Source organism: Phragmites australis, chromosome 1 (genome assembly GCF_958298935.1).
Source record: "Phragmites australis chromosome 1, lpPhrAust1.1, whole genome shotgun sequence".
Classification (NCBI taxonomy): Eukaryota; Viridiplantae; Streptophyta; class Magnoliopsida; order Poales; family Poaceae; genus Phragmites; species Phragmites australis.
In genome coordinates this window covers 1,322,856-1,394,212 of record NC_084921.1, presented here as the reverse complement: position 1 = coordinate 1,394,212, position 71,357 = coordinate 1,322,856, and the positions used below count along the sequence as shown (strand labels likewise).

Genomic DNA, 71,357 nt, shown 5'->3' with positions numbered 1-71,357 from the left:
GGTACTGGCAGATTACTCAGAATACGCCTTTGTTTGAGTTGTCCTTTGGTTCCAAGTCTGGTAATCATGGCTACATTTATCCTTTTTCCCCCCTCAGATATGGACTATGCACACACACAAAGAAGTAGGTGATAGTTCTTCTCTGTGTTGATGTTTTTCGTGTTGGTTGTTACTAAAACAGAAAACTAAAGTTGTTCAGGAATCAGGACTAATCCCACTAGGCAATTACCTGAATGAAGATTCTGTTTAGCTAGCCATAGCCAAATAAGGCACCTTAAACTTTACCTGGGTTTGCCTTTCTTACTTGTTCTTGTTATCATAGTAGCTTATTTTGTGGCAGAATATTGATACTTGACCTAGTGTTTTTACGTTTCCTTTACACAGAAGTATTGAAAAGCAATAAATGGATCAAGTTGTGAATATATTGTTGCTAGCTTGCTGTTGCAGGGCTGGGGGCCGAGGAACCACGTGTAGCTAGTGATAGTGAGAAAGAGAAGGCAATGAGTACGGCTAACAGCATCTTCTCCGCGCTGAACCGCTACAGCAAATTAACTGGTCTTGTGGTCTGCGGGAAGAGATGTGACTCTGTTGGCATCCAAGCACTCAGTTCTTCCTTAAACCTCTCTCTCGGTAGAATCAAACAGAGCTTTGTATTGTGAGTTATTTGCATAATCTTGTTTGTTATTTAGCTGTCTTTTCTTATTTCTGTCATTTTCACTTTTCAACATATTTTATATGTAATTCAAGTCTGTTTTATTAACTAATCTTTTTGAAATGATCACAGGACTGACCCCCATTTGCCTGACATGCCGATAATCTATGCTAGCGATGCTTTTCTATCACTAACAGGTATTTGTTCTTTGACTTTTAGTACCAGAGTATGCATTCTAAGAACTTTTTGAAGTAATGTGTTTATGTGATGCAAAACATCATTAATTCTGTAATATGTGCAACTTCCAATATATTACTGGTATCTTTTCATATTGTTTTCATTGTGAGCCTCGTGGCTGAAGTTAGTCAAACTGATTATATCTACTTGATGTATGTGTACACTGTACTCATGTCTTTTGAGATGACGTGTGAAAAAAGGAGCATGTTTTGCTCCTGATTGACATACTGAATGCTTTAATGGTCTTGAGTTAAGACGGGCATGATTGATGGGTTGCCGGTTGTAGTTACCTTCTAAAGTTACTTTTGAAATGCAAGTTAAAACCTTTACCCTTTGGGGATGACATTGTGGTGGCAAATTAAATGGTGTACTTTTCATGTATAACCAAACATAATTTTAAAATAAGTTGTGTAGAAAGCACACACTTCTTTCTTAGGTAGTTCTTAGGTAGGTGTGCATGTTGGTATTTTTCTTTTGTCGGTGTTTGTACCCCCCCCCCCCTCCTTTTTGTTTCTGTTTTCTTTCGGGTGGGGTTTATTTTTGTTGATATTTGGGTGTGTTGGCAACTTGACATCAGTCCGTTGCCCTATGGTCGCTATGTATTGGATATTAGTAGGAAAGCATGAAAGAATGGTAGAAATACTCGAATATATAGCATTGGGAAAAAAATAAGTCTTGGAGCTTCTTAGCTTGTATTGCTTGTAGGCTACTATTATTTACAGGCAAGACTTATGTTGCTCTTAAACATTACTTGTTCAGGTTACTCGAGAGAAGAAATATTGGGCTGTAACTGCAGATTCTTAAACGGTCCAGGTACCAGCATGGAGGTTTTAGAGGAGGTGCGGTCTGGGATTTTATAGCTTGTATGACTCCATTTCCTATCATATTGCTCACGTTTTTTCATTTCTATTTGAAATTGGACGTACAGATAAATCAGCATATTTGTTCTGAGCAGGCATGCACAGTGGATCAACTAAATTACAGGTGCACATTCACACGTTATTTTACTGGTAGCGAACACATTCAGCTTATGTTGCAAACTTAACAGAAGTTTTGTCGCCTATACTTTTTATCAGGAAAGATGGAAGCTCATTCCGTGATCTTCTACATGTATCTCCTATCCGAGATGCATCGGGCAAGGTTCGCTTACATCTTTCTCAGGTCTTTCCTGGAAGAAGTTGTACTTCAGATGCATCTGTTTGGCATTTGATTGACGATAATAATGAGAGAAACAATTTTTCGCAGTATGATTATGTTTTTTAGGGGGTCTGTGTTCTCTTAGTCATGTTCTACTGAGCTTTGAAGTAGAATGGATCCGCAATCGTGGTATAAACATCATGGGAATTTTTACGGCTTACTACTTGCCTTGGCAGGTCGCATTTCATATCTGGGTTCACCTTGATGTGGGCACAAAGCATGATTTTAACGGGTTGACCCCTGAGGTATGGCAGCTTGGTGCCGTTGGTGCGGTGAGAGTTGCAGTCAGAGGCTTATCGGCGTCAGGTAGCCTGTTGAGACCGTCCCAATAGCGCGTCTCGAGTCTCTTTGCCATTTTGACATGTCGACTTGCAAATGTACATTGCAGCTGCCAATTGTATGTAAAGTAACTGTTTAGGACAAAAAAAGAAATTCAGTTCATTTATAAGGAAAATTCCAGGTAAATACATGATGGTTGTTGTGATTTTGTAATCATGCGAAATGGAGTAAAGAAAAGAAAATAGAAGACCCATAATTTCTTCAATTTCAGAGTTAGTTTTCATATAAAGAGTTTAAATTTGGTTCTTTTGACAGAACTGCATGAAATTGAACTGTGGCGATTTTTGACCTCACAAAGGTCTGATCGGTTAATAAATTGACTGTTCTTGTCATGTAAGTTTTGGATGCAAACTAGTACAGAATTTCACTCATCTGGAACTCAGGTCCACAAGTTTTGTTTTTCCTTTGGTAGGATAATGATGGTATTGGAAACTACTGTCGTACCCTCGCAGTCTGAAAATGACTCCTGCATTATATCTGTAGGCTTCAACAATGACAGCGTAATCTTATCTCTAAACTCTTGTGTCAGATGCACTGACCTGGCACAAGCCAGAAGCCACTAGCAGCCCGCAGCCTCTGTAACCGTATTCATACGTGAAGTGCTTGCGATATCTATAGCAGTCTAGCTTACATGACCAGCAAGAAAACAAAACTTCAAAAACTGACACGTGGTAGTAGTAGTTAGGTCAAGCTAAGCATATCTACAAAGGAGAAAATTTTTGTGAGACACGTACGTATAAGATTCCGATGAGATACTCATCCGCACCGTATACGTGCGATCGTACGGCACGCATGTGTGCATATCTGCACATACAAAAACACGTGTCAACACGCTATATGAATCTCACCGAAAAACCCGATCTCATAATTTTTTTTCTCCATCTACGAAAGCTCTTGCTGCCTCTTGTGTATTTACTGCATCAGCAGCAAGCGGAAGGATGACTATGGAGGGTGTTTGGCTCCGATGCTGCGTACGAGATTTGGAGATATTTTGGTGGCTTAAGCATGACGTGCTCGTTGATGACAGTCGTCCATCTGCAACCAAGTGGATACACACACATGCAGACAACCACAGCGCCACGACGGACGACATCCTGTCTCATTTTCTGGCGCGCCGTGGCCCGCGGCTGCACGAATTTAATTTTTCTCGCCGAAACGGACGCACGGCGCCACGAACCGAAGGCCACGCACGTCCTGGTTCGTTGCGATTGATGACGCCAATTTCTGTTCTGCTGCTACCGGCAGCCATGAGCCATCCGTGGGGCATGCAACAGCCTCTCCAAGCTCAAATCGATCCCTGGTCCCCAGCGCCTGTTCCACTGAATGAATGGTTCATCACCGTCCTGATGTTGATGTTATCCTTTTGTGGGGAGCAACGCCCTTGTAGTTACCGGCACAGCACGAGTAGAAACAATTCCAGTTTTTCGACCTCAATTAATGCTAGTAATACAAGTGAGCCTTCGGCACCCTTCTAAGAAGAATGAAAATTAATCCATGAAAATTAATCCGTACTCCTGTATTAATCAATCTATAGTTGATCTTATTATAATAAAAAATATTATTTTCTGATATGTATATATTATTTTATAACATGTGTATATTTCTTTATAAGTTAAGTATATACTACTTTTTAAAAAATATTTTTTTAAACACCTATTAAATAGGATGTATATAAAGCAATAAATACAGAAAAACTTCGTGTATATGGAGTATATTACTATCAGAGACACGACAAATGACATAACAACACACCGTGGTGACGAATCACCGGGTCTTGAAACAATGCTTTAATTCTTTATCTGTGGAGCTATAACTGGCCCTCGTATCGCATCGTCACCAACCGAACCGGCCCTGAAGCCGAGGGAGTTAACAGTCGTCCCGTTGTCCTGGCGTAATCTCTGACGGAGAAGCTACGGCACATGATATGACCACGACAGCAATGGAGCACGTACAATTCAATGGATGGGCACTGACTAAGAGCTTCTTTGGTTGGAGTCCTGGACCAACTGCCTGGGCATTAATTTGATTGTAAAATTACCTGTTTATACAAGAGAGGGAGGCAGTGTTTGGTTTATGGGCTGCCTGAAGTTTCAGTCACCATTGGTTAGAGCTATGGTGAAATTACCCATTAGATGAAAAATTCAAAAGTAACAAATACATGGCTGATATTTAGATATTATAGGCTAACTAAGAATTCCATGATACATAGCACTGAGTTTTAATTAACAATCAGTCAATAGCATGTCTTCAATTAACATTTAGCCAACAGCAAAAGAACATACCGAGTATTACAAAGCAAACAATAGTAGATAAATAATTAAATGTGGTTTAGGCATTTTGGATCAAATATACATAGCACAATGAACAATATCAACGTTCACTCCACATGGCATTTGCTAGATCATCTCGCTTAGCCACCCATTGTCTATTCTCCGTGACTTGATCTGTAGCTGCTCTTGCTAACCTGGGCAAATTGTTATACCAACGAGTTTCATGTACATGATGTTGTTGGAACCATTATCAAGGATCCAATTGTGTAAGACACAACATGCTATCACAATCTTGATATGTGCTCTAAATGGAAAGTATTGCTTGTTTGCAAGAATTTTAAAGCGATTCTTTAAGGTTTCAAATGCTCGGTCGATAGTTGTACGAGAGGAGGAATGTCGATTATTGAACAATTCTTATGGTGTTTTTGGATATCTTGCACCCTCGTACTCCTTCAAATGGTACCAAACACCTCTATATAGTGGTAGTATACCAGGTCTCGCTGCATACCCGGCACCAGCTAAATAATATTTTCCTAGAACACACAAGATGATTCTTTTATTGCCTTAACAAAATTTATTGTTGTATACTAACCATCCAGTAGGACTTTATGCTAACCTTCAAGCATTGAAATTCCATTTGATATTTTAAGGGCAGCCTTTAGAACTATGAAATAATGTGTTGATCCCTCCCATCTAGTAAGAACATAGGTAAATCTCAAATCAAAGTCCACAGCTGCAAGCACATTCTAAGTTGGATACGACTTACAATCCATAAACCTGTTAGCTATATTGTTAGGGACAATTGCAGGAATGTGGGTGTTATCAAGTGCCCCAATACAATCCTATATTGCAGGGAATTTTTATTAATCCAATAAACTAGCCATGTGTATCATGTGTATTGCAGGTAACAAATTCAGACTGCTTACTCAGGCAAAAATTCTAGGCCTCCAATCAAACAAATTCCAGGCAGGTTACAAGCAGGGCTAGAATAAAAAAGCCCTAATTAACCTCAGCCTGCCTGAGTCCGACGGGAAGCTGCCGAGAGAAGGCCGCGCGATTAGCGGCTCTGGCGGCGCAACCGGCTGTCGTCGGATGCGTGCATGCCAATCAGCTGGTCGCCGACGGGTGGACGTCTCGGCCTCGTGGTCTCGCTGCCTCGTACGGGTGCGGCGCCTTCTGCACGCCGCGACCGGGAAAGAATCGCGTGCCAGATGTCTGGTGGTGCACGCGGCAAGCTAGCTCGGCGGCTCTTGTCAAGTGGCCGTGTGGGTTTGTCTTGTCGTAGCTCGGCAGTATGGCACGCTTGGCGGCTTGGGTTGGGTGCTGTACAGCTTACTGGTCGCTGTGCTGGGAATGGATGGGGAGGGGATGAGCGAGCGAGAGAGAGAGACGTGCTGTGAGTTCCATGCTCCAATTTCTGTACACACTAGAACCCGATAGAACATCTCAGATGCAAGGTGAGCGTTTATTGGGTACCCCTCGCTAATTCGGCAGACTTGCATTTTGATTTTCTGAACATGGAGTTCGCAAAAGGTTTTGTTGGGAATAAAAGGTAGTAACTAAGCACCAATTAATCCCTTATCTTGTGATGAACAATGAGAAAAGCTTCATCCGATAGATATGCAATGGAACAATAACAATCGCATGCACAATTGACACGGTGATTTACAACCTCTCAAGGTGAGGAGTAAAAAACTACAATCGGTCTACTCCAAACTTCCACAACGATGAATAGTAGATACAAAAAGTCTTCTCTACAACCTCTAGAGGAACACAGCAACAGTAACACATTCATCAGCATCAATAGCAACCATCCACTACTAACAAGAGGTATGACATAAGTCAAGCAGAAATGACACCTATTATATTCCCTTCGGTTATTAAGATCATATCTCACAATTCACAGATCCGCATAGTATGAAATTTGGTAGGTATGTAGTTCCACGAATCCCCCACAAGCTATTAAAATTTCAGCTCAATCATATACCGTTTCACTACCCAAATTGATCATGTACTAAAGTTGCTTCGTGCTGAATCTGCAGTGACCCGAACCGACAAAACCTCTCACAAATATGATATTCACAAATACTATCTCTCTGTATATATAGGGGGCTACCGAACTTTGCGATATTTAATGTCCACACTCCTCAGAACGTAGTAGTATTAGCTGACACCAACATCGAAACATTGCATCTGTACTCGGGTCGATCTCAATGATATGTCAATACCCTGAGTGTGCATACGCCCAAAAAGCCGACGAAGACGGATTACTAACTCATTAACCACGATCGGTCCAAGTAATTTCCGAGTGACTATAATCAATTGAACACATGCTAAAAACTGATCAGGGTTGGCAAACATCTAGATCGATCAGTAGTGAGCAGCCGGGCGGCATGTGTCCCTCTGGACGGTAACTAAAGTGAACGCATCGTCAAGTTAACCAGATTCAGTTAATTCTCCGTGTGGGCAGGTATGCATGCATGGCATATGCATACTATGTCACAGAAGATAATTGTTCAGTTGTCACTCTCAGAAAATATTAATTACTACTAAAGATAATATACGAACCGTTTTAAATTTATAAATATAGAATAAATAGGTAAATGGGATATCATCCGGAGGTCACGGTGGCAAAAAAAAAATGGTGAATTCCCCTGTCACCAGGACGTCGGCACGGTCGCTCCTGCTGCTGCACCGCCGTGAAACCGATCTATCGCTGATGGCTAGCTAGCCGGAGAATGGAAGAGGTAACTAGCTAGGCTATGACAGGTGTCGCTTGCCTTTGGGCAGGTGCACCGTACCGTACAAAAAGTGCTAACAATGCGATCTATCGCTCGGTCAGGACTCGGACGTTATTTTGGACCTGATGAAAAATCATTTTGGACTCGGACCGGCATGGAATAATCTCTGAATCGGCGCACGTCGTACGCCTACAGTTTAGGCTTTGTTTGGGTGGTCACCAATGTTCTTCTGCCTACGCAAACTAGATACGTGGTACATTGGACGGCCCAAAATATACATACCAAAAACTACGTACTGTAACATACTGCAGCCAATCATCCCATAGTCGTCCGTAACCAACGGTATCAACTATTTTTTTAAGTACACCGAGGACGTATATTATACATGTACTCTACATTACACGTGTATCTATACATATGCTATGGAGTAGACTGAGAGGCAGTCATATATACCCTAGTTAAACTGGAACTGATCTCAGTTGCTACTTGACCAGAGCTAGCTTGTCCGGTCGTAAGTTCCAAAAGTGCATGCGGGGGCAGGGGTAACATCGCCATAACAATCGACACGTGACGCATCTGATAACCTTCGGATCTATCAGGATCAGGCCTGCCGTGTGAAACATCCATGGAGCTTGCTTCTTTCAGTTCTAGAGTCCGGATGTCTGCATCGTTTGGGCGTATAAATGGCAAAGCTTGACACGGGGAATTCCATCACACACATGGCGGCCTCACTAGGACTCGGCCATGAGACGTACTCCTACCCGCCGGCCGCCTCCTTGTGCTTCCCACCCGACCTCGTGGCGGACAGCGGTGCCGTGAAGAACTTCCCGCCGGCCGCCGCCATGGCTGACAACTACTTCCCGGAGCTCGGTGCTCACCATGCTGATTACTACTCGCCGCCGCCGGTGTTCGGCGGCGGCGCTGCCGGGAACGAGTTGAACAGGTAAGCTTGCGTGCATACTTATAGCCTGCGTGCGTGCAATGTGCAGAATATATCGTGTTGTTGATTGGTTCCGGCTTGATCGAATTCAGGAGGTATGTGGATGATGACGGGAGTAGAATGAGCAGAGCAGCTGGGAACGACCGGCCGTTGTCGCGGATTGGGTTCCGGACGAGGTCGGAGGTGGACGTCTTGGACGACGGCTTCAAGTGGCGCAAGTACGGCAAGAAGGCGGTCAAGAGCAGCCCGAACCCGAGGTACTTAATTATCAGTTACGCGAGCATGAATGCCCTGCAAATTTCAATCACTTTTTTTTTGTTTTTGTCCTGAGCGATTGGCGGCGCGCAGGAACTACTACCGGTGCTCGGCGGAGGGGTGCGGGGTGAAGAAGCGCGTGGAGAGGGACTGCGACGACCCGCGCTACGTCGTCACCACCTACGACGGCGTCCACAACCACGCCGCACCAGGGTGCGCTGGCGCCTACCCGGCGACTTTGACGGCCGCGCCTCCCGGCCTTGCCGCAGCCGCCCCTTCTGACGTGTGGGGGATGCAGCTACATGCGGCGGCGGCTCACTCCTCGGAGTCGTCCTACTGAGTTACCCATCACTGTAAAATATGTTCAGAAACTTAAAGATCGAGATCGATCGATCTTTTTTTTCGGTTGTAGGTGGGAGATTTTATAATATAATATTAAATTTACATGTGATTTGGTACTCATACTATAATAATTTGTAGGATCACTTGAGAGATCTTATAATATAATATTAAATTCACTTGCCCCCTTCGTTTTTAAGGTCTAGAGATTACTATTACTGTTACGATAAATTCAGATTATAAGGGTTGAGATTGATTTGATATAAATGGTAAAAGTATCGAAATACAACTCCAAATTAGTATGTTGGTATCTAATAAGGTAGGGAACAATAATTCCTATTATTGAAGAAGAAACCTATCTATCACAGGGGAAAAAACATTCCTATCTATCACAAGGGCAAGCGCACCACGCACGCTGGTAGAGCAGCGCTGTTCCAGGCGACGTCTCCTCTCGGGTGGCGTCGAGCAACGCTCCTCTCGAGAATGGGATTGCGACGGGAGCGAGGGCATCTGAACGGCGGAAACCAAGGAGAGAAAATGATGCCTTGACTAATGGGGAATTCATTTTGAGGGTTAGATGACCGACACATATACTGGAGGAAGCTAGCGGCTGCGGAGAAGAGCAGCACTAAGAGAAGCTTTGTCGTGCGGCTCGCAGGTGCACGTCGACGGCGACACCGACCGGGTGCTGGATTCCAGCAGGAGCGACCCATCGGTAGAAACAGAGGAGAGAAAAGGATGCATTGACCCATGGGAAATCTGTTTTGAGGATCGGACATTTTGTAGACGAAAGGAGCAAACTGGCGTTAGGAGAAGCTCGATCGTGCGGCACACCAAAGAGGAGGAGAGGCTATAGGAACCAGATTAGTGACTAGAAAGTGGTGAATATACATCTTAACAAATTTTTTGTGAAATCGATAATTTTTTTTTATTTGGATCACCTAACGCATCTCAAAACTCAAGAGGAAGCAAAAATCAAGAGGAGTTTTAATGAGAGAAAATCGAGACAACACGACTTCACGAATGATATATAAAACATATGTTCCATTTAAGATCAATACATGTGTCTTAGCATTTGAAATATCACAACTAGTAAATAAACAAGAAAAGAAGAACACCGAGTAACGAAACTCTCTAAATTGATTGCCTAGAGGCGAGGGACTTCAAGACTCTATCACATAATCGTGTGTATACAAATTTTATATTTCTAGTAACAAGAAGAATGATCTCATAAGGTGTTAAAATTTCAGTCAAAAACAAAAATCAAAACTGGAAAAAAAAACTTGCACATAAGGTAAGGAAAACAAGAGTGCGAAACTAGAAGGAGGAGAATTCAAGCATATGAAACAAAATAAACTTCATTACTCAAAAAGATTGGCCCTATTTTATGCAGATTACAAAGTTTTTTCTCTCAAAACTCTCACTTATTACATAGGCTAAACATTCATCCTCCTCTCCACTAAAACCCTACCATAATATTCTCATATGGGTGACACAAGGAGCTTAAATGGCTGATTCAACCTCTCATATAACCATATCCCTCTATTTATAGGCCTAGAAAACTTGCGGTCAAGAACACATCTTGCGGTCAAGAGCATAGAGAACCTTGATCGTTCTCTCGTAGTCAGAATAGGGTAAAATACCAAGTTATCGAAGATTGCTAACAATCCCATCAAAGCAAGCAAACATCGCATCCAAAGACTCTCTGGGGACTTGCACAAATATTTTGTATTATTGGTTGTATGTGCTTTAGCGTTTGACCTTAATCTGATTAGTGCCTTCATGATGATCTCATGGCTCCTTCGGATATGATCAATACCACCAATAATCCTCAAATCATAAAAGGTTCAATTACAAGAACACGTGCACGACAATTAGTCCACCAGAAATGTGGGAGAAGCACCACAACCTTACCCGGATATCACCCCTCGAAGACCAAGTTTACTCGGACTCGAGGCTAAACTCTAGTTGTGGTCGTGGTCGAGTCGCAGGATAATACGTCAATAAAATAGGTATAACTCTCTCATACGAAGTCTGTTTTAGACAATCTTGGACATTCTGAAAAGCTTACGATGAGCCCCTTCTAATGGATATAAAATCGACCAATTATTCCGTATAGTTTAGTCAAAGTTAAAGAAATAAGGTGATGCACCATCGTTTTGGACCTAGTTGGGTCTTGTAATCGTGTCGGGGTCAGAGTCCAGGTTGTGTACGCCTCTTTCCATGGTTGCACAACCCTAGGTTGACCTCCTCATGTACCCCTATATACATAGTAGCCGTCGTAGTTTAGGCTCGGGTTTTTCTTAGATTATTCGATTTTATACAGTTTCGCCGCTTATTCGGTTTATGGAACCTCAACTTTAGTACTTTATTGGTAATTATCAATATTCAGATTGCATATACATGTTCTTGCTTTTGTTCTCGATTCGCTTACAGGAAAAGTCTTCTTGGTGAGGTCAATCATGTCTTTGCACGGTTGATAACCACAGGTTCTCGATCTGTTCTGTTCAGAGCCTTTGGATCATCAACGTTGAAACTTCACCAATCGATTTATAATATTACCTTCGGAAGATCGTGCAAACGTGCATAACTTCATGAAAGACACTCTGAGTATTCCAAATCTCTCGAGCAGTATAGAGGTGCTGGACCGTATCAAACTCATTCTGACTTAGACTAGTGAACAAAATATTTCTAGCCTTGTTGTTGACCTCATTCTGTTAAATTTGAACTTGTGTTGTGCGAGCAGTAGAGATCTCGTAGTTAGAATCAACTACTTCTTATATTGCACTTCCTTTTCTTAGAAGATAAGCATGCATGCGCACCTTCCAGTACGAAAAATTACGGCCATCAAACAGCAGAATCTTCAACCTTCTCTCCATATCATCTACGGATCATAAAGCCAGTTAAGGTTAACAAGTGACCATACCGGTTCTAATACCAATTGTAGGAACGAGATAAGCAACTATGAGGTGAATAGATGCCTTAATAAATTTCTTGCGACATCGATGGTCTTCTCCTATTTGGACCACTGAAAGGATCTAATAGCTCTAGAGGAGGGGTTGAATAGGGCACTAAACAAAAACTAAACCAATTACCGAATTCTAGAACAAAAAGCAACCTTAGCCTAGAATGAATAAAAGCAACTAGCCGATCTAGCAAGCTAGAATGATAAGCACAAACATGCAAGCATATAGAACATAAGTAAAGTGTGGAATTAAAACTTATACGAGGGAAATGCTAGAAGCAAAATGCGAAATGTAACAAGAGTAAGGAAAGTGGACACCGAGTTTTTTCCGAGATATCGAAGAGTTGGTACTCTCCACTAATTCTTGTTGGAGCATCCACACAAGGATGTCGCTCCCCCTTGAGTCATCAAGACTCAAGTGCTCACTAGTGATTGTCACTTCTCCATCTTCGGATTGGCGGGCATCAAACTAAATACACGAGCTTCCTGGGGCTCTCACAAAACTTCCAAGAGCTCATCAAGAACACCTCCAATTTCTACGACCGGCTAGGTGCTGCCAACCACCAAGAGTAACAAGCTAACTGGTTCACTTGATTCCTATCAAGCCTAAACAGTAGCTAAATGAACACTCGCTACTCTTAAAGCACTAATGGAGTGCTTAATCTTCAATTAAGAACTTACAAATCACCTCAAGTACTCTCCCTTGCCTCTAGATAATACACACTGTGTATGAATACTTCTAGGTTGCAAGAGAGACGAATGAAACCAAATGAGGGGGTATATATAGGCTAGAACTCATCTAGCCATTGTCCAACCACTCACTTTTTTCTGTGAACATCAGATGGTCCAGTGCACACACCTCTGTTAACACCAGACAATCCAGTGCGTATACTTTTTCCACACGCTAGTCTGACAGCTGTGAGTAGCCGTTGCAAAATGCTCTGGTGTTCCTCCGCACAGTATCACCGTATAATCCGGTGAGTTATAGTCTTCTACACTGTGACACAAGTCACAAAATGCTCCGGTGTGATATCAATCTCATCACCGGACACCCGGTGCCTTATAATCCATTTCCTTTGAAAATACCAAGCTTCTGTTAAATAGTCCGGTGATAACTCCTTTAAGTCATCGGATAATCCAGTTAGTTCAACTCAAATTTTCTCTAGAAAAACAGTCCTTATGTTAAATAGTCTAGTGTATGTGTCCTTCAGGTCATCGGACAATCCAGTGCATGTAACTTCAAATTTATATGAAAAATGACTCTTCTGTTAAATGCTCTATTACAAAATTCCTCTCATCACCGGACAATCCGATGAGGTCGTTTGAAATTTTCACAGAGAGGGAAAATAGTCCGGTGAGTTTAATCATTCTCTCACCGGACAATCCAGTGAGAACAAACTTTCTAGAACTCGTTCAATTCAATCGACTTTGAGTTCTAACTTCTCAACTTCTCACCCATAGGTTTTTTTGAGTTACCTAGAGCTAGATTTTCGCAGGTGTGCATCTAACTATGTCTAGACTCAACTAGATCAAGTTACAACACTTAGCCTCTCTTTATAGTACGGTCAAAAGATAAAAAGAGACAAATGTCTACTCTAAGTGTCCTTCATCAACTTGTGACACTTAGAACTAGAAGATTCTTAATCTTGACGCAAATATCCTTTGATCGACCAATAGAATTCCATGAGAGACCAAGAAAACCCACTCAATCATTGTGAACTAAAAAAATTGATTCCCTTCAAAACATATGTATTAGTCACAATGATACGGTTGTCATTAATCACCGAAGCACTTACTACTTACTTAGGGACCTAGATGCTACAATCACCCAACGCACCTCAAAACTCAAGCGGAAGTAAAAATCAAGATAAATTTTAACAAAAAAAAATCAAGGCATCACGACTCCACAGATGGTATATGAATCATAGGTTTCATTTAAGATCAACACATGTCTTAGTACTCGAAAGATCACAACTAGTAAAGAAACAAGAAAAGAATAACACCGAGCAACGAAACTCTCTAAATTAATTATCTAGAGATAAGAAAATTTAAGATCACATCACATAAACGTGTGTATATAAATTTTATACCTCTAGCAAAAAGAAAAAATGATCTCACAAGATGTTAAAAATTTTACAAAAAACAAAAACAAAAATAAAAACCGAAAAAAAAAACTTACACACAAAGCAAATGAACCAAGAGACAGAAACTAGAAAGAGTGAAATTCAAACATATGAAAAAACTAAACTTTATTGCTTAAAGATGCCAATCATATTTTAAGTAGATTACAATAATTTTCTTCAAAACTCTAACATAATTATATAGACAGAGTACTCATCCACCTTTGCGGTACTTAATTAGTCAACTTTGACTGGTTCGCCTGTCGTTGTCTTCTCTGATGACCGAGCAAGCATCTCTCGCTAATCTCCAACTACGGTGGTTGGTTGACTTGTTCAGATCAGAGTCTATCAGACTAGTTAATTACTTTTATTAAAATTTTAACAGCGCCTGTGTAGCTTCTTTTTCAGGTCTTAATACTGTGCTTAATTCGTCTACAACAGCATTTCTCAGAGATCGTACTCTTATACTTGATCAAATGATTATTGTACAAATCAATTAAGTGGCACCCTGATCAAATGATCTGTCATGTCAACACACCTCCCTTCGGATCGAGCAATGGGACGATCGCGGATCTTGTTCGTCCATTATTCATACACTTTTTTTTTTTCAAGAAGCCTCTCCTCAACACAATATATAGACACATGTATATACTACTCATACCGTTATACACATACTTATACAGTACCTACTAAAGATCACACTTAATTATATTGCACTTGCAAGTTTAGTGGCGATTTAGCTGGAACAACCTGATCAAAACTTCTCTGATTCCGCCCATGCATGGTAGATACACTTGACTCCTCCATGCATGCTATGCACATCGATCGACCAAATAATCCCTGTTACATTGATCACCATTTCCCCCAGCCAATTTACTCATTAACATGCCAAAACTACTCCAATTAACAAAGTAATTAACCACGATGCACATATTGATTACATACGAACCACACGGCCCTACACAAGATCTAACCCGGCCACGCATGCGCGCGAAACGCCATTAGCCAATCGATTGCATGATGCATGAGCGCGTGAGTTCTCACTTCTGGGCAGCCGCGCTGCCGCCGCCGCGCCCCATGACCGACGTGATCGCCAGCGCCAGCGCCGTCTGGAAGCTCGGGTCCGACGTGATCGCCTTTGCGAGCGTGTCCGTCACGGCAGGCGCCATCGCGCCATGGCCGTCGAAGCCGCTCGCCCTCTGCAGGTACGACTGGCCGTACTGCTGCTCCGGCCTCGACACGGCGCCCAGGCCGCCGAACAAGTGCCCCATGGACGGCAAGCTCTTGGCGTAGTACGACGGCTGGGCACCGCCGTACGCCAGGTAACCGCTGCTCCAAGCCGCCGGGACCGCATTGGACTCGTACCCCGCGGCGGCGGCCACGGCGTAGGGCGAGGAGTGCATGAGCGAGTGCGGCGCCGCCGGGGTGGTGAGGTCGAGCGTGATGGTGGGGCAGGACGCGGCGGTGGAGACCATGGTGTTTGCGCCGATCAGCCCGGCCGACGCGAGCGCGAGACGATGGTGGTGGCCGAGGGAGGCCGAGGAGGAGCTGGTGGAGCCCGCAGTGAGCATGGCCGCAGCGGCGGAGGTCGTGGACGCCATGGCCCTCGCCGCCGGCGGGAGCTGGTGGCTGTGCGTGCCCTCGTACGTGGTGATCAGGATCGTCGTGTCCTCCGCGCACCGCTGCACCTGCTTCCTGACCGGGCAGTTGGGCGCGACAGTGCAGCGGTAGTACGCGCGCGGGCAGGGGTTCCCCTTGGAGATCTTCTGCCCATACTTCCGCCATTGGCACCCGTCGTTCATCTGATCACCAACATCAGAACACCGTCAATTAGTTAGCTCTCATGCGTGATTGTATTCATACATCAGATTAGACATGCATGTACTCGTCACGTACAGTAGGAGTGTCGCATTTCACCCTGACGGAAACCCTAGCCTTCTTGGCCTGCTGTAGCTGCACCTCCTCGTCCTCTCCATCCCCGGCGCCGCCGCTCGGGCTCTTGCGTGCGCTGCTAGGCGGGCACGCGGCGGCATGTGCAGGCTTGGCGGTGTCGTCAGCGCTTCTGCTATCGGAGCTCAGGTTCAGCACGGGCGCCGCCGATGCGAGGCTCGCCTTGTCGTCGTCTGTGGACAGCCGGAGCCCGAGGGAGAGCTGGCCTCCGTCTTCGGTGGTTTCGGAGGTGCCGGACGACGAAGACGACCTCTCGTGGCCCTTGCGGCGGACGCCGTTGGCCCTCGTGCCGAGGCTCAGGGAGACGAGGTCGTCGGGATCGTCGTTGGCGCCGGGAGCCGGCGCCGGCGCCGTGGGGAGCTTCGTATTGGCCGCTTGTTCCTGCACCTTGACGACGTCGAGGAAGTGCATCTGCAGCGACTGGTAGTCGCCGACGATGCGGGTCAGCAGCGTTTTGAGACGCTCATTCTCCTCCCTCACCTCGCCCATCTCCGCCTTGGCAGCCTCTAGCTTGTCTTCCTGTTGTAGTACACGCGTACACACAGTTGAATCAGATGAGAATTATGAGGTTGATGCATAACATGAATGATTTCTCAACCGAATTTCGATCGACTCGGTAGATGATTAAGTACCAATTAAGTAGTATGTACCGTACCTGCTTGATGCTTGCATCCCTTTGCGTTGTGTGAAAACTTTCAAAGACTATCGGAAGAGCGCTTCCTGCTATCTGCATCAAAAAAGAAGAAGAAGAAAAAGACGCTTGAATCTCCTTGCGTTGAACTACAAAAGTAGGGAAGAGCAAGAACAGATCAATAGATCATAGTAATCATACCGCCGCGACCTCCGGCTTCGCATCTACCCTCTTCTCCTCCTTCACCGGCGGCCTTTCGAAGGCGACCTCCATCGCAACACGAGCGAGCTAGGATTAGGAGCTATCCGCGCCGCACCGGTCCACGAGACGGCCGGGCTTTCCCTTTTTGTGCTATACCTTTCCAGCAAGCAGTGCCATGTCCTTGCGGTACCTTGCCCTCCTTATAAAGAAGCAACCAAGCTTCAGCCTGCATGCAGTTTCTGACTCGCGCCGATTAATTGCACTAAAAAAATTGAGATGCCGCGCTCGCGCACACCAGATCCCAGTGGCTCAGCCTGCCACGTTTCGGCCGTCGTCCACACGGGCTGGGCTGGGAGAGCATCAAAAATGTCAAAAGGCTTAGCTAGCTAGCCCATGGCGAGCAAGGTGAGGTAAGCGAGGCCAATAGAATACTCGGTCGTCGTCGTCGTCCTAAATGTCGTTGCCGCCGCGATGTCTGCGCCGGTCCACGCGCCCGCCGGCTTCCTGCGGCCTACGTTAGCTAACTAGCTGCTCCGGCAACCGGCGACCAGGACACCGTCACGCCTTCGGTAGGTCAGCCGTTGCAAACACACACACACACACACACACACGCCGCGGGTTGCGTGCGATCGATCGATGTGGATGTGGATAGCAGCTGGTTCTGACTTTGCCGATCTGACAAAATGCGTTCTGACTTGTTAGCTGCTGGCGTGTGTACGAACGCCGGACTGGAGAGTACGTGTTTCGCATTTCTTTAGGTCGTCCTATTGCCTTTGTACGGCCGGTGCGGTGCTACCAAGTTGAATAAGCAACCGAAATGTTGAGGAATTGTTCAGCCATGGATGCATGCATGATGGGCTTAATCTGAAGAAACTAGCACATCGATTGCGCTTCTCTTCGGAATCTAACAGGTCAAATACGAAAATTCGGACATGCATGAAAAGTACCAGAGCGCCTGAACGATGTATCCATCACATCTTTCACCGGTTTATCCTTGGATTATATTTTCTTTTTAACGGGAATCCTTGGACTATCTATAATATTATTATTTAAGTGTTAAAATAAGTCATTATATTTTCTCTTAATATCAAAAAATTATCATGTTAATCGAAAAAAGAAAAAAGATCTAGATCAGTTATTATTATGAATATCTAATATCCTAGTTTAAACCAAAAAGGACATATCAAATATGATTAATAAATAGTTAAAATCGAAATTAAAAATTATAAAATATTAGCAATTCAACTTTCATACGGTTTGAGAAGAAAAATATTTAAATAAAGAGTACAAATAAAATACAATAAATTATAATTGAAATTAAGGTATAGAAAAAAGAATGGTCCATATCAAATACAGTCTTAGAAAAAATAAAAATTAAATAATGAAATAATTTAAAAAATTACTAAGATAATAGATTAAGAAGCACCGTATAGCTCAAGTTAATTGCATCAAGCAAGCAGTAGGTAAGATACAACATGCAAGAAAGATAAACTTATTCTGATTTTAATTGGACTGTCTATACTTGATGTACGATTTTGACAGTTAATCAAAACTTATATGAATCAAATCAATACATATATATGATTTGAGTACAAGTTTAGAGTATAAATAATTTTCTATTCCACTAACATATTTTTTTTTATCTCTTCTTCTAATTTATATGTTTTATAACTAAATGATAATAACTTCGTAAAAAAAACTAAAAAGATTAATTTTAATTAAATATTATTGTGATAAAATATTGCAGCGAATTAGCTTAGCTTGAACCACCGGCTAGTTTCTTTTACTTGTATGTGAACAGTACATTACTCCGTACATTGTGCTGCGTGTATGTACGTGCATCCACTACTGTAGAGTAGTTAGTATCGGTCAAGCGCGTATCATCATCATGCATGTGCCAAATTAAATAGAGTTGGATTAAATAGAGTTGGAAGACCTGGAATAAAGAAACTCATCATGTGATGTGATGTGATGTGATGTGATGTGATTTGCGAAGATGCAGATGCTACTTACCGTACTTGCTACTAGTAGCCAGCGAGTCTCCCCTCGATCGAGTCCGAATTAATTAGCAGAGGATACGATGGGATGGACTGTGGAGATGGACCCGTGCAATTGCGTGCGACCCGGCCCGGCCCCTTGTTGAAATCCGAGACAACCGGTGCCGCGACTACGACGGTTCGGTGTTGCGATCCAATCGGCGTTCGTTAGGCCATACGGTTTGATGTTATTTCAGAGGGTTTAGTTGGCCAACTTGTTGAGATTCCAGCGAAGCCCGTTGAAACTGCTGCAGGCTCATTCGTCGTCCCCAAGTTTTCTTTATCGGCCGCCTGGAGGGCGTGACCTCGCCTCACCGGCCGTTGAATATGAATGGGCGACCTGATGCGTCTCAGCACGATAATTAACCGAGGAAGCTGGCAATGGCATTCATCGATCGTGTTCCCATGGGCTCCTACACGGCTACGCGGGTGGGGCCCTCCGGCGCTGAGAGAGAACCACAGTTGAATATGAGCATGCATACAGTATAATGTTTTATTTAGATAAGATATATCGCTTCGAGATTCACGTTGAGAGGAGCTGATGACCATCCTGATATTGTTACAGTAGGAGACGTCTGTATAAATTTTTTTTCCCAACAATAAGGGTTGCTAGATTTGAGACACTCACATGCACCACTCACTTATGCATAACATGCAATCGTTGCAACATGGCTTCGCCAAAAAGGTTGTTCCTAAGAAAATGTAATGGTTCCGTGCATGTTTGAACTGCGCACTCACCCTATAATCTCTGACTTCAAATTCTGATCAGAGAACTTGTATTCAGGAGAGTTGGTCCAAGGAGGAGTCACCTGTATATGATGTATGGCATACATAGATGGTGTCATGCAACAACATAATTTGCAACAAGGAACGGATAAATTGGAATTGAAAAAAAGTACAACAGTAGAGGGGGGAAATGGCATATAAATATAAGCACATGGCTGTTGGATGATGCACTCAGTTCAAGTAAACTGCAGGTTTTGTCAACGGGCAAATCAAGGAGGCGTCTTTCCTACCTAATTCCTAAACATATATGTTAATCATTTCTCAAATGGATACAGCTAGCTAAGAACCAGGAAAAAATATTGAGAAGAGTAAAATTATGACAAGACCTTGTTTGTCGATGCATCATGTGAGGCCAAGCTTGTCAACGATTTGGTCAAATCTTGGACCTAGAGTGGGATCACGATGAAGATTTCCATCACATTTTTCTTAAGGAAAGACCTCGCACTCCTTGGCCCAAAGAAATTAAGAGAAAACAAATGTTTTTGGTTCTTGTTCTCTTTAGGTGTTTGATGCTTGGAAGCCACTGCTACATCATCATTCGGTGAAATTAAAACCAGCGAACAAATTCAAACTTGCCATACCGACAATTCTCGCCAAATTTTCCATCTGTCAAATTAAACTGCTGGTAGTATTTTCATAGATTTATAAGTCCTGAAATGAGAAACTGAAAAGTCAGAAGGAAGATCATTCTGCGAAGTCGTCTCTTGCACATGGATCAGATCATGGAATTGCCCTATTGGAACAATTCAATGTAACTTAGCCACAAAAGGAATAGGATATTAGCAAGTTCTTGCAACCTGTTCATTCAAATACTCGAGATCAACAATTTGTCAGAAACTATGGAGGTGTCAGATCATGGATCTACCACACCAGGACTAAACTGGAGACATGCTGGGCAGATACAGCAAGCAATACAATTGTCACAGCTCACACACGCTAATAAGACCTGCTTGTCAGATTTGGAACAGTAATAGTAATTTTTCTCAGAAAACTTTGCGGTTGCTTGACCAAGATCAAGACTTGAACGACATTTTTTCGAATACCCGTGGAAAGGAAACCCTCAAAAGAACAAAATTGCTAAAGTACATGAAATTTATTATGTGAATTGTTTGTACCTATTTCACTTTCTGTGTAGAAATTAGAGAGTTTGGCTTTTATGACTATGGAGACCACCTTTAATTTGTCAATGTGTAATCTTCAGAGCCATGTGTTCTTGGAATAGCATACAACAACTTAGTCATAACACTATAGAATATAATGTTTGGTTGTTGTCGCCTTATCGGTATACAATCAGTATGTAGTTCACCTCAATTGTTCACTGGTAACAACAAATATGAAAATGATGCATAAGTAGAGTAGCCCATATCAAAAAACAGATGTCAGACTCAAAATCTGAACAGAGATGTGAATCAAGCTGTTGAGCAGCCCCGCATGCCTGGCTCAAAAACAAACCTTATTTAGCACAGAAGATTACACCACAATTTTTCTGGATTGTAATGACAACACATTGTGATCTCTATTTGGAAAACAAGGACCAGCATAGTCAAGCTGTGATCACTTTGTTTAGTTAACCTAACGAGATCAGATGCGACCAAATGGCCGTCATGGAAAGGACAAATCTGTGGATGCACCATACAATCAGGGCTAGATTACCTGCTTATGCTAGTTAAATTGGACACCGGCGGTGTGTCGTGGCTTATATCATACATTGGAGTGCTTGTAATTAACTGAGTTGTTAGCAAATTAGTTATTAGATGATGCTGATAGTAGCTTACTTGCTGCTCATTATACAACAACTGGCAACTGTTCGTTTGACCTAGTTGTTGATCTATCAAAATGAAGTAAGCCTAAACTAAGGGCTTCTATGTGATTTTCACTGTTCTTCCTTGAAAGGGAGCAGTAAAGAAGCAACTGTCGATTGTTAATAGCCCAAGGTGCAGATGAAATCTTAGCTGTTATTGAACCTTAAAAATGTTAACTTCTATTGATTTTTGTGTATTATTGCCAGAGTTGCTGTGGAGGAATAATTCAGCAAAGTAGAATCAGGGTACGTTTTTCAGCACAGCAGAATCAAGTAGTTTTTTTATGAAGATAACATGTAATGTATGTTAGTATGCTAGGTAAAAGCAACGACAGGACTGCACAGATGGATGTGAAAGTAGGTAACGTCAGACTTTTGACTTTGAATTGCTAAGTTTCAATGTACTAAATTTTAACCAGCAACTTGCATCTTCATCCCTGTGTGCTTAGCATAGACTATTCTCTTTTGGCATGGACCTCACTCCATTATTTTACTCTTAATACCATGATTCATTAGCTATTAATTTACTATAGCTAGTTTATTCCCCTCAAAATCATCATTAGTGATAACAGCAGGAATGATCTAAAGATAAGGCTGCACTACTCAGCTTCGAGGAAATAACCCAGCTCAACATGGCTCCTTGATCAAGAAATGGTTGATCCCTGGGAGGCATTGTGCGCGCTCTCCCACCACCCACGTCGTCCAGCCACATGAACGGGTAGGGTTGGGGCGCCCGAGCTTCTTGGACACGTGGTTCTGTCCATGAACTTGGCACTGCCGTGCTTCTTTGGTAGCTGGGGGCGACCCAACTCCGGGATACCGCTGCCCATCGGGAAGGCCGATGGGTCCCTAGTGGTTTCAACGATAGGATAACACACGCGAGCAGCTTGTGCCCCATCACGCTAGTGACCAATACGAGCTCGACCACACGAGCGATCATTATGTACTCGACTACCCCACTCGAGCAGTAGATGCTCGATTACGCGAGCGACTAGCAAGTCGCGCCGACACGAGCGTCCGACCACGTAAGCGTCCTGGTTTCTGAGTTACTACCGGGACTCCAGATTTCAATCAAGTCTCCGAGTCCCACGCTAGGAATAAGTCCAACATACTCCCACCTAATTCTGACGTGGGCCAAGATCATAAACTCCTAAATAGATGTCGCATGACTGCCAGCTTCACCGCCAGTAGTGCCTCTGTCAGAGCGTTAGCTCGCTACTCCTCCATATAGATGAACTTCACCTCAATATGGCCTCCTTTCACGCACTCACGGATGAAATGAAACTTGATGTAAATGTGTTTGTTGCAGCCGTGAAACACTAGATTCTTTATCAAAGCAATTGCCGATTTATTGTCGATAAAGAGTTTGATTGCTTTGGAGTATTCTCCTATTAGCTCCCCAACATACTTCTAAGCCATAAAGCTTGGCATGCCACCGTTGTTGCCGCCATGAATTCATGCCTCGTATGAAGACAAAGCCATTGTTTTCTGTTTATACGAGTTCCATTACACCAAACTATTATTGATGTAGAAAGCCATACCTCCGGTACTCTTTCTGTCATCCATGTCACCGGCCAGATCACTGTCTATGTAGCTGGTGATTACCTTTGTTTCTCTTCCTCTGGTATACACAAGACCATTGTGAGGAACCGTCCAAACAATATTCTAATTAATCATTATATCGATCATTTTCTTAATCACGACTTCAACAATTAATCAAAATACCGCTCTGGTAGTCCCGGCACGTGTTTTATGCCCAAGATCGAAACACATGCTTTTCCAACATTACACATCACAACATAGCTTAATAAAGAGTGAGTAATTAACATTTATATTACAAGTTTTTAGTTATGCAACCATTTGCATCAGTTTACAGGAAAAGATAACAACAACTACGCAGCGGAAACATAAACCTATACAACAAAAGAGAGTGGAGCCACATGCCTTAAGGCTCCACCCCAAAGCACGACCTCCGAGAGGAGGATGAACTACACTTGCCCGTCGTCATCGCCGACGGGCACGAAGTAGCCAAACACCGCCTCTTCCTCACCAGCAGCACCTGAAAACACAGGCATGAGTACGAAAGTACTCCCAAGACTTAAACTATATAGAGCATATATACATAGCTCGACTCCAAGGATTATGTATTGAGCCACTAGCAAGTAAAAAATCACATGGTTAAGTTAAACATAAACGGTAAGCAACCTAGGCACATATGTGTGAGTAACTAACTTAACCAACGACAACATAATTCTACCCACCCATAACCAACTGAACATAAATAACTAGAACCATTATAAACATATAAGTAACAAAGACCAACTCATCCATCTCCCACATACTCAACCACAATCCATAATCGAAAACTCTATAACCGATGCAGATGAAACAATAGCATACTCATGACCGAGAGTGCGGCATTTTGAAATATTTTTACACCCTGCAGGGGATACTCCTGGACCCACATGACTTGAGGACTATACGGCTCATGCGACCACACATGTCCACATAAGGGGGTACTCGTGTCAACCTTTCCCAATAAGCCCCAACCATTTGGATTGTGCATCGTTCAGCGTGGAGGTACTAGAACTACTCCCGGAGCAAACTAGCACCTCTTACAAGCCCGCCCACTCACACCGTCGATGTTCAGGCCCAAATGATCACAGCTACAGAGGTATTCAGCTCGTCTTACCATTAGATCGGCATGTGGTGAGTAAGGTAAGTGCTAAAGCCAACGGTACATACGGACGGTCTTAAACGACGCAAGCGGTCTACGGTGTCCGGGTTCCTCTCTCGAACTACCCCGAGGAACTCCTCCGGAGCAGAAAACACCTCTAACACCGCCCACATCTCGCCTTATACTCACCACTCATCCAACCATCATCAACAACACATCAAGGTTAAAATTATTGTGACCAACAATTAAACCTATAGCTCGCAAATGATGCAACATTCCACCACTCGACTTCTACCGGTGACCTATATATTGCTAAGCATTTAAGCCGAATTTCTACTTAGATGACAACATGCTCTCAAGGCTACAAGGATGCGGGTAAACAATATCTCAAGGTAGAGCTAATGCAACCAACATAGGATCTACCCATTTATACCCGACACCGACTCGCTAAACATGCAATATACATAAGCATAATTTATCAATTTTAAGCTTCATTCAATTGAACAAGGGTGCAATATGAGTTGCTTGCCATGCTGCTTAGATGGCTGCCTATAATTACCCAAGCAACACTCATAGAAATCCAAAAGATTAGAGTCATCTTCAACCACGTTCGTATCACACTCCGGCTTCTTGTTCACTAAAGAAAAACGCATGCAATAATGAACATGAGTGAAATGCAATAATGCATGCTACAATATGCATATGATGAGTTGCCATAAAATATGTCATATAAAGCATGAAAATATTTTTCTAGTTATAACAAGTCATAAGGAGACTAGAAAAATTAGTTTCACTAATTTTGGACTTGTAGAGAATTAATGGTCAATTAATGAAACCTCAACCTAATTAATTATTCTCAGAAATTTAATTAACTATTTAATGGATGAGGACACTTTTAACAGGTATAGGAGGTTATTATTAAGCCAATAAAATTAGTTTCATAATTTTTGAAGCTTGTATGAATTAACTATAAATTTTACAAGCTATCAACAAAGGTAGACAAAAAAGAAAAAACCTCTGATAAACAGTAAAGCCGGATACTCCGGGTACCAGAGTCTATCCATGAGGCACGTTGAGACTTGTAAAATTTATAATTAATTCATCCAAACTGAAAATGATGTGAGACCAGTTGCGTTAGCTTCGTATGAGTGTGAACTACATGTTAAAAATGTTGGAACTACAGAAAATATTTTTGAGAATTAGTTAATTAATTAAATATTTTTCGGCTTGTTTAGGTCACGGTTAGTTGTTGCCATATCCTAAAATTATAAAACCACTTTTGCTAGCATTGTATTAACATGATCTACACATTAAAAATACTATGAACCATGAGATGAGTGTTTCAATTCCGTTGGTTAATGAAATACACGCTGAGGTTTAATGAGTCATTGAAATAGTTTCAATCTTTAAAATTTCATAATTAATTGAATCTAAAACCCTTATATAGTGTATGACCATGTTTAGGTAGAATGTGTCTAGTATTCAAGTTGAATCGATCGACGAATCATCGAAAACACATTTTCAGCCCAGGTCTGGAGTGTCCGGAGGGTCCGCACATGTCCGGAGTATCCGGAGAAATGTCCGGATGTTACACATAATTTTACGGATAGTCCACATATATCCGGAGGTTCCGGAGATTTCTCTGGAGGTTCCGTACTTTCAGTAACTTTTCAAATTGGTTTGAGTCCCAATTTTGTTCTAATTCGCATGTTTGCACTTTTAACATGTTTTGCGCATCCTATGGCATGCATTGTTGCATTTCATCCATACTCATGGCATTGCACGCGTTATTCTTTTGAGAGAACGTTGAGCCGGTGATCCAGGAGAGTGAGGAAAATTTTGAGCAGCCACCTAAACAGCAAGGCAAGCATCTATCATATTGAACCCTGTCAGTTGAATTGAATAAAGTCTAAATATTGACAAATTATGCTTATGTATAGGTTTGCATGTATATGAAGTCGATGTCGGGCTTTTATGGGTAGAACCTATGTTGATCGCATTGTCTCTACCTTGAATTATTGTTGATTTATATCCTTGTAGCCTGAGTTTATTCATGATAAGGTCTAACTTAAAAGTGATGTGAGATGCTTTGCAATGCATAGGTCCTCGGTAGAAGTCGAGCGGTGGAACGTCCCATTGTTCGCGAGCTATAGGTTAAATTACTTTCACAATGGTTACCGTGTTGGGTTGTTGGTGTTGGATGATCGAGTGCTGAGTATGAGACGAGATGTGGGCGGTGTTAGGGGTATCATCTACCCTCAAGGAAAGTCCGAGGATAGTTCGGGAAGGGAACCCGGACACCGTAGGCCGCTTGCATCGTTTAAGGTCGATCGTCGCGGTAGTTAGCTTTAGCACTTACCTTACTCACCACATGCCGATCTAATGGTAAGGCGAGCCGAATTATCTTCGCAGTTGTAGCTTTGTGGGCGTGAACATCGACGGTGTGAGCGGACGGGCTTGTAAGCGGTACTAGTTTGCTCCGAGAGTAGTTCTAGTATTGCCGCACCGAGCGATGCATGCCCCACACGGTTGGGGCTGGTTGGGAAAGGTTGTCACGAGTACCCCCTTGTATGCACTTTGGCCAGTGGCACAAGCCGTATGGTCCTCGTATTGTGTGGGTTCAGGAGTATCCACATCAGGGTGTATAAACAGTTCAAACTGTCGCGCTCTCGGTCATGAGCATGCTATTGTTTCATTTGCACTGGTCGTAGAGTTCTCGTGGTTGGTTCGGTTGTATGGTTCGAATATGTGATTTGTGGTTCGGATATGTGGGAGGTGGTCAAGCTGGCACTTGTTATACATTGATACTAATGTGGTTTCAGTTTCGTATGATCAGTTGGTAGTTGCAGGGTAATTTCATATATGTTGGTTAAGTTAGTTGCTCACACATATGTCTAGGTTGCTTACCGCATATGTTTTACTTAACCTTGTGGCCTACTCTTGCTAACAGCTCAATGCATAATCATTAGAGTCGGGATATTATATACCCATATTGTGTAAGACTTGTAAGTACCTTCGTACTCAGAGTGCTGCCCTTAAGTTGGTGCAGGTTCACAGATCGGCGAGGAGGGGGCGGTGTTTGGCTACTTTGTGCCTGCCGATCAGGGTGGTGGACAAGAGTAGCACGCTCTACTCCGAACTCAGTGTTCTGGTATGGAGCCTAAGGGCATGTGGCTCCATATCCTTTTGTTGTATAGCTTTTAGTCTTCCGCTGCTTAGTTCTTTTGCTGGTTAGGAGTTGAGCAGGGTTTAGTCTCCTCCTAGCTTTCTTTTGCTGTAAATTGTGATAACTTATTGCATGCTTAAGAACTTGTAATATAATGTTAATTACCCGCTCTTTCTTAAGCTTTGTTATGATGTACATGTTGGGAAGGCATGTGTTCCGATCTTGGGCACAAAACACGTGCCGGGACTACCGGATGATATTCTGGTTAATCATCATGGTTGTGATTATGAATAATGATCCTCCTGGTGATTAATTAGAATATTATTTGGACGGTTCCTCACAACTACCTCAAACCCGAGATAGTAATTGAGCAATTTGAGATCAGTCTTCTCAAACTCACTCATCATCTGCTGCTTGAATCCCATGATTTCTTCTAAACTTTCTGCTGTCACAATGAGATCATCAACATATACCCTAACAATAATTCCATGCTGGTATGTTCCTCTTGTGTATACAACATGATATTGAACACACTTCGCAAATCCGAGCTGCTTCCAGCTCGTGTCAAGTCGAATATTCCATGCTCGTAGCGCCTGTCGGAGTCCATACATCACCTTGTTGAGTTGGAGCACAAGATGCTCTTTGTTCTTCACTATAAATCCCTTCAGCTGGGTCACGTATACTTCCTCTTCGAGCTCACCATTTAAGAATGCCGATTTGACATCCAGATGATGAACCTGCCAACCTCGATTGGCTGCAATAGCAAGGATAACGTGCATGGTGTCTAGCCTAGCCACCGACACAAACACTTCTTCGAAATCGATTCCTTACTGCTACACATATCCTTTTGCTACCCACCTCGCCTTGTGTTTGATCACATCGTCTTTTGTGTTCTTCTTCAGTTTGAAAACCCACATGAGCCCAATCGGCTTGTGAGTAGCTGGCAGTGTCGTGAGAGTCCATGTATCATTCTTCTCTATAGACTCGATCTTCTTGGTCATGGCATCCTCTCAGACTTGCCATCCAGCAGCCTCACAGTAGGAGGATGACTCCTCCATCTCCATGAGCATGGCCACTTCTTCTACGTATTCATCAAGATCCACCCTTGGAGCATCTTTCATGATGTCGTCGATGTGCTTGTAATGCACAGGCCCTTCGAATGTGCTGCTGCTCCCGCTCGGCAGCAGTGTGGCATGGTCATTCGCTAGTGATTCAGGGGCGGGCGTCACTAGCGGAGTAGAGGGAGATGCAGGGAGGTTGCTGTCGTGCATGTAGATCCACCCACCGTAACGTGTGTCCTGGTTGCTGGCCCTACCGGTGTCACCTCACCAGCTGGCGGAGTCGATGAAGGAGCTAGATCAACATGTGTCGCGAGCGTTGGCACACCTGTCAGACCACCCCCAAGTGGCACAGAGCCGCCCTGTAACACCCTACTTTACAACTAAGCCTAATTATTTGAAAATAGAAAATTTTGGCAGCATTTCCTCTATTGGGCGGTATAACTGACCACAAAAAAGATCACAGGCAGACATTGTGATGAGGTAGTGTGTGCAACTACCAAGATTCATCCCCAAAATGCACGTCAGCATCAAAACATACCTATAAAGATTTAACAGGGGGTGAGACGAGCTCAGCAAGTAACAGCTATGAATATAAACATATCTCACTCAGTTTAAAAGTATTTGGGAAATAAACATTCTTCTCACATCAACAAGAAAACACATGGTTTTAAAGAGATTATCATTTCAGAATATTTGTCGAGAAAGTAACGACAAATTTCAACCCAGTCTCCCACAAAAGTATGGCATTCAACTCCCAGAATTCTGTATTCTCCAGATATCATAAAAAAAATGTATGAATACCATGATGCAACTCCATTTGAGAGCTGGACGATGCCAACATCTCATGCAATTCCATGTACCGGTACGAATCATGCACGATGGCAGTGATCGGCCTTTATCACCATATGTAGTGCATAAATGCATATGTATGCATGTGAATTGACGTTAATTCTTAATTTCCTTTTGAATGACTCATGATAAAAACCACAACTAATTCATGAAGACAAAGGTACAATCCAGATCAATAAGAAAAGCATGGATTTAAATAATCAAATGCAACATCATCCATGATTTTAATGAATTAGAAAAAAAACATATACTTCAATTTTATTTGCAAAAGAAGTAAGACATGAATATAAACATAGCACGGAATCACACCCCCACGTTACTTGCCTTTTACCAAAAGCGACAAAGAAATTTCGATCAAGAACGCCCGGAAGCAGTACCACCTGAACAGGTATATTATTAGCACTAAAACACATTTAAAACACATAAAATATGAAGCGTCAACCCTACGTCTGAAAACGTCGCATATACGCCTATATTTCGGAAAACCGAATAGAAAACTGTATCACATGAAATGATACACTATTTCCAATTCAGAGTCGAATCAAAATTCTCACTAATTAGACTTCGCTCCGATGAACGAAAAGAATACTTCAACTCGGATGTCATATCTTCGAATCAATAATGATTATCAAAACGAATCAGACTATTGATCACATGAAATGATACGACAGGAATTGATTGATAATCTAACCATAAACGTCTAGGAATTACCGAGGAATCACCTTCGAAGGGTTGACGACGAATCCGACAAAATTATGAAAATTCCAACTTTCCCCTTTTCCTTCCTTTTTTCTTTTTCTTCCCTTTTTTTTTCCTTTTCTCTTTTTCCTTTTCTTCTCTTTTCTTTTCTTTTCTCTTTCTTCCTTTCTCTTTCCTGGCTTCTCTCCCGCGCTGGCTCTGTTTGCTTGCTCCGTTTCCCGGTCTAAACACACAGAGAGAGAGAGCGCGGCGGCCGGCGGCGGCGCATGACAGGCAGTGGCGCCGGTGGCAGGACGGCGCCGACACGCGCAACAGCGCAGCGGCGCACGGCGGCAAGAGCGGCGCAGCGGCGCGGCGATGGCCGTCGACAGCGCAACGGCGCGGAGAGAGATGGCGGGAAGGCGGTTCGGCCGACGGCGGGGCCGGCGGCTGCACAGGGGAAACGACGGTGGCGGGAGCAGGCGGCACGTCGCAGTGATGGGGCTCGGCGCGTGACAGAGAGAGAGAGAGAGAGAGAGAGAGAGAGAGAGAGAGAGAGAGAGAGAACGGTAGAGACGTCTGGATGGATCGGGTTGAGGGCAGATCCATCCGGTACTTATTCCTTTTTTTATTTATTTTTTTAAAAACAACGAATGGTCTAAATTTATTGGACTTGCTACGGGTCACAAAGTGCCCGGAACGGACATATGAATAGCAAAATGGGTTCGTCTCAACGAGATGAACGCAACCACGGTCTCCGATTGTCCATACGAGCAACGGATCAAAAGTCAATTTTTTGGTCAAATCTCTCTCTGTTTTTTTTTTCTCAAAAATTCGGTATTACACGCCCACCGTTGGCTCAAAGGTAAACGCCTCCTCTACTGCGAAATCAAATGGCTCCCTGTTGTCTGCACATATACACCAGCTCCACTTCATACTTTCATGAAATTTAACATCACAACTCGCATGAATTTTCCTGCGCCATGGATCAAAGAGACGATGTGTCTTGTAGACGTCCTCGATGCCAAGATACACCATCGACTGGAATCGGTCGTCGAGCTTCTTCAATTGTGGCATTGTCACCTTCACGTGCGCCGTGCAGCCGAACACACGAAGATGTTCCATATGCGGCTTCCTTCCATTTCAGGCCCCGAACGGAGTACGATCGACCAGCGCCTTCGTTTGCAAGTGGTTCAGTAGATGTACCGCGTGCCGCGTTGCATTCCCCCAAAACATTCCAGGCACGTTCATGCTCTTGAGCAGGATCTCTCCATCGCCATCACACTCTTGTTCCTCCGCTGTACCACACAATTTTGCTACGGTGTGTATGGTGCAATGAGGTGCTGCTCGATCCCGGCCACCTTGCAAAGTTGGGTGAACTCAGCAATCTCCCTACCGTAATCAGTTCTCAATGTCTTAATGCACCGACTACTCGTGTTGTCAGCCTGTAACTTAAATCTTCTGAACATGGAGCATGCTTGATCCGTCATCTTGATCACATACACCCACATCCACCGAGTAAAGTCATCAACAATTAACATGAAATAACTGTTACCGGTGAGAGTTGAAGGTGTGATCGGCTCGCAAAGGTCAGTATGTAGCAGCTCGAGTGGCTTCTCCGTCGTGAAATTTGCTGTCGTTGGGAACGGTTGCCTCGTCTGCTTCGCCGTCAAGCACCCTCAACACAAGTAGCTTCATAGCTGCGAAGTTGATATGTTCGAGTCTCACATGCCAGAGCCACGCCAGGTCTTGAAGATTGACTAAGAGACACACCGGCGTCGCTTGATGCAACTCGATCTTATAGAGGCGATTTGGAGTTCACCTCACTTTCATCAGTAATCGTGTAGGAGTTGCATCATAGATATATAAATATCTGGCTTCCATGATCACATTGTGTCTAACTTCAGTAAGTTGTCCAAGGTTGATGATACTGCTGTAGAGTCACTGGTCGCTATTCTTGCAGCTGAACACAACAGACCCTAGCCCATGATCTGCATCATGAAGCTACCCTCGAACTTCACCTTGCTAGTGAAATCTACATCTAGCTCTCTGAACTTCTCTTTGTTCGGGTCATGTGATTACTGACTCCATTGTCTAGGTACCATACCTCAGAGCTAGAGCCTCCCTCCATGGTGTCACGCAGTTTCGGCTTCAACTTCTCCTCATTCAGCAACACGGCATCCCGCTTGTACTGCAACCCCAATACCTCCTCCTATACTGCGAGTACCAAGGTCCGCTCGGTGTCATCAGTAAGTGTGAGGTGAGACTTGACTTTCTCTTTCTTCTTCTTCTTTGGTGCCTTGCACTCGTTCACATAGTGCTCCATCTTGTAGCAATTGTAGCACTTGATGTGGCTCTTGTTGCGATGATCGCCGCCCGAGCCATTCTCCTCGTCATTGTGCAACGTACTGCCACGGCTTCTAACGCATCCACGACCAACCCGACCGCTGTTGCTATGTGCAGGAGGGTGTTATTTGCCCTTGTTGCTTGATAAGGAGTCGTCGTCGTCGTCATCCTTCTTATGTCGCGCCTGCCACTCCTCTTGAGTGAGCAAGAGCTGACCATCACCCCTGTTGTTGCTGTCGAATGCACGCAGGCGAGCACGTTCTTCAAAAGCCTTCAGTCACCCCACGACTTCCTCGAACAGCATGGTGTTGAGGTCGTAGAGCTGCTCGATCCTAGCGATCACACTCAAGAAATGATTCAGCACGATGTCAAATAGCTTTTTGACCAATGCAGCGTCGTCGAGCATCTCTCCCAGGTAGGCATACCTGACGAACATGTTGTTGAGCCTACCGGTGTACTAGTCCACGCTCTCTCCCTCATGCATGCACATGGTGTTGAAGTCGCTCTTCAACGTCTGCATTCATGCGTTCTTGATCCGATCCGCGCTAACAAATCACATGGTGTTGAAGTCGCTCTTCAACGTCTGCATTCATGCGTTCTTGATCCGATCCGCGCTAACAAATCTTGTCTTGAGACAATCTCAGACCTCATTTGCAGTTTTCTTCCTTATCGCCTGCATCAGGAGGTCATCCGGGAGCGTTTGGAAGAGATACGACATCGCCTTCTTGTCTTTCTTCTCATCAACAGCCGCACCAACCGACGGCTCGACAACCTCCCAAACACCTTGATTCTCCATCATTGCCTGCACCCGAATTACCTAGCTCATGTAGTTCACTGCCGTCAACTACAGGTATTGAAACGTCCCACCACCTTTCTCTCGCGCTGCCTCACCCTGAAGAATGATCGGCATCTTCATGAGTTGGTGTCAGCTTTGTTCCGACGAGAAGCAAGCTTACACAGGTCAATCCGACAGGTTGGACTTCTATGTGTCATGTCGAGCTCTGATACCACGCACGACCAGCTTGTGCCCGACCACCTAGCGACCAGTACGAGCTCGACCACACAAGCGACCAATATGTGCTCGACTACCCCGCTCAAGTAGTACATGCTCGATTACACGAGCGACCAGCAAGTCATGACCACGCGAGCGTCCGACCACGTGAGCGCCCCGGTGAGAAAACGAGTGGACGATTCGTCAACCAGAACTTGACGATCCCCTGAAATCTGATGAGAGCAACGAAAATACTAGATGCAAATCGAACGTCCTCTTCAACGTAAACAATACAAGACGGATCGAAACTTTTTCTAAAGGAATTTATGACTTTATTCAACTCATACAAACTAGAGAGTACAATTCTATATTTATAGCACCTGCTAATTTCGAATTCTAACATGAATCGTATTATCCCACGATCCTGAACCCTAAACTCTAAATTCTACCCAAACTAATCAAACCGAGTATAGAATAAACAATTTTTTCGTTGAGTTTTACACACCTACAATCAGACCTTATGAGTTACGATCTGTCTTCAGATTTGAATCGAGTCCCTGATACTAAGCAGGATTAGGTCCAACAGTCCCTCAAGCGCATATTCGGCCGCAGCAGCTCCATCGTGAGCTCGTCGTTCTCCCGTTGCAGCCGCGCCACCTCGCCCACGCCCGGCACGCTCCGTGCTGCGAGCGTTGGAAGAGAGATACGAGGACGGCGACCTTCGGAAACCCATGCGCCAGGAACGCTTCCTCATGGCGTTGACCTCCTGTGCCGCCCGCAGTACTGCGTCCTTCAATTCGGTCCGTGCTCGAGAGCTGGGCTCGTTCGAGATCCTGCAGAAGCTGACCATCGTTGCCGAGTGCTGGGACTGCAGGGGCTGGCGCCTGGCGGTCGACGGCGAGGACGTGACCAATGCCTGCTTGCCGGCGGCAGTAACCCGCAGGAGGAAGAGTGGTATTGGTGGTGCTGGGCGACGACATCGGCCGTAGCCCGCGCATTCAGTACCGCTCCCTCTCACTTGCCAACCAGCGTCTCGTATTTATTTTTTAGTTTTGATTTGATTGGGTTGGACTGAAATAAGTCGTGGATTCTCCAGTCGATTCTGCTTCAAAGTTCATACATTGACTGGCCATCGAAGATTTTGGAGGCACGAGAAGGATGCAAGAGCCTTACAGTTTCCTGTTCCATGTAGTTCAGAGCATCTGGCAAACAATAGTACTTTGACATCATATTTTTTCTATTTTATTGGTAAAAATGGAAAAATAGATAATATATATCTGTGTATTTGTCAAAATAAACAATAGATCGATGTATTTGTAAATCTAACGCATGTATTTAGTACTCAAAATTTGAAAATCCGATTTCGAAACTTAAAACACCGAAAAAAGACTGACCCGGCCGTATTCAGCATCCGAGATGCCAAATACGGCACTGCACACCCGTATTTGGCACTGTTCACCCGTATTTAGCACTGCTCACCAGTCACCTCAAAAAAGCCGATATCACCATACCACATACAGACCATGAGGATCTCTAACCTAACCTTACTACTAAGCTAGGAAAACTTACATACCGGATGACCGAGCCATCCTCTTTCTCCAACGACCGAGGCCATCGGAGGCGAGGAGGCCGGCCAAATCGCCTCGGAGTCGCCGAACACTTGCCTCGGAGTCGAAGTGAGTGTTGCAACTGTTTCAATCGCCCACTTCTGTGCTAAGCCGAGCTTCTAGTTGATCACGATGCAAGATAAGCTGCCGACCCATCCTGGATGGGCCGGGATTTAGTTTTCCCAAACAGACCATTAGCGTTTCTATTTTCGAGACCCACGCTAATTATCTGACACAAACCATTCGCTCGTTATGATTTTCTGCACAAGAGCAGCGGCCGTTAGAAAATTGTGAGAAACCAACTGTTTTCTTAAAAACGAAATTAGTGTAGCCATGGAAAGACAAACAATGCAACCAGAAAAGAGAAGGTACACGAATGCTTGGTTTGAAGGATATCCTTTTCCCTGTACCATCCAACCCTACAAGATTGTATTTGCCAGTGGAAAGGAACTATTGGACCCTCATACGGTCATGTATGGTATAACTGGAATTTATAAGTTTTTTTAAAAGTTATTTATTAAAAAACTACTTATAAATTCTGAAAAAACGGTTAGCTTATGGATTTAATTTTTTACTCTCAATACATTAGTTTTTTTAAAAAAATTATCAGCTTTTAGTTCATTTTATAGAAACTAGCTTATCAGAAAAACATAAACCAGCAATAAATTTAATGTTTATTTCAGTTTATTAATTTTTCTAAGAAGCAAAGCTACTGATAAATAGAAACAAACATGGCTAAGATCTGTTTGCTTTGCAATGTAAGGGCATGAACCAGAACAATGATACATGTGTTTATGTCGAGGTGTTTAATAAAAGAAAGTTTTAAGTATCTATATAAAAATTATAATTTTTAATATAAACAAAAACTATCAAGATTAAAATATAATTAATTATCTTATTAGTACTAATATAAACAATAATAATATTAGCAATGATATGTAAGTAAACATCTTACCTTCTATTTAAGCACCTCTCTCGTGAAGGTGAGAAAATTACCTGTTTTTTTATAAGCATATCACTGTACATGCTCTAATAGCCCCACTACAGGACCAACTCATTCCACAAGTGGAAGAAAATACTAAAATATGTAGAACGTGATCAATCCACAGAATCTGTAGGACGACCCTTTACCATCACAAAAAATTACTTAATTACCCTATTCCATACAATTTAAGATGGATGCACTCATCCTTGCATAGGTGGATTCATCAAACCAAATAGGCTAACAGTTCCCTAACGATGCTTTACCTTAACCATTGTATGATTAAACCAAACATGCATCAGTGGAGTTTGCTTTGTTTTTCTATTCCGCCTCGTAAACAAGCGAGATCACTAGAAGCTTCTCTGTCTCACCTTTTTTCCCCCGGGGGAAATTAAGGGTCCAAAGAGAAAACAAATGTTTAGATTTGTTCAAACTCTAACTCAATCCTACATTTTTTTTTAAAAAAAAGAAGCCTTTTCTATAAAAAAAATCCTCCTTTTCTTTTTTCTTTTTAATCAGATCGGAGACCGTATCAAAGCTTTGCATTCAATAAAAAGGCATAACAATAAGAGATCGGACCAATAATACCAGTTTAAATGAGACTTTTGCCCTAAAAACTAAACTAGACCCATAAGAGTTTATTTTTTAAATTAAAAAAAATAAACATCTAAATTTGAGTCAAAATGATCTAATGCAAACAGTGATTTGTAATCACACCTTCCATGGTCCTACCGGTTCATACCTTTTTCCCTGAACATATTGGGATATAATTCACTTGGAAAATATTAGTTCATAAAATCTGTTGGAATCTATGAAGTTTAAGTGAATCTCTATTATATAAAGCGCAAGTTGGTTCTCGTATTACCTCTTCTATCCAATAAAAATTTCTAGAATTCAAATAATTATCCACACTCATCCTCCAAACTACATATCTCATTACCAGCGGGAGATATGAGACATATTTTACTAATAAGAATAAAAAAATAAATTAGTAGAGAAATTAGTAGATAATCTGCTCCTCATTTTTCAGATCCCATATAAAATCAAACTACGTCATCGTTCCTAACATATTCATTCACTGATACTCACATGACGCATCCATATCTTCATACCTTAATTTTGTGCTTGATGTTACCGTGTTCAATGTTTATGTTTTCGTTACAATACACGGACATTTAGCTAGTATAAGTGTATATTCCAGTGTACTCATATGATGTTCCGATGTTCATGTCTCGGCAAGTCAAAGATATCATAAACATTATTTGCTTCGGTCATAAATACTTGTCGCTTTTTACTGTTTATTATCTTCGACATGCAATTTTGATCATTATTTTCTATTAGAATATAGTTATAATATTTAATAGCAATATAATATTATGAGAATATTTTTTAAAATAAATCTACACGCTTGATTTTTATATTTTTAAACTAAATATTTTAAAAATTATTGACGGTCCAAGATTTAAAAGTTTAAGCTGATCTTGATCAAAGTGAAAGTACTTATGACTGGAGAGGGTATATCATATATGAATATGAGAGAGAAATGGTCAAATGGACAGTATACCCTTTTATTGTCTCATATCAAATGGTACAAAAGATCAAATTTGCTGTCTAAAGTAGTACTGAACCAAGAGAAAGTGACAAATAAATACAACCAAAAGTAACAATAGCAGTAATCAAACAGAAGCAGTTTTGTCCACTCATCTCCCTGCAGTCGAAGTTTTCCGGTTTCAACTATAAAACAAGTTCAGGGCAGGCCTTCCTTCATGCCGCGGACCAACTCCTCGGAGTGCTCCTTGGTGACACAGCTGGCCAGCATCCGCGTGCCATCGAGCGGCAGCGGCGCCTTGAGGATGACGACGGAGGCGATGAAGTCATTGTTCACCAGCGGGCCGGCGAACACCGGCGGGCCGAAGCCGTAGTCCACCTCCGAGAACCCGAGCTTGCTCCAGTCCGAGACGTAGATGGACTCGTAGTTGAAGGTCATTTGGAACGGGTCCTGCTCGATCTCCTCCTTCGCGAACCGGAAGAACTCCACCGCCATCCTGTCCTTGGCCTGCCGGATCATGTCCACGACCTCCATGATAGACGAGCCGAGCACCTTTGCGCTCGGCGCCGACATCTTCACCGGGAAGATGGAGTTGCCGTAGTAGCCCCTGTCCAACTTGAGCAGGTGCCGGACGCTGGCGAAGAAGCAGAGCTTGACCTCGGCCTCGGGCTCGAGGTTCAGCGCCCGGGTGCGGCACTGCCAGAGCTTCGCTGTCAGCACGTCGAAGCCGGAGCAGAACTTGCCGCTGTGCGCCTTGTACTGCTTCTTGAGGTCGTCGATGTAGCTAGTCGGGAAGTCGAGGACGATGTAGTCCAGTGCCAGGACGGGGAGCTCCGGGAGAGGGCCGGGCTTGATCTTCGGGTTGGGGAACTTCTCCCGGTCCCAGACAGGCTTCACCTTGGGCTCCGGGAGCCCCCGCGCCATGTCGCCGACGGCGTTGATGAACTGCGCCGCGCCCATGCCGTCGGCCGACGCGTGGTTGAACCGGAGGCCCATCACGAACCCGCCGCAGGTGAATTTCGTGACCTGAGATCATGGAAGTTTGTCAGTTAGCACTGAATTTTGAGCCAGGCGATGGCATTTTAGTTTCTTAAGAAATTTTTGCTTGGAAACTATTTACAGCAAACTGTCACGTGTAAATCCATACTTGCTGTTCAGCATCAGCCTTCAATTGGTTTGATTAGTCATATTGCTCTGCAAATACTCCCATAACATCTATAGGCTGTATTTATCGAAATAGACCACTTTTCAATCTCAATCATGAAAATCCAGTTTTTGTACGAACTACAGTCATATGACATTTCCATTCTGTCTACTCCTTCCACGGCAGGGGTGTGGTGGATGCAGTATGAAGAAAATGTCAAAGCATAACGATAATATATGCAATTCGATCATCATGCAGTGGCAAGCACCCACAACTGCAACCAACACTAAAAGAGTACTAGAGAAAGATCTTTACGAGCCTCCTCTCCAATTAACCCAGCTACCTGTGGGTGGACGAAAGTATATAAAAGCAGAAAAGAAGGCAAAGCCTTAGCTTAAAAGCAATACATCCGTGCAGGGGCGAAGCTAGCACCGACGTAACGGTGGTGGTGCACCGCTTCACTATGTATCTAATACATACAATTTATTACAATTGATATGAACCTGTTACTAAAGAAAATTCTCTTCACCCTGTGCACATGCACCAGCCCTAGCGTCGCCCCTGCATCCACGTACTACTACACTACTACAAGTATCTGGCAAGTACAACAACCACATGCGCATTGTATGACGTATTATCTCGACCGCGTTGCATCATGGTTGGTTTCTGAAACTAACAATTATAATGAAATGAAATGAAACACGACCCAAGGACACTAGATGATACATCCCTCTCATAGCCTCGTCACCTCACTCCATTATGGGAATGTTTGGTTGTCGGAATTTATCACGGCCTGACCCACTAAATACATATACTCTTAGAAAAAATATGTTTACTTATCTATATCCACTATTTCAGTATGCAAATGCAAATATGCGTCTTCAACTTAACCCAGGAGTGAAGCTCCACTCCGTAGTCTAGCTCAGCGAATATAGCTTATGCGTTCAGATCCACTTGTTATAATCATAAAATCATTTTTATGTGAGCAGCTAAACACAATCTCAGTTTTAAATTCTCTCATGCGGTTTCAAATTTAGTCAACTAAACAAAAACTCAGCTCAACCTACCCAGAGATATACAACCAACCAAATACTCTTTTCCTCGACAAATATAACTCCGCTCAACCAGACTATACGATATAACTCTACTAAATATCATCTAAACAACCAAACACACTCAGGAAGGTCAGGCGATCATGGGTGCCGGTCGACATCATGACAAGTTATGGTGAGTGGCAAGATCGCCATTGCTATGGTAATTGGAACGTCGTGATCAGAGCGTAACCAATTCAGCACGCCTCCCGTGGCCCCAAACCCCCGGTCCTAACAGCAACAGCAAGTCCCTCCCAGTAGCTCCGGTCACGTTTCATGATATCACTTTGAAGCGTGCAGTGCGGTTCGTCTACGCTAACGCAGGCCTACCAAACAACACTGCACGCCGCACAAGCCTGACCTGAAGTCGAAGCGAAGTCATGATGATGATGCTGCTGCTGCTGCTGCTGTCCGCCAAGGAACAGAGCAAAAGTGCCGCTAGCCTCATGCAACCGAACAGGGCCGGTGACGTGCTCACGAATAGTCTTCGTTCGGCAGCGGCAAGCCTGAACGTGTACGACCAGCTCTGCTCCTCTGCTGACTCGGTGCAATGCAAGTGAGAAATTTCGAGGCCGTGTGTTTGGCTGGCCTGGGTTTGTCGCCCGGAACGCCAAAACCTACACTGCGCCGCGTGAAACCTCACCGGCGCCGGCGCATTCAATACGGAGTCATCCGCTCCAATCACCAGCGACCGCCGCCGAGCCCATCACCGCACTCGGCGCCGCCTGCTGGAACCGCAGGGCTTCCACGCACAAAACCTCCGCAAAACAGAGGAATTTCCTCTCTAAAGGCCCCGGGAAAATCGATGATTTCTGTGGCAATTGAACTGCTCCTGTGAAATTCATGTGTTCTAAACTAGGCCTAAATTCCTGTGGCAATTCGAGCATGGACTTAAATAGGCGCGACGGTCTGACCGTTAGCTGCTCCATGCATTGTTTTACCAAACTAATTCTCTCTTTTTTTCTGAAAAAAGACTATTCAAAAAATCTATTTTTCTTGAAAAAAAAACTGTGACACTGTGTGGGGCCCAGGTTGCAGCCTCTTTAATTGACACGGCCAACCAGCTTGACATGGCTAATTTAGCATCTCCGACGCGGCAAAAATAAGAATTAAAAACAAAGCGGGGGTAGAAGAAAAGAGAGAAGCTTCCCAGTTGGGCGCCAGGTCCCTGCTTTTGACTTGTCACCTCTGCTCTGCCGGCGGATCGGGATCCTCTGAGGCTCTGACTTCGGCCTGCCGGCGTCAAGGCGTGCAGTCGACCTGGATCTGCCGTCCGGCCGTTCCATCCAACTTCAGCTCAGCTCCCCAGATCTACCGCGCACCCGCGCCCGGATCTAACTCGCACGCGATCGATCGAGACCGAGAACAGTCGCACGCAGGAACGCGATACGCGCATCGCAGATGCTAGCTTCACGGATGAGCAAGGCGTTCGATTGGTTGGTTACCTGCATCATCATGATGGTGTTGTGGGGTTCGACGCCCCAGCGGTCGTCGCCGGGGTAAGGGACGAGGTCCTCCTTGGGCAGCAGCAGGGGCCGCTCCAGGAACCGCACGTCCTCCAGGCTGCAGTCCGCCTCCGCCTCCGCGAAGTAGACCCCGTCCGCGGTGCACCGGATGGCGGGCGTCCCGGGGCCCTCGGGCCCCTCCACGATGCGGCCCGCCAGAGGGTAGAAGAACACCAGCGCCTTTGCCAGCGCGTCGCGGATGACGCCGGGGGCCGCGTCGGCGCCCGAGCGGAAGATGTGCATCGACTCCACCAGGCCGCGGTGGGTCGGGTACCGGTCCACCCACGCCAGCGGCAGCGTCTCATCGGGGGTCGCCGACGCCGGCTTCACCGCACCCTCCGAGATCCGGGTCACCTTGAAGCTCGCCATGGCCGCCACCTCCTCTGCTCTGCCTCTCGGGTTTGTGCTAGGAGCTTTGGAGTCTTCTTCAGCTTGAGGCTTGAGCTGGTTGGCCTTAAGTGGAGCTTGCAGAGTTACAGCGTTTGGATGCCTGTCTCTGGCATGTGGGTCCCACGAGGAGCGCGTTGAATTTCTCTGCCAGTTCGGTGGCAGGATTAAAAAAATCGAAGACAATTCTTGAAACATCCATCTTTATTTTTCTAAAAGAAGATGGAGCTGAATTCAGCAATGGCCAAGATCGGCCGCTGGATGGATGTTTGACACACAGATGCCGCTTGCCGTTCAGACCGATGCAGCCATGCAGGTGCTGTTTCGTAGGAAGCGATCATCTAGCTAGAATCTCGGTCCTTCCTTAATAAAGCTAGGGAACACTTACATTATTTTTAATGAGTTTTTCCTTGATAATTAATGGACGAAAGCTTCTCCTCCTTTTTTTTCATTAAAAAAATTTAGACTTGGTTTGATCAGTTCTATACCAACGAAAAAGAACATTAATGATCGAGTCAAAAGAGTAGCTAAGATGATTTCTTTTGAGAGAAAATAAGTATTAACAGTAACTCCAAGGAGTCGCTATCCGGCTCCCTATCTATAAATTTGCTAAATGGGGCAGAAAAAGCGATTCCAACGAACTACCTATCGTGCTTACTATTGTTGTCGCACTTGCTAACTGCTCCGCCTAGCTCGCCACATCCAGAGAAGGAACGAGGCTCGCTATGCCACCGTAGACATAGACAGTAGCGCAAATTAAAGCAGTTATCTTCTTTTTCTTAAAAATTCTATAATTTTTTTTACGTATTTTATAATCTATATGTAACTTATTTTAATTGAATTCATCCAAAAAATCCTAGGTAGAATTTAAATTAAGATTCTTAAAAAAAACTACTTTTATAACTTGCAACAATTGTTAGGATCTCAAATAAATTCTCAAAATTTAGGAAAAGTCACTAATATTTTTCTTATGTGATGGACTAATTTCTAAAATTATTTTTAGCCCCAGATTATATGATGAAAAAATACGTTCCTTTGTAATGCTCTGTCTATATGCATTTTTATCATTTCATATGATATTCTTCTTTTAATTCAATTTGAATTCAAATAAAATTCAAACATATACAAAATTCATCCAAATGCCCATGAATACTTATGAAATGCATGTGAGTACAAAGGTGCATAATTTTAAAACTGCATATATTATCATACAATATTAAAAATACACACATTACCGTACAATATTAAAATTGCATGCTTTACCATACAATATTAAAACTACACACATTACCGTACAATATTAAAATTGCATACATTACCATACAATATTAAAATACTAGACCCCTCCATAATGTTGAGAAAGGATAATGATGTCATTAAAGGGGGTAAATAGGCGTTTTTACAAAATTTCGTCTTCTTTTACCGTTGGTCAAAACTTCTAGCGAAAAATAAAATGACGGATTTTTACAAGTAAAAATCCTAAATATGTTAGTCTCAACTAGTATACAATCATCCTAAATAAACATGAAGGTAACAATCCTACTGTGTGATAAAAATTATTCAAATCTAGCAAGATATACAACAAAACTTTAATCGAAAGTTCTGAAATTACTGTTCGCCAAAAGTTCCAGGTTCAATTCAAAACTTCCGACTGTACATAGCAACGAAATGAGATCTAGCTACACCTAATGAGTTTTAGCTTAAACCAAGAGTTGCAACAGGTTCCAAAAAGTATTTCCTAATTATTCCATGGATCACCTGTAGTCAAACAAGTACAAGTATAGATCGGGCAAAAACAAGTATGATGGTTAATGGGCTCAAGAATACAAAAAACAAGCAAACTAAGAGAGAGAGACGTGCGATTTGTTTCCCGAAGTTCGGATACTTTCACTTGAGATTTTTGCACCTTTGTTGAGGGGTTTGATCACACTTGAGTTGGATCTCTTTCAACCTTTTTCTCACCAAACTCAGTTATATTTGAGCTTGAGCTTTCACTCTTGATTTTTTCCCTTACAGAGGTGAAATCCAAGCCTTCACAAACTTCTCGCGGCACATTACAACCTTAGATGCTCACTAGTGACAGCTAGCCGCCTAAGAGCTTCAAGCTACAAGAGAAACAAATGCGATGACAAACTTCTTGCCGATGAACTCGAGTGCTCAAGATATGAGATATGCTCACTTTAACTAAATCTTCTAATCTCTCAACACAACTCACTTTTTTCTCAAATCACACACTAAAATGGAGTGGGAAGAGCTCTAATGGCTTTGGCTTTAAGTATTTTTGTGGGAGCACCAGCAACCCAACAAAGAGGGGTGAGGGGGTATTTATACCTAACCCTCAAAAACTAGCTGTTAAAGTCAACAGACAGTACAATCTAGAACTTCCAGACTACACAAGTTATACCCACCTGAGGACCCCTGTTCAGATCAAGTTCGGAACCTCCGAACTGACCACATAATCTGGAACTTCTAGGTTCAATTTGAAACTTCCGGATTGAAACTTCAAACCATGATGCAGAATCCCAAACCGGATGTCATCTGGAACTTCCGAAATTAGCACAGCTAACCTTCTAAAAAACGATGGTAACTTTTGATCCCGATGTCCGACTTTAACGATTTTAGACTCTACAGAAACACTACTTGAAAAAAAATTATTAGTGATGGGTAATAACCGGCATTAGTGATGAGTCATGTATCCATCACTCTTATCGTGCCACTAATGATAGGTCATTAGTGACAGATGATAATCCGTCACTAATGAGGTTATTAGTGATGGGTCATAACCGTGACTCGTTACTAATATTCAGTCATTAGTGACGGGTCGTAACTGTGACCATTCACCAATACTCAATCATTAGTGACAGGTCATAACTGTGACCCATCACTATTGACTGAACATCAGTGACGAGTTGTAATCTTGACCCGTCACTAATGACTGATTAATATTTTTCACAATTTTTGAGCACAAAAAGTCAAAATAAATATATTTTTCACCGGAGTCATCCCAACATAGGACCATCCCATATGCCTTACAAGTCACGCTTTTTTCACATTATTTTTAAGTTTGCATTCCGTGAGAATCGAACCCACGACCTCCTCCTCGCTCGTGTAGCCACCTTACCACCTCTGCTATGACGTAGTTGTGATAGAAACCGAATATTTTATCCTTTTCACCTTATTTGCCAAAAAGGTCATTAGTGACACGACATAACTATGACCCGTCACTAATGACTAATTTTACCAAATTTTGTCGAGGCTTATAATTTTGCTAAATGATCTTAAATAAAAAAATCAACTACAAAGTTGTAGATCTCGCTGAGTTCTACAATGTTCATATAAAGTTTGTCTCTATCCAACTCCGTATGAAAAAGTTTGTGTCCAACCCGTGCAGTTTTCAGTAAAACAATCATAACTTTTACATACGAAGTTCGATTTCGACGTTTGACATCTACTTTCAAAGCTAACGAGGAGGCGCATCCAAAACAATACATGTATTTAGACTTGTACCTTTCTTGACCCCCCCAAAAAAAGCTCAGAAGACCCTCGATAGGACCTCTGAAGTTTTTCATCGAAAATTAACCTTCTTCGATTTGCTTGGAATTTTTTAAGACATAGTGCTACATCTGAATGCTAGTGCTACGCATACGTTTCATCAAACCGAGTTACCAATCTCACGATAAAAATATTTAAATTTGCAATTTTCAAATTGTGACCCTATGTGTGTCTTTTTTAATGATTCCTACTAGTTTTACACTAGATCCAGCACTTTAGTTTGTAGCACTGTGTGTGATTCCTTTGAAAATCTTTATTTATTTATTTGTGCATCTATATAGCTTTAAATAAAAAAGTGATCAACTACAAAGTCATAGACCTCATCGAGGGCTACAATTTTCATACAAAGTTTTTCCTCATCTGAGTTAGTATAAAAAAGTTATGAATTTTTTACCCGACCAGCAATAACTCGGGATCCCACGAGTCATTACTGATGGGTCACTTAAAGACCAGTCACTAACGAGTCAGTTATTTAAAGACACCCGTCACTAATGAGCATACCCTCTCTACCCATCACTAATGACTGACTCGGTAGTGATGGGCCTTTAAGTAACCCATCACTAATGAGTGTGGTCTTTCTACCCGTCACTAATAACTCTATCATTAGTGACGAGCTTTGAGGTCACCCATCACTAATGAGTATGCTCTCTCTACCTGTCACTAATAAATGTGCTCTCTCTAACCGTCACTAATGACTCTATCATTAGTGATGGATTTTGAGATGACCCATCACTACTATCTTTAGTGATGGGTTATTCCATCATCATCACTAATGACCCCTCATTAGTGACGGGTGTCGGAGGGTGAACTCCTCAAGCGAGGATCCGGAGGGACCCCCTTTGAGATTCAGCCGAGGGGATGATTCTGAATCCGCTTCGTAGGTGAAATAAATGGGAGTAAATGAGATGCAGGTGGAATAGAATGATCGGATGCAGGAAGAAGTAAATGCTCAGGGGATTTTTAGACAGGTTCGGGCTGCACTGAGCGTAATACCCTACTCCTGTGTGTATGCTATAAATGCTCTGAGAATGTCTCCGGAGGATCTGCTGTGTCACAAGAATATTTGTCTAAGTCTAGAGCTTCGTGCTCCTTGTTCTTCGAGACTCGTCGATGTGTTCCGTGCTTCGGTCTCTGTCTCAGAAACTCTCTCTCTTCTTCCCCGGGGAGCTCGCCTAGCTTATATACCCGTCGGGGCAGTAGCGTGCCCAGAAAAGATGGCGCGAGTTCCAAGACGCCATAAATGGAAAGCAGCCATCATGGGCTGCTGCGCGAGGTGACGTGGAGGGTTAAAAACGCGCCCCGTCCAGTCTTGTTCTTCATCATTCGGCTTTTCGGCGAGTGCTGCGGGGAGGGCCCACCGGGCAGCCACCGAGCAGCCCCGCGTGCTCGCCCGGTCAGAGCAGGCCTGACACAGCAGGGCGGCAGGCGGTGTGCCTCGAGCTTTGCGACGTTATCCCGAGGCGCGCCGGATGACGCGCGATGGGACCCGTGCATTAAATGTCCCCACGCCTCCCTGCTAGACCGTGGCAGGGACTGATAGCAAGCGTGGGGGGAGTCATTGAAATTGACAGGCCACACGCCCTTTTAAATGCAGCATCGGGCCTTTCACCAGCTAACACCTCACCGCTGAACCCTTATGGGGACCATCGGCGAAGGACTTCTCAGACTCTCAGGGAAATGTGAGTGCTCGGGGGCTACTGTTCGTAGCCCCGAGCACTCTCTCCCAGATATGCCCTCTCTTGGTCCTCGAGGAACTGAGTGCTCAGGGGTCACTGTTCACGGCCCCGAGCACTCTCTCTCGGAACTGACTGTTGGGGTCCTTGGGGAACCGAGTGCTCGGGGGCCACTGTTCGCGGCTCCGAGCACTCTCTTCTGGAACTTAGCTTTTCTTGGGTCTTCGGGGAACTCGGGTGCTCGGGGGTCACTGTTCGCGGCCCCGAGCACTCTCTCCCGGAACTTGACTTTTCTTGTCATCGGGGAACTTGGATGCTCGGGGACTACTATGCATGGCCCCGAGCACCCTCTTCCCGGTACTTGGTCTTCTCGGGTCATCGGGGAACTCGGGTACTCGGGGACTACTGTTCATGGCCCTGAGCACCCTCTCCTGAAACTTGGTCTTCTCGGTCCTCGGGGAGATAACCCCCGAGGGAGGGCGCCACGTGGCACTCTGCTGTTTTGGCCTCGGGACTCGGGGACCCTCGGTTCCTGTGTCACCGATAACGGGTCTTGACCGAGTCCCAACTCGGGTCACACATTAGTGATGGGTCATCATTTAACCTAATACTAATAGTGCATTAGTGATGCGTACTGAGCAGCCGTCACTAATGACTTGTCTCCTTTGATTGTTTCTTACACAGTGAAAGGTTATTCAAAGGGTTACTTATCCCACCAGAAATCATAATCTCAAACACATTAGATCAAATTAGGAACATTCTAAAACCCAATTCGGATACTTTCAAACTTTCGGCATCAAACTCATAAAGTAAACTCTCAACACAAATATAAGTTAGCACTATTCGGTGTTCGTGGGTGTTTTGTTTCTCTCACTTTGGATTGGTTAGATACTCTTAAGCACTGAGACACATCAAATTGTTCTACAATGCACCACTCTTGATAGTACGACACACATATACTCAAATTCAAATATAAAACTAGTTTGAACCACTTGAGCCTTTGAATTCCTTCAAATACTGCTTCTTTCTTTCAAACTTTAAGGAATGCCAACTTTCATATAAACTTCATTCTATCTCTTCTTAATTCTTCATGTAATTAATGTGAATCACTCATAGGTTCACATGGCCTCGCACGGTCTATTGGCACAAAATCTTCACTCGCCATTCACCATCGCTTTGATCCTTCGGCGCTAAGCCCTTTGCTCGCCCTTCACTACCGGATGGTCTATCACAACCGAGCATCACTTGACCTTCACCGTATTACCATAGAAAACCACTTTGTATCTGGCATCTTCAATGAATTCACTTTATCATATATGAATTCCAATATTTGTTCTTCACTGTTGGCGTAATGGATATCTCAATCTAACTCATGCTTTCTTATGTATCCTAATCCCAACCCACTCTCAAGTACAAAGTACATGAGTTAGTTCATAAAATTTTATTAACAACTTTATATCATAAATCACTTAATATAAAATGAGTGACTTAGCCTTCACGCTTATTATCAATCTTCTTGAGCTTCTTCTTCTTCTTCTTCTTCTTCTTCTTCTTCTTCTTCTTCTTCTTCTTCTTCTTCTCATGAGCGTCACCTAGAACTCATTTATCTGGATACATATCTTTGATCTTCATGACATTCCTCAATGACTCCATGTCTTATCATTTATGCATCTCCTATAGAATAACCTACTAACAATTCTTAACAATATTGTTAGTCCATAAATATTGTCATTCACTTTCCTAATCATCACCTATAGCTCATTCATCTTGATACATATCTCTTCTCTATGCATCACCTATTAAACAACCTATTAACAATTCTCAACAATATTGTTAGTCTATATGTATTATCATTAATTACCAAAATCATATTTAGAGACTAGATACACTTTTATGTTGCCATAGGTGCTCAATAAGATCACCTTGAAGCTGAGAATGAGTTTCCTTGTTTCTAATCCTATTATGAGTTTGAATAAATTTTCACAGTTAAGGCGTATCCTGATGGGAAGGTTTCACCTTTTCTCCTAGTTAATCGTAATTGAAATATTATGGTCCTTCCTCCCACTCATTTGCAATTATCATGCTATGTATAGTCATCATGATCTTCTACAATCGTGCTATGCGAACAAATAGAGAATGAGATGTTCTAAACCTATGTGGGAAAGAAGAATAAGCTATAGACAAGAGGATAAATAAAAAAGAGAATAAAAACATATGAACTAATTGTAAACCTACGTGGATAGTTGAGTCATAGGTAGAAGCCTCTAAAAAATAGTCTTGGTATAACCTACAATACTTGGCTTCTCTATTGTGATGAATCACCTGATATCCAGGCATATAACCGCCATGTTGTAAAGCATTTATTAGCTCATATTGATTGTGCACTAGGTGTAGTATCGCTAGAATCAATTCGTCGTCATTCGAGGATGATGACAACAGCGAATCCAAGAGAGATTGATGACTCATTTTGCTGCGGTAGAGGAGAAACAACAAGACGAATGGCTTGGAGAAACAACTAGGTGAATGATCTTGTATATATAGACAAAAAATATAGTCGTTGAAAATATAGCCATTGAAAATATTTTTTAGTTATAGAATATTAATGAAATATAGGTGAATAGAATTTTAAAGTCGATTAGAGCACGTGTAGAAATAAAGAGAAAATCTTTTAAAAGGCTCTCCGTATAAAGATGCTCTAATATAATGCTCGCTGGAGCCTAATTAGGTTGGAAGTGATCAAAACTCAGTTTGGTAAAAAGTCACTCATTAGTATTAAATTTTTCAGCGGGGTTTGGACGTTGGAAACTTCCCTCCCAATATTTTGAGAAATCTTCCGATGCATGTACTCTTTTCGATTATAAATACATGATGTTTTAGATAATACCTAGTCAAACTTTTAAAACTTTGATTATCAATAAATTTTAAAATATTTAGTGTCAAAACATACAAAATATATGTGTAAATTTATCTTTAAAATACTTTTATAATACCATAAAATTATGAAATTATATAAGTATATTCTAATTAAAAATACTAGTCAAATATATGCCAAGACTATGTTATATCTAAATCGTCAAGTACTTTTAACCGGTGGGGGTATGACATGCGACATAGGAGTAGTATGCGCTTCATCGTATCTTATTAATCCTAATCCCAAAATTAAAGCAAAAGTCAATGTCTAACCACTGGGATTCAATGAGTGTGCATACTACGTGCTTTACAACACAACTGCAAAATACAGTAGTATTGCTTCCTCACATGAGTGCTGTTCCAGTCAGAGACACGGTCGACCAGCTTAGATCGCCGCTTAGCTTACAAAACTATAGCACAGCTGCAAAGTGCATTGCTCCTTATGTTAACAAATACTAATAAAGAAAGAAGAAATAATTAAGGATGGTTCCAAGGAAGTGGCACAGTACATGAAGAAAAAAAAAGTACTATTAGTATCAGTTCCCCTCGCAATAATAAAAAATGTTTTAGCTCCATTGATTTATTCATAACCTGTACTCTTGTGTTCTCGTCCATGTCGGTCCCAAACTCCCAATGCGATGGACGGAGAGAAAACTTGCGGTGGTGCGTGCTCCGATGGAGAAAATGTTGACGCCATGCCGCGCCTTTGATTAGGAGGATAAGCATGCGCAAGTAGCATCGCAGCAAGGATGTAAGTTTTATACTTGTTAGTTTATTGAGTCGATCTAAAACTAAAAACTAATTAAAAATTCACTATCATCTAATTAAGTTAAGAAAAAAATGAATTAAATGGTGACCTAAATCAGTAATGCCCATACTTTCGCAAAGGTGATCACCGCTCCGAGGCTGTCGGTGGCCAGTAGGATGTGCAGCCTCTGATGGCAGCCATCTTCGGCATGTGGAGTTGGTGTGGTCTGATAGAAGCCGTGCTCTCCTTTCAGTGGGAGAATACAAGGATTCCAGAAAGAGGAAGGCGTATACCATGCATGCACGCATTGCGTGTGGACTACTAGATTAGCCGGAGATGTTTGTTCATTGGTCCTAATCGATCGGCTAATCCTTACCTAAACTTAGTCACAAAGCATGTGCCTTGAGGACGACGATACTACGCGAATCAAGAACAAACAAGAGGCAGGGACAGGACGTACACTGCAAGGGATGCCGATAGATGGATACAGCGATTAGCTGGTTGCCGTTTCCCTGTCATCTTTTTCGGCAGACGGATATAATGCACACGACTAAATGATCTTTAACACAGACTTAAAATTTTATTCTATATAATACCATTACAATATTATATAATATCATCTATTTTTTATCTTCAACAACTATCCTATTTACTATATTTCTTTACTCTCCTTATTCTTTCAAATTCACAAATAACGTCGCTGCTAAAGAGGGAGAAGTGACAATCCGGCCGCTATAGTAATATGGGAGTCATTTACCGTTTTTGTTGGAGGAGGCCTAATAATCAATTACGACCTTCGATTGGTTCTGACAGCGCAAATAATTGATGATTGTTTTGCCCGATGAGATTCGGCCTCGTTGTTTTCGAAGAAAAAGGATTTTGCTCACCACAACACCCTATGAATCTATGATGAAGCCATACACTCACCCAGAAACGCTGGTCTGAACAGAACGTGGGAAAACGAGCGCGAGGACAAAGCCACCGCACCCCAAGCCAGAGCACTTTTCTACGTGGCGTGTCAACGAGACCTGTAGTCCATTTACTCTGTTCCTGTTGACATGTTCCGGATGTTTGTCTGCATAGTGTAGCGGTAGTTATCTAACTTTGTAGAATATCCTCTTTAGATTTTGAGTAGAGAAAATCGGTTAAAAGAGCCGGATAGCCTTGCCAACCTGTGATCTCTAACTAATTTTTTTTTCTCACCCCCTCTCAACCCGATTGAACCTTATCCCTATCTCTCCTAAGCTGATATTATTTCTCCTGATAGCGACGGCGCTGTTGCTACGAGATCGATCTAGGGGTGTGTGGTAGAGAGGCCTAGCAGTGTGGCTCTGACACTCAGCTAGCGGCGCGGCTGGCGAAGGAAAGGGCGGGTGGCGTGCGAAGGAAAGGTGGACGACGAGAGAAAGAAAGGAGAGTGGCTCCAGCAAGAAAAGAAGGCAGCGTATCTCCAACAAGAAAAGAAGGCGGTGCAGCTTTAAAATATGGTAAAACAAAATTTTCGAATCTAGATGCTCGATCTACTAGTCCCACATGAATGACATCTAATATGAATGAGCAGAGGTCTAGTTAGTGTGTGGATTGTAGAAGGAAATGACATCATAGATATATTGGGTTTAGCAACTATGTTTAACATAGACGGACAATGATATCATGTGCACTATGTTGACTATAAGTTCTTACTGAAATTTAAATTACTATTGATTGTGGTTGTATATATCTCTTCGTATGAAAATTTGGGATAAAACTAATGATCATAAAAACTTTGCATGATATAGTATAATCATGGAAGTTTTTGATTGTGTGCAATTGTAATAAAAATAATTAAGTGTAAATATAACACCATAAAAATAGAGACTTAGAATTTGTTGTGCACATATAGAAGGGGTAATCTCACCACCTCATACCAAGAGGTGATCACAATCACTAAGCATCCAAACTAATAGAAAAGTTGGATATTCTTGCCACATTCATTCATTCAAACAAACAAAAATATTATATATCTCATCCATACAAACAAAAAAACTAGCTGGATGGCTCTATGTCTAAGAAGATGGATAGCCATCGCCCATCCAACATTGTCCAGGGAAATAAACATAACTTGTTGTAAGACCAATGGACGATATGAGTATAGATATGTAAATATTTAAAGTAGGCATATATTTTTTGCAAATTTTGTAAAAAAAACATGTACTCCTATAAAATAGACGAATTATGATATATTCGAATGATTTTTACCATATATCTTATATGGTCAAATGATCCATAATCAAAGTTGGCCCCCTGAGTTGTGCATAATTTTTTGATATCTACCATCAACGAGTCTTAATCATACATCTCAAATTCATACTTAGACCTTAATAATTACAAAACATAATCAAATTCCCTGATCCACTTCCCTAAGCAACAACCAATCATATCGCATGCCTCACATCCAACTCCGAGCCCGTTTTGTCATGCTACGCGTCAGAGGTTAGCTCAACCTCCTATCCCGTGTCCAAAGATGGGTATGCTTTCGTTATCTTAAGTTAAAACTTTATATATGCATTCTCAGCCTTTTATTTTTCAAATAATTTTTTGAATAAATTATTTTTCCTGTTATTGATTACATGTGTGTACCTCGCATCATCGCATGTGATTGCTAGTAAATAAAAAATTCCCAGCACGGCATGGATCTGGTGCTGCACGACAGGACTCTGGCGAGATTGATCCGACCATTGGTGGGCTAAAACTGTTGAATTTGGGCTTGAGCTTTCGAAGCGATGAATTTGGTCTGACTTTTCTGGCCTGAACGGGCCTAGGTACGACTAGTTGTTCTCAAGCCCAATATGTTCGTGCTCGTCTCTCGGCCTAGCTCAATGAGCAAAGCAAAAAACTACAGCAAACTGTTAGCCCGACCCACGGTTTCTGAATAGGGAATGCGACGAAGTCCATCTCTCACGCAAAGCACTCCATTTTTTCTTTTCTTTCTAATGGAGTCGTAGTACTAGTGTACTACTTGGAAGTTGGAACAAGCTGCAACTCAGTAAATCTACACATGATTTGTCCATCAGTTTCTACTGTATCTGCAAAACCTGTCAAAACGTATCATACAAGTACTCTTTACAAGATCAGCCTACACATGATTTTCATACATCAGATGTGTTTGGCTGTCGCATAGCATCAAATATTCAAATGTCATCTGTTTTGACCAGAAAGACTTATGAAATGCTACTTCAGTATATTGCATATATCGAACGAAAAATGCAACTCTATATGTTTTTATGCCCGTATCATATATCTTGATCTATCACTTTCACTTCATACTTATTCATCTGATGATCGTATCATCTATTTTTTATTCTCTTTTATCTATTTTTCTACTAAATTTTTTAATATAAATAAACGAGAGGGTAGGATACAGATCACATCACACTCCATCCATCGCTTTCGAGTTGTATAACAGTTTCGAGGTCAGAGATTCTACGTGGGTTGATGGATTCCGTGGCAGCCAAGTCCCTGACTTGGTCCACCCGTCTTTCTTTCAAGGTCAACAACTCCCGTAGTCCAGTAGCGGTAGCTTGGAACTCGAGGCTCGAAAAAAATAATAGTATCCAAATACATATTTGCACGGCCAATATCACACCATGCAATACTAAGCGAAGATCCCAGCCGTTGTTAAAAACTAAATCTTTTTTACTGTATCAGAATTATTGACGTCGTTATTAAATAACACGATGCCGTATTATTAATCAACTAGGGCGTCAAATATCATAACATCATAAAAAAATTCATTTTCAAAATTTATTTTTATAGAAATCTATTTGTAAAATATATTTAAAAAAAGTCACACGCGCATACCCATGCGCCCCTGGGTCCCTCGTGGGCCCGGCCTGTACAGGTGGGCCTGAAATAGCTATGGGGTGACTTGGGTTTAGTCCAAACCCACGGCCGCAAATCTCAATCCCAACACAAACGCAAGAGCTCACCTCCATCCCACTGCCTCTCGCCGGAATCTTAAACGCTAGCACGCGTCGAGCCCATTCGCCGGAGCCGGGAGAGGAGGCGGCGGAGATGGGCTCCGGGGGAGACGGGGACAAGGCGCCGGCGCTGCCGCTGGAGGCGCTGCTGGCGCTCGGGCTCGACCAGCGCACGGCGGAGAACTCGCTCGTCAACCACAAGGTCACCGCCAACCTCGCCGCCGTCATAGCCGAGGTGATTCTCGCTGTGCATTTCAGTTTCGGCGGGTGCTACTTTCTATGGTTGCCGTGGCTTTGGGTTTTCATTCCACTTTACCTGGTTCCTAGTGCGGGATTCACTGGATTTGGTGGTGGAATTATGAATTGTTGAAATCTGTACAATACCTCCTTCCAGCCCGATTCTGATATGTGGCGAGTAATTTTGATCCGAAGGTCTCTAAATTTGCAAATTTTGTTGAAGCTTACTTACTTCGCATCCAATTAATTTGATCAGTGCCATTTCTATAACGTCCTTGATGCTTGGTATATAATTTGACTAGGTTTGCTTGCAATATTAGTTGTTTTCCCCTCCTAGAAGCTTGTCTAGACGATGTCCCATGGCTTGTCCAATGAAATTAGTTCTCTATAGTCTATAGCATGCCTGATTCAGTTTTCAGTATGACATGGTATGTTTTAGGATATTGATATTTTGACAGCATAATTGCTGATCTTGATTTTTAATATCAGTTTTAACTATCCACTTATGCCTAGCTCAGATCTCGATGTTATCTAACTGTTCTTTTTCTGTAACATTGTGGCACTTGTTTTTGCATTCACTTGCGGTGTCTGAGTCAGCGCCATTTATCTCTGGAAACATGCGGCCTTCACCCGTTTAACCAACTACTCTTGCCCATGAACAGGCCGGTGTAAGCGAATGTGACAAGTCAGTTGGCAATCTTCTCTACTCAGTAAGCACCTATACTGATGATTCTTGAGAAATCAGCAAATTTGGGATTTTTCATGTATAACTTATGAGGCTGAACTTACTCATTGTGTCAAACAGGTTGCCACTAAATACCCAACTAATGCACTCGTCCACCGCCCTGTCCTTATAAACTATGTCGTGTCTACGAAGGTATGCTCTTTACTGCTTTCATTCTTCCTACGATTTCTATTAGCGGTTTTGCATTTTGTTGTCTTCTGCTTGCAATTGTCAACAAAGAGTTATCCTTTTCCACCGCTAATTGTCTTGATGATGTGGAGATGGAATTTTTCACTTTTCAGATAAAGAACCCTGCACAGCTAGATGCTGCTCTGTCGTTTCTTACTAATCTTGGTCCAGACTCTCTAGATGTGGAGAAGTTTGAAGAAGCATGCGGTGTAGGTATGTTTCCTCTAAAACAAACTGTATTGATATGATTCTGCAAATTATAAACCTTGCAATACAAGCTATTAAAATCCTTCTGAAAAAATTCTGATACAGCATCAGGCTACTGTGGTTCCTCTGACACTAAGAGATAAATTAATTCTTTTAGAAATTTGATGATTGAGTATGAAAGGGAGACCTTTTTTGTAGTAGTATATTATCAGATTATCAATCCACTGCAATTAAGCACTGGATGCTTAGAGTATAATGACTTCATCTACAAGTATGATGATCGGATATGAACTTTTTTTCTGGAAGTAGTTTTTTCTCAGTCCATTATCAAATGACCACTCTTAAGTTCTTAACTAGGCCAGCATGTTGTACCTGCAGGTGTGGTTGTTTCTATTGAGGAGATTAAATCAACTGTTAATGAGGTTCTAAAGGAGAATATGGAAGCTATAAAGGAGCAACGGTATCACATCAATGGTTTGGCTTCCAATTTAACTCATGATAAATTGCGGGAAAAAAATCATGGTCCAAAATCTGCATCATGTGCCTACTGTTTTATAACATACTGAATAAACAAATATGCTCTTAGTTCTTAAATTAATAATCCACTGACGGATGACCCAGGGGAGTTAATCCTTAATTCTGTCCTTTTTTTCTCAGTTGGTAGCCTATGCGGACAGGTTAGGAAGAGGCATCCGTGGGGCGATGCTAAGGCGATAAAGGTGCAAAACAATTCTGTACAGAAAACACTTGATTTGTTTGGGCTGTCTTTCATTTGTTTTGAATATCTGCATATTCTCCTTGTACAGGAGGAAATCGACAAGAGGCTTGCAGAGGCCCTTGGTCCAAAGACAGAAGCTGACAATATAAAACCAGTGAAAAAGAAGAAGGAAAAACCAGCAAAAGTTGAGGTTGGCGAGCTGATCTACCATTCAAGTTTATATTAGTATGATTTGATTTGTTGCATCACTTAGTTATGGTTGCTGTAAAATGCAGGAGAAAAAAGTTGCAGTAACCACTGCTGCCCCACCATCTGAGGAGGAATTGAACCCTTACACTATATTTCCCCAGCCAGAGGAAAACTTTAAGGTAATTGACTGAAATTTGTTTAAGTCGTTTGTTAGTGTTTTGGTCCATATCTCATTTTTGCTCTCTACTATTCTCTCATGTCGACAAGTTATGCTTATGACTCTTGTAGGCACCTTGACTAGTTTGTTTGTTTGGTTTTTCCATCATAAGAGGTTAACTCAAGTAGTTCTGATTTCTTATGATCTAGGTTCATACAGAAATATTTTTCAGCAATGGGAACATATGGAGAGCGCATAACACGAAGGAAATTTTAGACAAACATCTTAAGGTAACTGGAGGAAAAGTGATGACACGTTTCCCTCCAGAACCTAATGGATATCTCCATATTGGTCATGCCAAGGTTTTGATAATCTCCTTCATGAAATGCATTTCCATATATACCAAATGCTTGAAATTTAATTAGATGCTTATGTGCTTCATCATACAGGCTATGTTTATTGACTTCGGACTGGCTAAAGAGCGAAACGGTCATTGCTATCTTAGGTAATAAAATTTCCGTTGGGAACGGTTTCCTGCAGTTACCTTACCATTTTTACATGCATGCCTGGCCTGTTAATGCTACTTTAGCGTAATCTTCCATATGAACTGAAGATTTCCCTTTTGTCTTTGCTTTCTCTACATTTCCTTGAGACATATGATCAGTGTAGAATTCTAAGAATTTTCTGCTGCTTCAGTTCTTTTGCATTACCATTTTGTAACATGTGTTTGAACAACAGGTTTGATGACACAAATCCAGAAGCTGAAAAGAAAGAATACATAGACCACATTCAGGAAATCGTCCAGTGGATGGGATGGGAGCCGTACAAAGTAACATACACGAGTGACTATTTCCAAGTTTTGTATGAGCATGCTGTTGAGTTAATACGGAAAGGGCTAGCCTATGTTGATCACCAGGTACTTTTCACCTCTCCTGTACATTGTTTGATCCAATAGTGAATGAATTTGTGCATAGACTGTCAACATGGGAAAAGAATATTGATGTTGAGTCCTTGAGAAATAAAATGTGTACATGCTGACTGGTATATGCTTACCAGACCGCAGAAGAAATCAAGGAGTACAGGGAAAAGAAGATGAATAGTCCATGGAGGGATAGGCCAATTGAACAGTCATTGAAATTATTTGAAGACATGCGGTGTGGGTTGATCGCTGAAGGCGCAGCAACTCTCCGAATGAAACAGGACATGCAGAATGAAAACAAAAACATGTCTGACTTAATAGCATATAGAATAAAAGTAAGTGATACAACTCAACTGATAGTCCATTGCTCACTATATGGAACATTAGAACTCAATGTTTATCCCCATACAGTTCACCCCTCATCCACATGCTGGTGACAAGTGGTGTATCTATCCAAGCTATGACTATGCTCATTGCATGGTGGATTCTCTTGAAAACATTACACATTCGGTAATGTTCCTTTTTCCAAATAGTTTTGGGTTGGGTTAGCCAATAACATGAAAGGAACTGAATGTGGTTATTTCTTATTTGTTAGTTGTGCACACTTGAGTTTGACATACGTCGCCCTTCATACTACTGGCTACTTGTTGCCTTGGGCCTCTACCAGCCATATGTCTGGGAATATTCAAGGCTGAACATATCAAACACTGTGATGTCTAAAAGAAAGGTATGCTGCTGAAACTATTTGAAAAGATCAATGCTGTGTTGTTTGATGCATGGTTAATAATATCCATTGTGCTCGTTCTGCTGCAGTTGAATCGACTTGTGACAGAGAAGTGGGTAGATGGGTGGGATGATCCTCGCTTGTTGACATTGGCAGGACTCCGTAGACGAGGAGTATCATCAACTGCAATAAATTCTTTCATCCGTGGAATTGGGATAACAAGAAGGTAGAAACACATCAATTGGTGTTAAATAACACTATGAAGCCATCCTTGGTCTATCCATAATAACATAGCTCTTGACATCTTCCATTCTGCTGCTGAATGCACTTATATTTTTCTATGCAGTGATAATAGCTTAATTCGTGTTGACCGTCTAGAATATCACATCAGAGAAGAGCTTAACAAAACAGCTCCTCGAACCATGGTTGTTTTGCGTCCTCTAAAGGTTTGGTGTTCGGTTCCTGTTTCAAATCACTCCATCTTTTTGCAGTGCATTATCACTCATTGCACTAGCTTTTGCTAACTTTAGGTTGTAATTACTAACTTGGAAGAAGGAAAAGTATTAGACCTTGATGGGAAAATGTGGCCTGATGCTCCTGAAGATGACGCTTCTTCCTACTATAAGGTGCTTCATTTTCTGTATGATACAAGAACAATATGTCTTATTGCTACATAACAACTTTCTTAAATTTCCAATTAGAAAGGAAATCATTATAAATTCACTGTTTCTCTGATTATCTATGCGCTGAACTTATGTTTGTACCACATAATGTATTACATGTTCTCGTTCTACAGGTTCCTTTCTCCAGAACTGTCTACATTGAGAAAACTGATTTTCGCCTAAAGGACTCGAAAGATTACTATGGGCTAGCTCCTGGCAAATCTGCCCTGCTAAGGTACTGTTATTTTTCGGTTGAGAAAGCTGATCTGGTATTACTTTGTCTATGGTTCACCTGTGCTATATTTACCTTGTTTATTTAATTACTAGATATGCATTCCCAATAAAATGCACGGATGTTATTTTCGGCGATAATCCAGATGATATTGTCGAAATTCGAGCCGAATATGATCCTTCAAAGACTTATAAACCTAAGGTAACAGTTCTCTGGAATCTCTTCAAATTTGTGAGAGTATGATTCTGCTATTTGGACCAATCTAGTTGGGACATACTGAGAAAAGAGAAATCAAGATAACTGACTTGGCTTGCAATTTGTATAGGGTGTTCTGCACTGGGTTGCTGAGCCGGCACCTGGCGTTGAGCCATTGAAGGTGGAAGTAAGATTATTCGAGAAATTATTCATGTCAGAGGTACTGTGCATTTTACTGTTCTTGGTGCCATTGCAAGTGCTTGTTGCACTGGAAAGTCAGCTTGAGCTTACCAACATCTTTCCTGTGAATGTCTTTGTTGCTCGACATCTAGAATCCTGTGGAATTGGAGGATTGGCTTGGTGATCTTAACCCACACTCGAAAGAGGTGATAAAGGATGCTTATGCCGTACCGTCGCTTGCCACCGCGATTCTTGGTGACAAGTTCCAGTTTGAGCGGCTTGGTAATTTCAGAACCTCCATATACAGTTACATGATTCGTTTGACATTTGTTTTTCTTGATCCAACTAACTATCCTACTTCGATGTGATTCCAGGCTACTTTGCCGTTGACACAGACTCAACGACGCCTGAGAAGCTTGTGTTCAACAGAACTGTTACGCTGCGTGATTCCTATGGGAAAGCTGGACCCAAGTGACTTGCTAAAGGTAGTGTTTAGTTGGAGAGTGAGATGAGATGATATGATTTTATTTATATATTTGAGGATGAGATGATTTTATTTATATATAAATACTTGTTTGGTAAGTAAAATGTAACGAGTTTATTTTAGTATTTAAGACCTATAATTAGTGTCGGTTCGAAATAGATGGTTGTGTTTTACCATAATTTATAGATCTGTTTCATCTTATCTCGTCCTACGAACCAAATACTATTTGAGAAGTTTTGAATCACCTAACTTCACAATGGGTAAAGACGAAAAAGTTTGCATGTAATACATAACAGTTAAAAAGGCCTTTCACCTTGTACAATGGACATGGACGTGTCATTGGTTGCATGTTTGCTTGAACGAATCAAATTTTGTGTTACTAGATATTACAGCTTGTCGATTTAAGAGTATCATAAGCTGCATTTAGCAAATCGTGATTCCGGGAGAGTTAAGATGATGGTTTCACTACTGCCATCGTGAAAACTCAGCAAACAGTGTTTGAAAGATTAGTGCAAATAAACACACGCGGGACGAGAAATAGATAAGTTGCATATAGGATTCGGGAGATTGCAACCCTATCAAAGCGGCCAGATTGGATCCCCAAACCAATGAACTAAAATTTTAAAAAAATGTGCCACATCAGCTGTTAACTAGTACTCTAGGAAATATGATTATACGTCCTAAAATTGAACAACCTTTAATAATATATTTAAAATTAATCATATCTAGATCATATATTCTAATTTTATTACAAACTAGTTCATACGAGATATTTGATAAAAAATAATCTACTTCGAAAATATTATTAAAGATTGATCAAATTTAAGACATGTAATCAATTTTATCCAAGCTTTACACATGTTAGCTCTTCCTCCCCTGTGCGAAATTTTGGCAGGTCGTGGGTAAACTTATCCGTCGCCTTGGTAGATCAAGGCAGAATTCAACCTGCAGCCTTGACCGAAGCATTCTTCCTTCGCCAGGATTCGCCGATTCTATCGCCAGCAGGCAGCAGTTGCCCAAATCCCAGCCCCTGACGAGAAACAAAGGTTCCGCGTGAGACCCAGGCCCCAGGCCCCAGCCCCAGCCTCAGCAAAATGATCTAATTGCTTCTATAATATAATTACTTCCAGACCAAACTCAAGATCTAAGAAAAAACAAACCGACAGAACTAACCGGCAGCTCTTTGTTATTATTCTCCCAAATCGCCGAACCGTTCGTTGCAATCCTTCCTGCACCATTTGGAAAAAGAGAAGAGCATTAGATGAGAACGAGCAGCGGCTCTGAGTGGTCAGCTCACTCAAGTAGCACTCGAGAGCTCCGAGTTCGATCCGCGGATGAACGGATTTCAGGACTCCCACGTGGTCACGTATGGAGCGTGGGGGCAACGCTCTATAGTGGAGTCGAGCCCGACAGAGGTTCAATCCTCCGTTTCGTCTTTGTCCCAGACCTCTAATGAAGGCCGTACAGATAACCGTGTAGATATAGTCGCACTGTTAAAAAAAAAAAGGCATGCACCTACACTAACAGCGTTATATAAGGTAATAATGAACTTATGAACAGAAATCAGATAGAATCATAGAAATAGAATATGTGTTCCGGCAATACGAAGGCACATACCAGGTGTTCCGGCAGCCTCCCATCTGCGTCTTCTGTGAATCGGCAGAGATACCCCACAGCGGCACACGAATAATTCTGTTGATACTATCATTAGTCATCACGGAAGAAACAGTAGTTTATTGCACTTTATTTGTATCATTGCGGAGGAAAGATAACGAAATCCTAAAGCAGAGCGAACAAGCAATACGGCAGTAGAAGGTTTTTAGTATATCAAGTACGGCTTTGCTTTGGGCACCTGAGTGTCATTTGCCAGACCTGCGTGACATGTACTCAAATCTGCAAGGATACTTTGTTCATTATTTTTACTCAAATAAAAAATGACTTTGTGACAGAACATCGTAATCTTTTCTTTTGTTGTCCACGACGTCTAGGTTGAAAAGAAAATGAAGCGGTCATGTCCTCACAGCGCAGCATACCAACAAGGGCACTGAGATACTAGCCTACTAAATTTGCTAATGCCCAGTCCAAGAAAGTACTAATGCTTCTCTAATACTAATAAAAGAAGTGGTAGCGCAAGTGCACACCGAAACAACATAATCCTTTACGTCCACTGTCTGAGAGTAAAATGAGACAAAATATCTAAGCAATGAAAGAACAGTTCTAGTTGAAGAGCCTACTGTTTTGCTTCAATTGAATCCATCTTTTCATCCTGCAGAATGAACAGAGTAAAATGAGGCAACCGAAAAAGTGATAATTAGCAAATGCAGGCAAAACATAAGCTTACCAGACTCAAAATCATATTTTTGATTGCATCCATGTCTGATCCAATGTTCTTGATTTTTAATCTTGCACCAGTAACCTGAATGAAGAAAAGGGGATATTTGAGATCATTTACAATATACTGAAGTCTCCACGGTCCACGCACGCACAAGGTCATTCATGTTAGCAATTGAATTCATTATAGATCAATCATGGAAAAAGAATTTCTAAAGATTTCAGTTCACTATAAGTAAATCATGGAAAAAGAACTTCACATCAGTGCATGGATGGCCAAGTCTACTTGCAGTTTCAATGAAGCTACAATCTTCGCGGGTGCCAATTCAAGCAAAGGCACAGAAGTTGTCAAATTATAAGTTGTAAACACAATTAGTGATACTAGTAGTGGGTACAAAGAGACATTCAATCTGTTCACATGCAATGGGTATAGAAAAGGAGCATGAGTCAATAACGCATGGAAAAATGTTAACTATCTATTGAGAGATTTACGGGTGGATATGTTAAATTTCATACCTTACAATTTACGTGGAGATTAGTGCATTCTTCTTCACCGGTGAGCTTTCATCATCACTGGCAAGACCATCAACATCTCCGGTGAGAGTTAGGGGATCGGGTTAGAGTTGGAGTTTGGGATTTTTGGGGTGTTTGGTGACCTCTGACTATAGAGGGATGGCAGGGGAGCTCGTCGGACAGACGATGGTGGCAGGTAGTGGACGGACAGTGAGGCAGCGGGGGTGCCGTCTGCCGCAGTGGTGGAGGACCATTGGTTGGCCGGGGTTGGCTATGGTGGCGTTAATTTTTAAAGTGGTTAGTTAGTGAGCGGTTGAGGGCGGTGCGCCGTCGGAGCCGGTCAGAGTGGCGGTAGAGGTGGGGAACGCTGGGGAGAGATCGGTAGAGGGGGCCGGTCGCGCCAGCATCGGAGACGACGAAGCAAAAGGCGGGTGCAGCGCATGGAGCCACGGCTCAGGGGGTGAAAGTGAGAGGCGGCAATGAGCTAAGGAAGACGGCTCACTCGGGAGGATTAAAAGAGGTGAGGGAGTCGTTGGATTCTCGTCCGGCGGATGGTAAGAGCTAACTAAAGTGTGGACAGAACAAACAATTCAGCGCAGTTGAGGTGTGTGTGTATATATATATATATATATATATATATATATATATATATATATAGCTCGTAGCAAAAGGACGGACCACCCTTGCCTGAATCCACCTGAACAGTTACATTAGTTGACGCGAGTTGCCGAACGGACCACCTAAAGAAAGGGTGAACCTCAAGCACGCAGGCCATACGGATATAGGGTGAGATCGATCATGAAGTGTTGCAAACTCATGCGGCGTCGACTTCAATGGATTCATAAACGCAGCGTTAGGCAATGCCCTCGTGAGTCGTGACGTACATCTTTTAAGATGCCCCATTCTCGCGCAGAACCTCCTGCGAAACCACGGCCAAACACGAATCGTAATTCAGAGCGCAAAATATGGAGAACCACACTGTGGGATCGATCGATCGGAGCGGCGCAGCGAGTAAGTAATCAGTGACCACACGCACCTGGAGCTCGCCGAGTGTGTCGTCGGAGATTCTGTCGCTGCGGAGCACGGCGGGGCCGGCTAATCCTGCACGATCGAACAAAAATTGGATGTTAGAAAATTTGGAATTTTATAATAGAATTTGGTACGTCTCAATTTTCTAAAGATTTGATCTTTTTAAAATAAGTTTGTATCATTTGAAAATTGATTATATCTTTTAGATATTTTTGACACTATATATACGGGACAACATCTCTTATTATAAATACATATAAATAAAAAATAAGTAGTTGTTTCACTATATTGTGTCTCTTTTTGTAATTATTTTCTCGAGAAACCGCTGGGCACACCCAGTAGCAGCAGTTTCTTAACACGTTATCAGTACGAAGCTCTGTCGGAGACTAAGCTATTAGAAACAATCTACACTGTATCGAGCAGATAGGTTATGGACTAGCCTATATACCATATGCAACATGAATCTATTCATAAGGATCGAAAGGTACGAGACCGTTCGGTACATTTTTTCGATGCTCCTATTTTCACGACTAAAATAGATCTGTGAATCGTATTGCACGTATCGCATGAACAATAGCCCATATCAATGAACAGTAACAAAAACAGATCTATAGCATCGCATAGCAGTCATGGTGGGGCTCGCAGCCGCACCTCATTGCCGATCTAGAACTGGCGGCGGCCCCTCCAACTCGCCATCGCCTGGGAAACCAGTGGCCGCCCTTCTTTGCCGAGATCCAAAAGAAGAAAATAAAAGGGAGGAGGGGGGCACGACACCTCGCCACCATGAAAGCTGATGGTTCTTTCCCCCACCTAGGCTCGTTGCATAAACTCACGCCGTCGGTCGAATCCGACGACCAAGCATGATATGCGTTGGCCTGAATGCCACCGCCACACATCGAGAAAGAAAAAAAAAAGGGAGAAGTGTTGCGTCGGCCGCCTGCTCGATGTGTGTCCGGTCGCGTCGGAAGCACATCCACACCAGAACCACAGGATGTCGCGTCGCCTCCGAGCACGAGCCGCCCAAAGCGGCACCGGTGAGCCACCACGTCGCTGCCTTGAAGTCGCCACGCCACCAAATCGCCGCATGCGCGTATACGCCGCCCGAAACGGCATTGCAATACCACCGCACTCCGGATCCGGCGACCCTCCCCCGCACTGCCGGCCATCGCGCTGCCTGAAGTGGCTGCCACCTCGCCGTCATGCCCAGCCACCCGCAGTTGAAAGGGAAGCATCTCACATGGAAGTTGATGATGCTCCCACACTGACAGTAAATAACCTCCTAATGAATGATGCATAGGCCTCCTACTTTGCTCTCCTCCACTGCCATAGAAGATGCCATGAATGATGAAGCGGAAAAGAAAGCCATTGAAGAAGAGGTGGTCGAATATTTCGCAGACTCTATCTAGAATTAGAGTAATCAGACATTTATCTAGTTGCTGAATTTAGAAGGATTGAATGAATGAACGAAAGCTCAATAAGTGCAAGCTTAGTTGCAAACAATATTTTTTTAGTATAGAATATGTGTGGCGCCTGTCTGGAAGAAGTGTGTTTTGCGGATAGTGGAACCACAAATACCATCTTAAGAGAAAAGATATATTTTTAGTCTATTAGAAATAGCTCTGGAAAAGTGATGATTGTCACTGATAGTGATAAATACATAGTAGTTTCATGAATAGCCACAGTTATACTACATATGGGAACTACTTTGCACATCAAAGAAGCATTATTGTACCCTGAATCTACAAGAAATCTCTTAAATTTTAAAGATATTTGCGCTAATGGTTTCCATATAGAAACTGGTGAAGATGTAGAGAGTACCTACATATCACTAAGCGTGATAGTGAAGTTATAATATAGAAAAACTTCCCTCCATGAGCAACGGGTTGTACTACACTAGTATTAGAGCACCTGAAGTGTTCACTACCTTGAAGACTGTGTTTCATAGTGTAGATTATGTCACCCAGGTCTTAGAATGATGAGGAACATAATTACTAACTCATAAGATCATGACATAAATGTGAACAATTATCCGAATCATGAAGATTTTGTATGCCCTGCATCTGCTACCGAGAAATTAATAATAAGTCTATATATCTTGAAGGAACAAGATGAAATCCCTGCATTTCTAGACTGAGTCCAGAGGGATATTTGTAGTCCTATTCAGCCGTTTTCTACCTCGTTTTGGTACTTTACAGTATTAATAGACGCATCCTCAAAGTGATCGCATGTATGTCTATTATCTACCTGCAACCACGCCTTTGCAAAGTTGATCTCGCATATCATACAAATCAGGAATAATTTTCCATATCATCACGTGAAATCTATCAGAATGGACAACGATAGAGAATTTACTTCTAAAGCGTTCGATGATTATTGTACTGATATAAGAATTAAAGTTGAACATTTTGTACCGCATATCCACACTCAGAATGGACTAGCCGAAGCACTGATAAAGAGAATAAAGTTCATTGCTAGACCTTTCTTGCAGTATTATTTTATCTGCTACATATTAGGGACATACAGTCTTACATACATCAATCCTCATTAATTATAGATCATCCTTCTATAACATTTATTCACCTGTGCAACTAGTGCAAGGGGTAATTTTGAAGATTTCTCATTTACGCAAATTTGGATGTATGGTTTATGTGCCAATACTGTCGTCACAGCGAATCACTATAGGACCTTTGCGGAAAGTTGGAATATGTCAGTTATGAGACTGCATCCATAATCCGATATTTAGAACCGACAACTAGAAATCTGTATACGGCCCACTTCGCTGACTGCATTTTTTATGAAAATATTTTTTCGTCATTAGGGGAAGAAAATATACCCCTGAATGAAAAATATCAAGAAATTATATGGCAGGCTGAAGGAGTTACGGCACATGATCCTCGCACTAGTGAAGCAAATGATGAAGTACATAAAATTATCGATTTGCAGAAATTAGCAACTGATCTGTCTAATCATTTTTGTGATTTGAAGAGTGTGACTAAGTCGTATATGCCTGTACGCAATACACAAGAGATGGTAGAAGTACCAAAAGAAGATTCCTCTCATTTTATCCTAGGAGCTCCAAAAAATAATAAAATGACAAGAAATTAGGTTTCTCAAGTCCCAAATAGCTGGAGACGTCTGGCGAAAGTGGAAAATGAGAGATTATCATAGCTGATCACAAAAGTGCCACAAAGGAAGAAGAAGCGGAGAAAGTTGAGACATGCCGATGGTATAGAACCTCAAGAAGTGGCATACCAGATTTGAATCTTCCCACATAGAAAGAAATCAGTAAAAATGCGCGCGTTGAAATTGACGCTGGTAAACTAAATGACCTTACTCCAACAAGAACTTATAAAGAGAAAGATGTAGAAGCACCTGAAAGTGTAGCTCATGATGAAATAGCAATAAATTATATGAATTTAGGGGAATTCTGGAATAGAGCAACCACAATAGTTGACACATATTTCGCAAATAAAATTGTCACAATTATAGATCATGACTCTAAGCCTGCATCGCTCACTGAATGTAGAATGATGTTAGATTGGGAAGACTGACAGAAGGCAATAACAGCTTAATTGTTATCTCTGAACAAAAGAGAGATTTTTGAGCTAGTATGTCGCATACCTCCCCATATCAAATCAGTAAGATACAAGTGAGTTTTTTTGTTCATGAGAGGAATGAAAGGAATGAAAATTTTGGGTACAAAGCATTACTAGTGACACAAGGTTTCACTCAACGACTAGGTGTTGATTATGAAGAAATATATTCTCAGATGATGAGTGACATTACCTTTAGATATTTAATCTCAATGACAGTTAACTTGGAGTTGAAAATAAAATTGATGGATGTTGTAACCGTATATCTTTATGGGAGCCTAGATTCAGACATTTACATGAAGGTATCTGAAGGAATACCATTGCCGAATCAGGATAAAGGAAATTGACACCTTTATAGCGTATAATTGAAGAAATCGATGTATGGGTTGAAACAGTCAAGTAGAATATGGTACAATCATTTGAGTGAATTTCTTGAAAAATGAGTCTACACAAATAGCACAGATTATCACTGTGTATTCATAATAAGGTCTCATAATAGATTTTGTATAATAACCATATATGTAGATGATCTGAATATCATCGATATAAAAGAAGAAATAAAAGAAGCACGTTCCTACTTGAAATCTGAATTTGAAATGAAAGATTAGGGTAAAACCAAATTTTATTTGGGCCTGCAGTTAAAGCATGTGGTAGATAATTTTTTTTACATCAGTCAAACTACACTCAGAAAGTGTTAGAACAGTTTGGTTTTGAAAAATTATTTCCCACTAAAACCCCCATGGTCTGAAGGTCATTACAAGCAGATCAAGATCCCTATAGTCCTAAAGAAGAGGGGGAGGAAGTATTGGGGCCGGAATTCTCATACTTAAGTGCAATAGGTGCGCTGATGTATCTAGCTAATTGTACTAGTCGAGACATGGCGTTTGCAGTAAACCTACTTACACGATACAGTGCAGAGCCCACTAAAAGGTATTGGAATGGCTTGAAGGATATTTTGCGCTAATTGCAAGGTAGCAAAGATCTGAGTTTGTTCTACAGAAAGAATCAGGACCTAAGTCTGGTTGGATACGCAGATGCTAGGTACCTGTCAAACCCGCATACAGTGAAATCACAGATTGACTATGTTTTCCTATGTGGTGTAACCGCAATATCCTGAAAATAATCGAAGCAAAGTCTTGTATCTATTTCGAAGAACCACTTGAAAATAATAGTTTTATATGAAGCCGCACGAGAATGCGCATAGTTTAGAAGAGTGATCAATCATATCCAGCAGCATGTGGTTTGAACACTACTAACACCCCTAACATTATCTATGAAGATAATGTTGCATGTGTTTCACAAGTACAATTGAGATATGTGAAAAGTAACTTAACAAAGCATATCAACCCCAAGTTCTTTTATGCTCATGAACTGTATAAGATGAACAAAATAAAGGTAATGTATACCAAGCCATGTGAAAATCTTGAGATTTATTCAGTAAGTCTCTCTATGCATCTATTTTTGAAAAAATGTATTTGTTGCATTGGGATGATGAGACTTAGAGAGCTGCACATTTCAGGGAGAGAATTTTCACATAATACCGATATGAAGAATTAAATATTAGTCAAGAAGATTAAGTGACTAAAGTTAATCATAAAGATTATTTGAGGCATTTTTGGTGAATTATACTCTTTTTTCCTTAGATGAGTTTTTCTGAAGTTTCTCATGTTAAGATTTTTAATGAGACAATTCGTGTGACCATAGCTATGTACTCTTTCTCCAAAGTTTTCCCACTGGGGTTTTAGAGAGTTTTGATGAGACATATGCATTTAGCAAGAAGTGCCTAAGTGGGAGTGTTAGGAAATCTGGAGTTTTACAATAGAATTTGGGCATGTCTAGATCTCTAAAGATTTGGCCTTCTTAGAATAGGTCTCTATCTCTTAAAGATTTATTCTATCTCTTAGTGGATTTTGGCACTATATATACGGTGCAGCACGTTTCGTTGTAAACATAGATGAATAAAGAATAAGCAACTTTTATCCTACAATGTGTCTTCTTTTATAATTGTTTTCTCAAGAAACCGCTGGACTGCACCAGGTAGCAACAGTTTCTCAACAAAAAAAACACGCGAAGCGACATCGAGCGAGTAAGGAGGAGCTGGGGAAAAATCAGATCAATAGTGTAGAACGGAAGTAACCAGCGTGTGTGATGGCGTTACGCACCGACACCGACAAGGAGGATGGCGCCGTGGCCGAGGCCCATGCCGACCTGCACCATCGCCATTGCGATCTGTGTATGGACAGCGGCCGGCAATGACCGAGACCCGAGGGGGTGTGATCTAAACCCTAGCTTGCTTGGGGAGGGGGTTAAGTAGGCGAGACTAGATTTAGCAACAGGCCAGGGCGAGTCAGGTCCCGCAAATTTTAGACCCAACGGGGGCAGGGTGGGTTCTAAATTAGCCTGCGGGGGTTGCGGGTCAGGTCGGGCCGGGCGCAGGGGTAGGTTTTCTCCCGTGGGCGTAGGTGGGCGCTCGATAACAGCAGCCCAGCTACCCCCACCTAACCCTAGCCCCGTCTTCCCCGATGCCTGATGCTCCCGCTCGCACTTCACATTGCCGCCCGCCCATCGCCGCCCTCTGCTCCCACTGCTGCTCCCGCTGCGCCATCGCGCCACCATCCGCTGCTCCCACCCACCAGTAGTCGCCCTCCGCTCCCGTCGTTGCCCTCTCGCCTGCTCGCCACCGCCCTTCGCTCCTGTAGTGTTGTGCACGTGTGTTAAAGATTCGCTGATACAGCCCTATCAGGGACACATCCATTTATGGGATGGTCGGGCTATCCGCTCCTCGGGCTCATACATGCCCTCCACTCTGTTGGGCTCATGAAGAGGAGCAAGACTTAAAAAACAAGACCTTTTTATTTATATATTTTCTAAAATCCGAAGATTACAAATATATATGTTCATTTTGAAATTTTGTAACTTTTGCTCATTGGAAGGGCGACAGAGATGTTGAAATTTTGTAGAGCGCTAGATTATAGCATCATCCACACTATATTTTTAAAAAAAATTATTGTGACTATTTTGATAGTGTTTTGAATTTTAAGAGCATTAGAACACTGCATTTTAAGTTTTTTTAAACTTGTAGCCAGTTGTAAGGGCGACCGATCCTTCCAACAGGCGACATTAGTATAGAATTTTGAAATTTCAAAACAAACGAAAACAAGCATATACTTATAATTTTTGGATTTAAAATATAAAAAAAAATTCACAAAAGGCAATAGAGCAGCTCGGGGAAGGGGGTCGAAGAACGGAGATGAGCATCTGGACGGCTCCCTCTCCTGTATCTCGTCTCCCTTCTCTCCTCCATTCAATTGTTGTTAGCTTTCAGAGAACCAGCCGTCAACTTACAACATTTTTTTTTGCGGGAAGTCAACTTACAACTTTGACAGGTAATTTTTCTTTTTATTAAACACAAGTAAGTTTCGCTTTGGATCGGTCATAGTATAGTCAATGCACTTAACTTGCAGCAGGTTTAACCAGTGTCAGGGTGCCATACAAGGTCGACAAGGGGGCATCTCATACTCGCATTCGATCTTGCTCGTTGCATCACTTTGAAGCAATGATCATCCATGTTCGTGTCATTTGCCACGATGGCAAAACAATCTCAGATATTGTACTTCAAAAGGCCTGATCCCTGATATTGTACTTCAGGGTGTTTAGTAGACGAACAACTACATTACAAGAGAGTAAATAGACTTTTTTTCCTTTCGCATTTGTGATCCATCCATCATACACGATTCAT

At 42.4% G+C, this 71,357-nt stretch overlaps 5 protein-coding genes and 1 long non-coding RNA gene across 9 annotated transcripts in view; 3 read left to right on the top strand and 3 right to left on the bottom strand.

Moving 5' to 3' along the window:
- The window catches only part of LOC133909855 (protein TWIN LOV 1), a 3,714-nt gene extending 1,079 nt beyond the window's left edge, over window positions 1-2,635 (top strand). Inside the window, exons 2-7 of one of the 4 annotated variants that reach the window (XR_009908480.1) lie at window positions 448-655; window positions 785-849; window positions 1,649-1,702; window positions 1,818-1,873; window positions 1,966-2,050; window positions 2,263-2,303. Coding sequence is in view for 2 of the 4 variants with exons in the window: in XM_062352428.1 (XP_062208412.1) it covers window positions 448-655; window positions 785-849; window positions 1,649-1,728; window positions 1,818-1,873; window positions 1,966-2,050; window positions 2,263-2,418 (650 nt within the window). In the remaining 2 variants the exon portion in view is untranslated. Of the gene's footprint in view, window positions 1-447; window positions 656-784; window positions 850-1,648; window positions 1,729-1,817; window positions 1,874-1,965; window positions 2,051-2,262 lie in introns of all 4 variants that reach the window. The other 3 variants (XR_009908478.1, XM_062352428.1, XM_062352480.1) reach the window with 3 other exon arrangements.
- A 5,434-nt stretch (window positions 2,636-8,069) lies between these two features.
- On the top strand, window positions 8,070-9,086 carry LOC133909749 (WRKY transcription factor WRKY24-like). The gene is made up of 3 exons (XM_062352339.1): window positions 8,070-8,379; window positions 8,469-8,633; window positions 8,725-9,086. The coding sequence occupies exons 1-3, from the start codon at window positions 8,120-8,122 to the stop codon at window positions 8,969-8,971; spliced, it is 672 nt and encodes a 223-aa protein (XP_062208323.1). The 5' UTR covers window positions 8,070-8,119; the 3' UTR covers window positions 8,972-9,086.
- A 5,796-nt stretch (window positions 9,087-14,882) lies between these two features.
- On the bottom strand, window positions 14,883-17,021 carry LOC133909665 (WRKY transcription factor 72A-like). Its single transcript, XM_062352231.1, has 4 exons — window positions 16,838-17,021; window positions 16,661-16,732; window positions 15,952-16,524; window positions 14,883-15,857 (listed from the first exon to the last, which is right to left on the bottom strand). The coding sequence occupies exons 1-4, from the start codon at window positions 16,907-16,909 to the stop codon at window positions 15,096-15,098; spliced, it is 1,479 nt and encodes a 492-aa protein (XP_062208215.1). The 5' UTR covers window positions 16,910-17,021; the 3' UTR covers window positions 14,883-15,095.
- Window positions 17,022-37,361: 20,340 nt separating this feature from the next.
- On the bottom strand, window positions 37,362-41,550 carry LOC133909583 (acyl transferase 9-like). The gene is made up of 2 exons (XM_062352117.1): window positions 41,047-41,550; window positions 37,362-38,392 (listed from the first exon to the last, which is right to left on the bottom strand). Exons 1-2 carry the CDS (start codon window positions 41,473-41,475, stop codon window positions 37,565-37,567), a joined length of 1,257 nt encoding a protein of 418 aa, XP_062208101.1. The 5' UTR covers window positions 41,476-41,550; the 3' UTR covers window positions 37,362-37,564.
- Window positions 41,551-54,286: 12,736 nt separating this feature from the next.
- LOC133909448 (glutamine--tRNA ligase-like) lies at window positions 54,287-60,290 on the top strand. The gene is made up of 22 exons (XM_062351923.1): window positions 54,287-54,570; window positions 55,235-55,282; window positions 55,378-55,449; window positions 55,599-55,698; window positions 56,071-56,166; window positions 56,350-56,411; window positions 56,499-56,600; window positions 56,686-56,778; window positions 56,966-57,118; window positions 57,206-57,261; window positions 57,495-57,672; window positions 57,813-58,010; window positions 58,087-58,185; window positions 58,271-58,402; window positions 58,489-58,625; window positions 58,746-58,845; window positions 58,930-59,025; window positions 59,196-59,296; window positions 59,389-59,494; window positions 59,619-59,708; window positions 59,821-59,950; window positions 60,043-60,290. The coding sequence occupies exons 1-22, from the start codon at window positions 54,430-54,432 to the stop codon at window positions 60,141-60,143; spliced, it is 2,391 nt and encodes a 796-aa protein (XP_062207907.1). The 5' UTR covers window positions 54,287-54,429; the 3' UTR covers window positions 60,144-60,290.
- A 171-nt stretch (window positions 60,291-60,461) lies between these two features.
- Window positions 60,462-62,569, bottom strand: LOC133909530 (uncharacterized). The gene is made up of 4 exons (XR_009908405.1): window positions 62,494-62,569; window positions 61,770-62,418; window positions 61,326-61,381; window positions 60,462-61,182 (listed from the first exon to the last, which is right to left on the bottom strand). It is a non-coding gene; the product is annotated as an uncharacterized LOC133909530 (long non-coding RNA).
- Window positions 62,570-71,357: the final 8,788 nt, after the last annotated feature.

Coding starts and splice junctions, on each gene's coding strand:
- LOC133909749 (XM_062352339.1), top strand. CDS start 8,120: ATGGCAAAGCTTGACACGGGGAATTCCATCACACACATGGCGGCCTCA. Junction 8,380..8,468: donor GCCGGGAACGAGTTGAACAG/GTAAGCTTGCGT, acceptor GATCGAATTCAG/GAGGTATGTGGATGATGACG. Junction 8,634..8,724: donor AAGAGCAGCCCGAACCCGAG/GTACTTAATTAT, acceptor GGCGGCGCGCAG/GAACTACTACCGGTGCTCGG.
- LOC133909665 (XM_062352231.1), bottom strand. CDS start 16,909: ATGGAGGTCGCCTTCGAAAGGCCGCCGGTGAAGGAGGAGAAGAGGGTA. Junction 16,525..16,660: donor GGGATGCAAGCATCAAGCAG/GTACGGTACATA, acceptor GTACTACAACAG/GAAGACAAGCTAGAGGCTGC. Junction 15,858..15,951: donor TGAAATGCGACACTCCTACT/GTACGTGACGAG, acceptor GTTGGTGATCAG/ATGAACGACGGGTGCCAATG.
- LOC133909583 (XM_062352117.1), bottom strand. CDS start 41,475: ATGGCGAGCTTCAAGGTGACCCGGATCTCGGAGGGTGCGGTGAAGCCG. Junction 38,393..41,046: donor ACACCATCATGATGATGCAG/GTAACCAACCAA, acceptor CCATGATCTCAG/GTCACGAAATTCACCTGCGG.
- LOC133909448 (XM_062351923.1), top strand. CDS start 54,430: ATGGGCTCCGGGGGAGACGGGGACAAGGCGCCGGCGCTGCCGCTGGAG. Junction 57,673..57,812: donor TAGCCTATGTTGATCACCAG/GTACTTTTCACC, acceptor TATGCTTACCAG/ACCGCAGAAGAAATCAAGGA. Junction 59,297..59,388: donor GGCAAATCTGCCCTGCTAAG/GTACTGTTATTT, acceptor TTTAATTACTAG/ATATGCATTCCCAATAAAAT.